The sequence below is a fragment of the Sinohyriopsis cumingii genome, chromosome 17, assembly GCF_028554795.1.
Source record: "Sinohyriopsis cumingii isolate HCF-2022 chromosome 17, ASM2855479v2, whole genome shotgun sequence".
NCBI lineage: Eukaryota > Metazoa > Mollusca > Bivalvia > Unionida > Unionidae > Sinohyriopsis > Sinohyriopsis cumingii.
Genome location: NC_142977.1, coordinates 98,410,290 through 98,482,378, shown reverse-complemented (window position 1 = coordinate 98,482,378; position 72,089 = coordinate 98,410,290). Strand labels below are relative to the sequence as shown.

The 72,089-nt window shown below is 35.8% G+C and overlaps 1 long non-coding RNA gene across 2 annotated transcripts; it reads right to left on the bottom strand.

Annotated features, from left to right (window-relative positions):
• Nucleotides 1-37,778: 37,778 nt before the first annotated feature.
• On the bottom strand, nucleotides 37,779-51,218 carry LOC149779515 (uncharacterized). 2 transcript variants are annotated; one of them, XR_016415408.1, is made up of 5 exons: nucleotides 50,927-51,218; nucleotides 48,306-48,425; nucleotides 47,624-47,797; nucleotides 47,258-47,422; nucleotides 37,779-38,069 (listed from the first exon to the last, which is right to left on the bottom strand). It is a non-coding gene; the product is annotated as an uncharacterized LOC149779515 (long non-coding RNA). The 2 variants fall into 2 exon arrangements; XR_016415409.1 differs by lacking the exon at nucleotides 47,258-47,422.
• Between the last annotated feature and the right edge of the window lie 20,871 nt (nucleotides 51,219-72,089).

The window sequence follows — 72,089 nt, the reverse complement described above, 5'->3', positions numbered from 1 at the left end:
GCATTGGAGAAGCACATTCCGCTAGACTAGCTCGAGAGCGACTAGAAGCAATAAAAAAAATTTCTTCCTGTTCGTGATAGTGTCAGAGAAAAATTACAAGTACGGCAGCAAGCACAAGTTGAATTTGCAACAGGTGCAGAAGAATTATTTAAACCTGTTACAACAGCTACTGAAAAAGCTGCAGATGTTACTAAGGAAGCTTTACTAGGAAAAGAGGGTATTCTTCCGACGTTAAAATAAACTGCAGAGCGGACTGAAAAAATTGCAAAACGAGCCAAGCAAACAAAAAGGATTCTATGAGATCTTCCAATGGAAATTTCTACGGAATTATATCCTATTGTCAAAAAAGAAGAACCAGAAGAAGAAGAAGCAACGCCAGCTCCGGTTAAGGTTAAGGTTGATATAGTTGATAAATTTCGAGATGGTGCTTTTGATGATCTAAGAAAAACGATTTCACCAGAACGGTTAGGTGAAGTGGCTGCGGTGACTTTTGATATCAGGAATAAATTTTTAAAACCTGAGTATGTCGATAAAATAGGTCGCGATGATTGGTATAAGGATATATTTCATGGATATTATAATGCTAATCAGGCTAGAAAAGATGACGGAAGATGGATAAGAATGAACAATGATATCGATGCGTATTTTGCAGGAACTCCTCAGCAACAACAAAAAATATCACAAGATATTCTTATTGATCTCGGGTTAATTGATCCTCCTAAAAGTTTAACATCATCAAAAACACAACCAACTAAAATAAAAGAAACATCTGGTAAAGGTTTGGGGGTGATTTTATTCCCTGCCCTGATAATGTTCTCAATGATGTATCACGGCTAGAAGTTCTCATTGGAGGAAGGCGTGCCGGAAATAACTCACCAGAAATAATTAATGAAGCGGCTGATATCTGTCAGCGATTATTTCGCGGCGGCATCATGGATATTCACATCTACCGAGAACTTATTGATGAACTCGCGGACAGCGATTAGAGAAATAACAATTAAATAAAATGATTGTACACAATGTTCAACCTAACCCGGTCAGAGTAGTAAACTCACGATTACCAGTCTATCAAGTAACTTACGGAGATGGTCTTGGTGATGTTGTTCAGGGCTTGTTTAGAAGAATAGCCCCTAAGGCGTTACCAATCGCAAAACAATTATCAATGAAAGCTGTTGACGTTATTAAAGATTAAGCTATTGGTTCTGTTGGCGACCTTGCCAGGAAAGCATTCACATCAGTCAAGGATAGACTATTACGATTAGCACGTAAAACCAAAAAAGGTTCGCCTCCGCCAGTAAAATTACCAGCCACCGCAGACATGCCAGCAAGTGTTAGTAAAGTAATAAATGAAGCCGCAAATCAAAAACTAGCGGCGCTGATTGATCAAGAAATACATCCTGATCAAATGAATATGAATTTGATCACGGGAAGTGGTCTTCGTTTTAGACGATAACTTTTATAATAAAATGTTTAAACGTGTGTCTGATCCAGCGTTCGATATGGATGCACCAGTACTCAAAGATGAGTCTGTGCGCGATTATCAGTATTATTCTTATGAAGCAAAAACACCAAATCAACGCGGACGAATTGAACTACAAGTGCATGATACAAGTAGATATTTCTTGCCTGCTGAAGCATTCCTTGAAGTCACGGGGGAACTTGTAACAGATGTTGTCGCTAATACACCATACGGAGCTAATGTCCAAGTTGGTTTTGTTAATAATGGCATCATGGCGCTATTCAGAAGTGCTTCATACAGCATCGATGGAAGAGAGATTGAGATAATTCAGGATAACGTTGACGTTGCTACAACAATTATCGGGTTGGCACGATACTCGGATGATTACACAAGATCAGCTGGTCCATCAATGATGTTTGCTAAGGATATTGCTGATCATCCGGATAGTAGATCTATCATTGTGAGACAACCAAGAAACCGTGCTGCTCCTAATCCTGCTCCTATTGATACAGTAGAAGATTTAGCATTTCCCAACCCTGATTACAATCTTGGTTTTGCTACACGTAAATTAATGCTATCGGGTGATCATAGAAAATTTTCATGTGTAATCCCGCTGTCTCATATCTTTGGATTTTGCAGAAATGTCAGAAAGGTTATTTTTGGAGCCAAGCATACAGTTGTACTACAACGAAAAGGTGATGATAACGATGCTATCTGGCGAGATGGCGATGCTGGTGTTGCTGCCGGTAAAGTAATATTATTCAGCTTGCGTTGTGGATGCCAGTAATGTCCCCATCAATCACTGAAGAACAACGGCTGCTTTCTTTCATGGACACAGGTGGTAAATCACTGATATCATGGTTAACAACATCTACAGATTCCACTCAGGGCGCCGGTGCCGGACAGTTCACATGGCATATATCATCACAGCAAGGAGTGTCAGCGCCACGACATAATTTCGTTGCACTCCAGGCTAACACAAGAGTAAATTCACAAGCACATTCACATATGATATTTGACAAACTTAATGTCACTGATGTTTCGCTGCGAATAAATGGACATCAAGAACCATCCAAAGACATATTGATAAATTTCGAAAACAATCAAGTCGCACGTGCGTATCAACGCCTGATGACATTTATGGGACGTGATCAAAATGTTGATACGGGGTTGCAGATATCACAGTTGGATTTTACAACTCTGTATCCGATTTATTACTTTTCGCTGGAACATCTGGATTTAACCAGGCAATCTGTCGTTGATATATACTTCAGGGCTACCGTGGGTGAGTTCCCTGCTGGTCCTCCCATTGGTTTTAGAGCAATCGCGGTCATACTTTCCGATAAAGCAATGTTGCTTGAAGGTGCTGGTGGCCAAATGAGAGTCATCGATGCACCAGTGGAAAACTTGTAACATTGTTTTAACAATGCAATTAGATCAACATCATATTAAATAAAATGTCATACAATCATGTTAATGTCACTCTGACTCCGGGTCAGGTGAAGAAATTACAATCGAAGAACGCGAGCACATGTGGGACATCAATAACACTAAAACACGATCAGCTAGCGGGCGATCCAAACAAACTGTCATTGACTAAAACTCAACTAAAACATTTCAATAAAGCAGCGCAGGCAACAACTGGAGTTCGACTTGATCTCTCTCCGGCAGCTATCAAAGATATGATTAAAACCGGTGCTATATTTCCTCTTCTCGCGGCAATACCAGCACTGATAGCTGCTGCTGCTCCCGCAGTCGCAAAAGCAGCCGCGTTAGGAGCTGTTGGAACCGCTGCTGGAATGGCATTAAAGAAAGTCACAGGAAAAGGATATCGAAAAAAAATGGGGTGAGGTCTCAGACTACCGGGAACTCCGGCGTCATGGTACCCAAAAAAGTTCTAAATGTTTTCACTCCGATGTTGAAGCTTCCAGCGAGTAATTTTGATTTGCTTCATGCTGTTAAACAATTGCGTATAAAGAAGTTCAGAGGCGTCTTTATGCGAGATCAATTACCAGCACGACCGAATAATCCAGAAACCGGAATTATTAATCTCGATAACAGTGATGGTCCTGGAACTCACTGGGTTGCTTACGCGATCGATCCACGTGGAATTATCTATTTTGTTTCGTACGGGCTAGCACCGCCAGTTGAATTCCTCCGATACGCAAAAAACATCCCCACAAAGTCAGGGTCAGGTAAGATTTGGTATTCAACGCTGCCAACACAAACATTAACCGATCCTCCGATATGTGGCCATGAAGTATTAAATGTTCTTGATGCAATCTCAAAATCAGCGAGTCCTCCTCACAAAGTCGTGCATGAATACACCACAGATGTGATTTCCAAATTTAAACAACCCCATAACTAATAATGGTTGATATTTACAGAAGATCAAGCAGAACCAAGGAAGAAAAAAAAGATATCGATTTATCAAAGTATGCGACCAAAGATGAAATTGATGATCTTTTAAATCTGACCGGGATAGACCCAGATGAGGTTGTTATTTTTCAAGATCGACACGGCAAGCTAAAAACCAGTAACATTAAGTGGAATGACATAATTCGCAGGGTCCCTGGAGCTACCGCGGACAACATCGTTGTATTCACTGACAGCGGCAGAATCAGAGATTCGTTGATATCAATTGCGGCGCTTCGAGATGATGCACGAAAAGCCGCAGGGGAACATGTAGCGAAGACCGGTGATACAATGACGGGTGAACTCAATCTCGGCAACAACAAAATAACCTTTGTTAGCGATTCCAACCTCGCCGGAAGATGCCGCAAACAAACATTATGTAGACACCGTTGACAGTAAACTAACCACGTTGCGGGCTGAGTATGATGTTCACGTGGGCGCATTTACAAGATTTCGCAGAAATTATCAAAAAACCGATGAGGCCACGGATAAGTTCTTTGGGACTCCTCCAGTCATTGACATGAAACTTTCTGAAATCAAGACCAACATTGACACGATCAAACAAACACAGCAAAACATTGTAGCGGGTATTCCTGAGATCGTTGCCAAAACCAGTCTGATTAAAGTCCCCACTGGAGTTACCCCCGGACATTTTACCAACATCGTATATACGGTATCATCGGGATTCACAACATGGTCCCGACAAAATAATACTATCAAATATACAGCAACAGCCACTGGCGTGTATAGACTGTCTGTGTTCTCCGCTGCAAAGTTTGAGATCTTCACAACATATCCCTGGAGACATTCCACTGACAAATATTCCGGGGTTGTGACTATCATACTAAACAAGGAAACCAAAGAAATATTTATACTGGAAGGCGCAGACAAGAAATTAACCGCAACATCCTACTGGTGGTGTTTGGAATTTGTAGCTGAAACACCTCAATTGGTCAGCCTGTGATTTAATCACAACGTAAATTAATAAAATGACAGAGTTAATAAATGTTCAACAGCACAGGTGTGAATACCAGTCAGAGTTAAAAAATATCATTGACGAGTGTACGGTAAAAGTAAAAAAATATCGACGACGAGTAACCGTGTTAGATGTGCTAGTGTATTCTGTTTCTGCGGTTGTTGCATCAACCGGAGTAGTATTATCAGCGTTGACTCCGGTTACAGCAGCAGTCGCTGATACCATTCCTGTGTCAGCGACAACTACGGTTGCCGGAGTCGCTAGTATCATCGCGAAAAAAATATCATCTTGCGCGAGTGACAAACTCCGCGAATGCACAACCAAGTTAGAACTTACTCAGAAATGTTATTCAAAACTTTCTAACGCGTTATCGGAATCCGTCGCTGACAGCAATATATCCACGGAGGAGTTCACCGAGCTCACCAAGATATATGAGGATTTAAAAACATCACTGATAAATAATGACAGAACCACTTCAGCATCGAGCTTTACTCGACATAGCCGCAAATACAGCTCCGGTAAAAACATCAATGATAACAATATCTTCGACGCAACCAGAGTTTAATATTAATTTTCCAACTGCAATTCCAGTAAAAGAAATTGCGTTGGCACAATTACGAGTATATAACAGTTGGCCCAACATCAGGTCGACATCATTTCACGGACAATCACCGAATAATTCATTTGTATTTTCGTATCAGAATAACCCTGACGGCACACCAGATTGGAACGTCATTCATTTACCAACAGGGTCTTATCAGATAGAAGAAATCAACAAAGAAATACAGTGTCAAATGAAGCGTATCACCACCTAAGAAGCAAAAATATCAATAACCGCACACGAGCCAACGTTGTCAACGATCATCGAAGTCGCTACACCGGGTTACCACGTAGACATTTATAACAGTTCAATCAGAACAGTATTAGGATGGCCAGAAAATCCACCACCGGCACCACCGACACCACCACCACCAGCGAAGTCTGATTATATCACTGACGCGCAGTCATATAATGGAATTACACCGTTATACAAAGAACGACTGGATAAAGTAAAAGGTGCAACGGTGGGTAGCTGGATTTCCCCACCTAAAGATGGCAGCAATACTGAGTGGTGTTTTACTCTTATGATGCTCAAGGAGGGGAGGCAAGTTGAACTTCGTGTTAGTTTACGCGAAATTACTGAATTTTTTAAAACTGTTAATGTGTCGCATAGAGCACAACTAGCGCATCTACGGCAACGCTTCCAAGAACATGTTTCCGATGTAACAGGTTCACGTGAACAAATTATTAAACGAATTGAGATATTAAATCAGATTGCCGCGGATATGGAATATTATAACCAGCGAATGATTCAGGTAGTAATTGACAGTAAACTCAGCGATAAACAAAAATTTCTAAATAAGTTCTCGCTGAAAGAAGCTGAACTTGCGAATTTTAAATTACCAGGATACGTTTCCCCGGTCATCTTGAGAAAATACGTCACTGATATCATTGATGAGTATTTCGATGACATACTTGAACACCACAAGCGAATATTGCCACCGCCAACTATCCTCAGACATGACAATTCCACAGCCAGTGATGGCAGACATATTTCTCCGGGCATCGTAAACATCACAGATGTGGTTGCTGTCAATCTTGTGTGTGACGCAATCGACGGTAGTTACAACATAGACACAACAGTATCAAATCAAGCCCAGCAAGGGTTTATATTATACTCATTTACTCCTAAAGAACCACCTGGGTTTTTGATTGTACAAGAGCCAATCAATCCAGTATTTCTGCAGTGTTTAAATCCAACGCTGACAAGGATGAATTTTAAAGTCACTGACCAGCAGGGTAGACTTTTGGACCTGAGAAATGAAACTATTAGTATTAATTTGCTGGTGAAATCGTGAAACGATTTTCAATCGTAGACTTTCAATTAATAATATCATATCATAATAATGTCCCAAAAATCTTCGACTTACAAGAAATGCAAAGCGTTTCCGAGAAATTTGAAGAATTACCAGAAGTATGATGATGATGATGAAGATGTCTCTGACAGTGATTTTATTGTTAGTGATGAAGATGTCTCTGACAGTGATTTTATTGTTAGTGATGAAAATGTCTCTGACAGTGATTTTATTGTTAGTGACAGTGACGACGATGATGGCACTGTTGGTAACATCACCATCAATGACAGCACTGTCACAATAAATTATATTAAATGATTAAAAAAAAAATATAGCATGTATCAGCACGTGAAATGTTCCATATATGACAAACAAACACTTGAAGAATATATCAAAAAATTATTCAGCGGATCGTCGTCGATTTCATCAATGATGAAATTAGGTAAAGTTAAAATAGTTAGTGATAAATACGGCAATGATAATTTTTTACTGACAGAATCGCAGTTGAAACAACTACAAGAAAATCATATCATAGCGATCACATGTTTTCCAGACCAAATCATGAATTATGCTCACTCGTGTATTTCGCGGGATCATCTTGATAAGATACTGCAGTGAAAGTCAACGGGGAAAAAATCACAAAAATCGGACGATTTCACGATAATTTATTTTTTTGTGCAGTAAAAATATTTGAAAATTCTAAGGAATTTTTATTTTGTATATATTTTTTTGAAAATCAAAGATTTTTCACTGACAATTTCACGGTTTTGATAGGGTATTTGCTAGTAAAAATCAACAAAATTGTCCAAGTTGCTGATTTTGATAGGGTATTTGCTAGTAAAAACCAACGAAATTGTCCAAGTTGCTGATTTTGATAGGGTATTTGCTAGTAAAAATCAATGAAATTGTCCAAGTTGCTGATTTTGATAGGGTATTTGCTAGTAAAAATGAATGAAATCATGCAGTTTGTATAAATTTCATATAATAATTATTTTTTCTGCGGGATTTTATTTTTTCTTATAGTATTTTTCTGCAACAGACCAAAGTACTCAACGTAATAGGGTAATTGCTAGTAAAAATCAGTGAAATCGGACAATTGCATAATTTTATTATATATATTTTTTTTTAACACTGACCATTTCACTGATCCTGATAGGGTATTTGCTAGTAGTAACCAACGAAATCGGACAATTGCATAATTTACACAGTAAAAAAAAATATTACTGTTTTTTCATTTTCGATTTCACTTCCAGGTATTTGACTTCGTCAAGGAAGTAAAATGCTTTGCATTTCTGAAAATTCTAAAGAATTTTAAGGTGAGGCATTTACTTCCTCGTCAGTGACAAAGTCAGCGGTGACTTCGTCCTTGACTTCATCAGCGGACATACAATGCTTTAATTTTCTGACCCGATTATTTATTTTTTTTGTTTGTTTCATACTCGGCTGCCAGTGCCAGCCTGATCTTTTCGATTGCACGAGACAGTGGAACAAATTCATTTATTTGTGCCTCCGCTACGCTGGCCAGCGATTTATACAAATTATTTTGTATCATCTTTATGAATCGATATTGAGCAGGAAGAATATAACGCCCTGCACATTTAGCCTCATATAATGATTCAAAATCAGACAGAATAGTTTCAGGATTTAGTAATATATTAAATCCTTGTTTTTCTAATTTTTTAATAGCATCAATCACATTATTGATATTTTCTCGATTCATATTTATATATATTTTTATATATTTAAAATAAAAAAAATAAACAGTAGCCGCTGATTGGCTTATGGGTCTCCATGAGGTCCTTTCAGACTTGAGATTATTTACTTTGTGTTTAGGTGATTTTTTTATTTTTCAGATTTTTTTTTATCTCAGTCTTACAGAGCTTTTCTTATAGCTTCTCGGCATCCTCGTGATCGGTTCTTTTAGCCGTAATTTTGTTTTTGACCGTAGAGCTTACTGTTTATTTTTGGGTTTACAGCAATTGTATTTACAATCATATAACTTATCCTAGGACGGTACAAACATATAACTTAATTCTAACTTATCCTAGGACGGTACAAACATATAGATGCGGGGTTATATTCTACGTCTAACGAAGTTGCACCCCCACCCCCGAAATCAATCCCGTTTTGGGGTAAAAGATCACCCCTGAACGGGGCGATAACGGAGAAAGTTGTGTAATTTCGTTGGGTTTCGAAACCCCAATATAGTATTAGGACGATATTGTATATAAACCGACTGATACCTGAAAGTTCAGAAATAGCTCAGCGTGATTTGTTTAAAACATTTTTTCTTAAATATGATCGTGTGAAAAATACAGATGTACCATAAACCCGAACAAGTGTAATAAAATAGTGATATTGTCTGTAAAAAAAAAAGATAAATACGCGTTTATTCTTGACGCTGTCAGGGATAAAATCATTCTTGACGCTGTCACGGATAAAATCAAGGGGAAATAAAGGGAAGTTATTTACTTCCTTGTGCAGAAAATCGTCTGCTCGTACCTGTAGAGTGTTATAGCGCGCTGCTGTCAAGGTGACAATGGGGAAATAATTGACTTCAAAAACCGAAGGATTTTCACACAGTCACTGCAGAGTTATCTACATAAGAAAATATAATCCTCTGATTATTATATTTTTTTGACAGAGCTGATTTATATATTTTTTCTGAGACTTTTCGTACTGAAGCCCTACAAATACCAAAATGCTTGCCAGCTGCATATGTCGATTGAAATATTATTTCTTCATTTGTATTTAAATTTATGGAAACAACCTTCTTGGCTCTTTTATTGTTACAGCCAGCATTCCCAGCCCTACAATTTTCGCTCAGCGTCACAGCTCTCAGATTGGATAAATTATTATTAAGTTTCTGTCCATCAATGTGATCAATTACAAGACCTTTTTTGATCTCTCCATGGAAACACTCGAACACGAACTTGTGGTTATGATAGTTTTTACCCCCAGCCCTAAATCTTAGATAACCAGAATTATTAACAACACCAACTGGTTTTTTCAACCTGCTATTTCTAACTATTCCCTCACGTGATGCTTCATAATTTTTAATGGTTGGATGTGAGACAAATTCTTGGCTCATTATATAATAATATATTTGTCTAATTTATAATTTGTCTGAAAACTTAGTTATATAATCACTCTCGGATTTTAGCGCGTCTCCGTTATTTTTTTTATTGTAATATCACTTGAGTTCCCGGTATCGTTTCCCCCCGCATCCCGCACATAATTGTGTTTTACTCCTGACACCAATGCCACTTCGCAGGCATGGGATAGGTCCTGTGCTTCCTCGTTTGATGCTTTGTATATGTTCACCGCAGAATTCCTTCCTGCAGGGCTTACCACAGACTGTTACGGATCCAACTTTTAACCACTTGCAGTTATTCATTTGTATATAAATATATAATATTTCTTATTTAAATATTTGTCTTAAATATAATATGGTGGTGTTTTCGAAATTATCCGCAGTTGGCGCTGGGAGATTCGATCTTGACAGACTAAACAGAGACTTACGACGGCGGAATCTAACGGATCTATTTAATATTATCAGGGAGGGAAAAAAAAGAGTTCCGCGACGATGGCGCTTCTCATGTATGGTCGTCATTTAAAATTATCCGCGATATTGACTTTGTTGACACCGACGAAGTTATTGATGCTACAATGACTGATGCCCGAGCAAAAACAATTATTGATTATCTGTTTGATATTCATCAAAGCGATGAACACAACAAGAAATATTTTTTCAGAATAAAATTTATTGTGCAAACAGATTCCGATGAATGGATTATCCGTGACAAACTTGACCCTGTTCTTGCTAACGGAGAGACCATTCTGTTAAGTAGAGATTCCAAACCAGGAATGCTGACCGGAATTGATAAACCATATTACGCTCGAGCGTATCCTGTAACCGCAGTCGTTTATGGAATATATCCGGTAAAAAAAAAAAAAATTGATAAACTCGCCCCGATGAAGACGTCATCAATGACTACGCTGAATTGTGTAGCCGAGCGAGTAATGGAACATTTTAAAAACGCAAAACGAGGAAACGGTTTAACCGATCTGCGACGTGAAAAAATAACAGCCTGGGCTGAGCAAGTCAAAGATACTGGGGCAACAATAAATGATGTTGCTGTGCTATCAAGTAAATTAAAATGTTCAATAACAGTAAAAACACTAACCGGGGAAATATTATATAATTCTAAACATTATAAAAAGTCAGGATCACCGATTGAAATTATTGATCATAACTCTCATGCCTGGACTGATGCAGTTACAATATTTCCACGAGATCGTGTTGTAAAATTTTATTCCGGAAATATATTTGATGCTATTTACACGCTGAGTAAAACCGACCCTGTGTCAGTGTGGTTATTTAGGAGTTCCGAAGATTCCGAGTATGATCAATTTGTAAAACCCAACGGGGAATTATACCGGACGGAGTCGTTGCAACAACAAATGAAAAAACTCGCAGAGAAATATGCGAAAACCGAAGACAACATTGAGCAGTTATTGGTTAATTGTTTTACAGTTCCAAGTGTTGCCGCTCACGCCGCCAGAGAAAGAAATTCGTGGAGACCAACCCGAAGTCAGTTTCTTTCAGATATACAATTAAGTTGTGTTGAGTATGGTCATGGCGGGTTATGGAATACCCGGTATGACTACCGGGATATGATTTCCGTGGATATGATTGCTTGCTACCCAGGAAGCTTTCTCGGGAACGGCGAGTGCCGCGAATACTTTAATCGATTTGGACATCCCACGAACTCGATGACACGAGTTGCTATAAACGGCGTTTTACCCGACTTTGATTTGACAGGGGTTGCTCGTGTGACTTATGTACTGTGCCGCTGGAAACATTAAAAACATTTCCTGATTGGCTGCTAACGAAAAATACTGCAGTGATTATGTGCGGCGATCACGGTCAACCACCTCCGTTTGTCGGCGCATCTCCGCATGATTGGTTAAAAGATTTTGTTGATTATTACGAAGAAGTGTCTGATGATTACCGAGCACTTGATGCAACGTTGAAAGAATTTAAAACATTAATCAGATTACAACCGAATAAAATTCAATGTGAAATTATGCGCGAGATGATTCCTGAAACTTCGATGAGCGACTTTTTACGCGTGTGGAAACCAGACGATTTGATAGTGGCAAGTAGAAAGATAGTCAGAGACACACTTCAACAACAGCTATTTCAATTACAACAAGAAAAGTTTCCAATGCTGCCAGTGCCGTTATGTTATAGACCAGCTGATACGCGGTTACAAAATATAGATGTTGATATACCAGGACGCCTGACTGCGTCAGGGACAGAAAAACAGAATTTAGTATTGAATGATATTGTGTTAGTTGATATTAATGCTGTCAAAGATGCACTAAAAATGAATAAATCCCCGTGGATGCTAGGATACGCAATGACAATTCATTCATCACAAGGACTGACTATTTCAGATACAACTGTCTGGATTGTTGATGATCGAATCGAATGGTCAAACTTAGTCTACCTAGCGGTGTCCAGAGTCAGAAGAATATCTCAACTGCGAAGAATTGTCTTGAATGAATCAAACGCTGATAAAATTAATAATGAAAACAACAGCGATGGTGATGTAATAAGAAAAAAACTCGCCGGTTACAAACAGAGTGACAAAAAAAATAATCGCGATTTTGATCTTGATGTTGAATTTATCAGAGCGCTGAAACAACAGCAGAATAATCACTGCGCGAGTTGTAATTGTATAATGCTATGGCAGTATTCGAATAAAAATTCAAGACAATTTACTGTAGACAGAAAAGATAACAGTCGTGGTCATACACTGATAATATCATGTTGACCTGTCTTGAGTGCAATCGACGTCGGGGTGCTAGTTAAGTGGTCGAAATCACTTCAGTGATTTTGGCGGTAATTGTGTGTCCTCGGGAATTACCTGTAGTTGCTCACGTGTGAATCCACGTTGAGGAGCAGTTGAATCCAACCTATAGATTGCTGGTCTGCCAGTGGATCTTGTCACGGTGGATATCTTGTGTGTGGTAACACTCCAGATAGGATCAGTTGCTCTTTTTTTACCACCTTCAAGTTCACCTGGTTCATATAAATATCTAACTGTAACATTACCCAGTATCGGCTGTGCTGAAGAATCACGTCGTTGTGTTGGTATATTTTTTTTTGTAATTGCATTAATGGGTTTCATGTTGGTTGTTCGTGTGATCTCGCTATTTAGCGCAGCTATCACGCTTGGTAAATATTTACATTTCTAGCAGCAGAGAGACTGAGCCCCCAAGTGTTTCGTCGACCACCCCCCACCCCCCACCCCGAGTCAAGAAGTATTTTTATAGTGAGTTATTTTTCATGAAATAACTTCTTTGGTCAGCAGAGAAGGCTTATTTATCATAGTTTTCTGAATAGAGGGTTTATTTTGTGAAATAAGACCCTCTATCAAGAGTGTTTTCGATAGAGGGTTCTGTTGGAACGAAATAGTTGGTGGGCTCAGTCTCTCTGCTGCTGCTTATATATATATATATATATATATATATATATATATATATATATATATATATATATATATATATATTGGGTTTCCTTCACAATTGTTTGCGTCTAATTATCTTCATGCATACCCTTTAATATCTCTTGATCCTTATGCATTTTGATTTAGCAGCTTTCCTCTTAAGTCGTTGCTCACAAGAACCTTTTTCCTATGTAAGGTATCCACATTCGTTTCTTTGAAGCGATGCATCTGCGCTCAGAACCACGACCTTATTACCACTGCCTGTCACAGCACAAGTTGATGCCAAAATACACATCAGTATAGCTATTTTTTTTACAATAACCATCTGATACTAACCACCAGTAAATGAAAGGACTATTCCTTAATTTAGACAAAAAACGTATCAGGAGGGTATATAGTGGAACAATTGACCAAAGTTTGTTCATTACTGTAAGTTCACTTATAACATCCGTGCCTACCACCAGCATTTCCTGGTGAAAGAAAATTTCATAAAAATAGAGTTCCGATATTCATACGTCTTTTAGAACAAATGACAAAATGAATAAGAACTTTACTGACGCATATACATTCACGTCCTTTTCCCAGTCATGTGCCGATAGCATGTATATTACTGACATTTACTTCATCGATGATAACATCCCCGCTGGGAACCAAAAGAACTTCATATATAAAATACTATGCTCTAGATAGCATCTTTAATAGGATATTTGAAGTCCAATGTGCGGTAGATACCAACACATTTCGTACAGTTCGTTCTTTTCATGTTGTTTTACTTACGTCAAAGATTCGTGCATCTGACCTATAAGGTACAGTATCAAGGTTTGCATCCGTGCACAGAACCAATTTATATATTTTTCTTTGTAAATGCCTGCGTCAGATATATTTCGCTTAATACGCATCTGTAGACGTCACATTATGTTCATTTAACATCTCTTCATCTTTAGGTATTGCAATTTGGCAGCTTTATTCTTAAATCGTTGCTCACAAGAGCTGTTTCCTATCTATGGTACCTACACTTGTTTCTTTCAAGAGATGCATCTGCGCTCAGAAGCACGACATTCTTACCACTGCCTGTCACAGCACAAGTTGACGCCAAAATAAACATCAGTATAACTATTTTTGACAATAACCATCTGATACTAACCACTAGTAAATGAAAAGACTATTCCTTATTTTAGACAAAACTCGTTTCACGAAGATATATAGTGTAACAGTTGACCAAAGTCTATTCATTACTGCAAGTTCCCTTATAACATCCGTGCCTAGAACCAATATATCCTGGTGAAAGAAAGGTCCGATACTCATACATCTTTTAGAACAAATGACAAAATGAATAATATCTTTACTGCCGCATATAAATTCACGTCCTTTTCCCAATCATGTGTCGATAACATGTAGAATACGGACATTTACTTCATCAATGATAACATCCCCGCTGGGAACCAAAACAACTTCATATATGAAATACTATGCTCTAGGTAACATCTTTAATGGCATATTTGAAATTCTGTGTGCTGTATAAATCAACAAATTTCATACTGTTCCTGATTTTCATGTTCTTTCACTTATATCAAATATTTATGCACCTGAGCTATAAAGTATGTATTGTCAGAATGTCAACAAAGAATCGGAAGTTTCAGTTTCTTATTGCTTCCAAACAGAACCTTTTCTTTTTTATGAATTGTTCTTAGTAAAGAAGAATCTATTACAATCTGGGTGTATATGTGCGCATGTGCACATACATACATACATACATACATACATACGTGAGAGAATTGTAATACTATCATAATCGAGGTTACAATATTGAACAGCAAAGCGAGATCTCCATAAGGGAACCATTTCCCAACTGAGGTATAATTGGGTTTCAGAAATGGTCTCTACACGAAATACCAAATACTGTAACCTATTGATGAATAACTGCAAATAATAAATTATAATAAATATATGATACCCTTTGGTAAAACTAATTGCGCACTTGCTTATCTGGGAAATGACTGTAAGTTTTATGTGACATTTATAAAAGTGTTAAAGCTTGTATTAATATTAATGTCATCTATGTGACCTGTTTTATTGCGATATACGCGAACGGCAAAGGGATGATCAATATGAAGAATTATTTTAAATTTGTTTCAGTAATTGTAGTCTTTCAGAAAACGGTAGCGATGAAAATGCATAATCTGTATGCAGTTGATAACTATTGAAATGTAAAAACCTAATGGTGTTTGCTTTGTTCTAACTGAAAATGATGACATCAAATATTGCACCAAAGCAGCTAAATTAAAACTCTTGCTATTGCTGAAGAATAACAGAGATAGTTTCAAAGCATCAACAGCCTAAAGGAAAAGAAATGGTCGTATTTCCAAGTCATAGAAGGGTGTCTGTACCTTCGAAGGACTATATTTGTTATTTGGAGAAGATAATTTAGTTATTCATAAAAGCATTATAATTATGACTGCATGATATTATACTAGATATGAGTTTTATTATTTTGTTCTATGTTAGGAAATTAGTTATATTTAGATGTATGTAGACATTAAAAAAAGTTAAAATTTCAGGGCACAATGATGTAAACAAAAGGAACTAATAATCTGGATAATCGAAATTAATTTTAACTGAAGAACAAAGTTGCTCTTTGAAAATATAATTGAAATATACTCATTATGACTACATATATTGAGAGACTGACTACCAGCTAGGAAGTTTGTACATGTTGGTCTAAATCGTTTTATGTATTTGATATTGTGTTCATGCTCTAGAGCCTATGTCTATTCTTCATATGTAGCAGATCAAAAGCTAGGAAAGTAAACTGTACTATACTATAATTTTTAATGCATGTTAATGTAAAACCCGTTATAACGCGATTCGTTATAACTCGATTTCGCTTATAACGCGATAGCAGCATGGCTCCCATTTTATAATTTAAGGCGACTTCTCTCTTTAGCATCCTAAATACATGATCTCGGAAAAGCCGATTATCCGTATCCCTAGCAGCTTTTGAATCCCAGCATTGCGTTTAATGTTGCGTTAACTTCACCATGCACCTTTTCCGCCATATTTGCATGAAAAATATTAAAAACTGAAGTATATTTGATGTCTGACGAAACCCGGGGAACAAAACAAACGATATGTGATCAAGAGGTTAGTTAAAACTGATGACAATGAAATGCATATTGTCTATGGAGAAGTTTTTCAAAAAATGTCTGAATGCGATCCTGCTTATATCGCGATATTATGGGGGGGGGGGGCCGAGCATCGCGTTATAACGCGTTTTACCTGTATTTCTTATTAATGTAGTTTCCATTGCTTTATTTCATTTTCATTTATGGGACCAGTGGGTTTATGTGGAATCTGGGTTTCATCAAACGTATATAAGGCATTGTGTGATGTTTGTGGGTAGCCGGGTCAGGAGCTTTCAAGCTTTCAAGTTTGTTAAAAATAAGTATTGCGAGTTTTATTTAATTAGTTTTGTTGATTGTTTATTAGTTTTCTTTATAAATTATAAATTGCATTTCCACTTTGTTTGTGTGTAATAAACTAAGATTATTAATATGTAATCAAATGATAATTCTATTATGAAATTTTCTGTAAGCTGAGTTTGACAATAAATGATTACTATGTAAATACATTTTTGCAATGACTGTAAAAGTCTAAGATAATAATTGTATCTATGAGGAAGTATAATTTGTATAGTATTAGTAAATGACCTTGTAAATTTGTCATTAAATGTAACAAAATATGATGTAAATTACGTTTTATAAAACTATTTAGCAAATATACCATTTCTTCAATGAAAATAAATGTTGTTTCATAATTTATCCAAGCATATCAACATCTTATGATGTACATAATACAATCTTCGCAAACACTTATATCGTACCTTACTCAAAACATGACACATATAGCATGCAAATATAAATCTTTCTCAGTCTTTCTTCATCAAAAACTATTTTTCTTTAATCATTTATTTTTTATTTTGTATCACAGATACAGAAGCATAAAGAAAAGAGATACATTTAGAGAAAGAGAACGGTCATAACTTTTGGGAAATTTAGCTTTGTTTTTGCTCTTCTGGTTATATACGAGAAGAGCATATATGACCGTCTGTTGTGCGTCGAGTATTATTACTACTGCTCCTGATCTATCAGGCCAACAGGCAGTGAAAGGACTGCTTATGGATTCTGGGTTGTAATAAAGGAAAAGTAGGACGATTTGATGTCCAAATATGGCCTCTACATTGGCCATGTAGAAAAACAGCGTTATTGCCGCAGTTCATAAATCGATGATAATATTCACATCGGATTTTCTCGAAAGGCTTGTTTTAATGTCTCAAAGGTTCTGAATTAAAATGGGTCGGATCTTATATCCAATATGGCGGTTATCATCGATGATGTAAATGTCCGTATTTTACGTGTTATCGGCACGTGTGTGTGTGTGTGTTATTTGGAATTTTAACGTAGATTTAACAATTTTTCAGTCATATCACTACGATGTCTGCAGTGTGGCAGTTTATAGTGATGTCTAGCACTGGGGCATCATGCCGCAGACATGTAGCATGATGTCACACCCAGTCACATTATCCTGACACCGGGCCGACCACTCCTAACACTAACCTCTTAATGCTGTGCGACAAGCGAGGCAGCTGTTAGTACCATTTTTGTAAGTCTTTGGTATGACTCGGCCGGGACTGAACCCACGACCTCCCTTATCAGAGGCAGACGCTCTAACCACTAGGCCACCAGAGATGTGTGGGAAAAGGACATGAAATTCTATGTGACAATAAAGATCTTTTTCGTTTTGTCGTTTGTTTGATAGCTGTTTGAGAATGGGACCGCTACTATTTGCAATTTCCTTTCACCGAGAAATGTTGGTTCCAGGCACGGATGCTGTAAGGAAACTTGCAGTAATAAACAGCCTTTGGTCGATTGTTACACTGTATATTGTTGTGGTAAAATTTTCGTCTAAAATAAGGAATAGTACTTGCTTTAATTTACTGGTGGTTAGCGTCAAAATCATAATATATAAATATTCATTTTGGCATCAACTTGCGCTGTGACAGGCAGTGGTAATAACATTGTGGTTCTGAGCACGGATGCATCGCTTCAAAATAACGAGTATAGGTACCTTAAAAGGAACCAGCACTCGTGAGAAATGATTTAAGAATAAAGCTGCTAAATTGCAATACCTAAGGATCAAGAGATGTTAAATGATATACATGGAGATAATTTGACGTCTACAAATGTGAAGGAAACCCAGTATATTTTACTCAGGCATTTACAAACACAAATGAATAAGTTGGTTCTGAGCACAGATGCTAAAATTGATACGGTACTTTATAGCACAGGTCCATGAATCTTTGATCTACGTAAAGCAGCGTAAAACCAAAGAATTGAATGATAGTCGTTGATTAATATTGCACACTGAATTTCAAATTTCTTTGTAAATATATTAAGTATGGCATGATAATATATGAACTTCATTTGGTTCCCAGTTATGATGTTATCATTGATGTCGTAAATGTCCTTATTACATATGCTATCGAAGCATTATTGGGAAAAGGGGCGTGAATTTGTATGCGGCTAATGGCAGATAGACCTGTATAATTTGTAATTATCTTTCAACACGAAGTTTTGGTTCCAGGCGCGGATGCTATGGAGAAACATGTAGTAATAAGTACACTTAAGTAGACTGTCACGCACGATTGTTAGTGAGATGTACACTTTTCTGTTTGTCTGTCGACGATATCTAAATAGAGTTGGTAACCAATCATTCTAATTTATTTTGCGGAAGCAAATTTACTGAAGATAATGAGATAACTAATGTGCATATTTCAGTTACAGTGCGAATGTAGCTGAAACAGAGAGAGAGGGGAGGGATTGGTGTGAGGAGAAAGAAAGAGGGTACGGAGGACGCAGATATTGCTTTTTCTTTAGTCAATGTTAACGACACGGAGAAGGGGGCGGGGGAGATAGAGGGCATGGAGGATGCAGATGTTGCTTTTCCTTTAGTCAAGAATGATTAAATGTCGTTACATCCAGTTATTTGTTTTCAGCAAGTGAAAAGGTTTCTACTTAGGAATTCTTTTCAGATATCTTTGAAAACGAGTGTCGTGGTTCTGAGCGCCGATGCATATTTTCAAATATACTTGTATAGATACCTTACAAAGAAGCACGCTTTTTCAGCGCAATGTAGATAATTTGACTTGTACAAGTTTGCGGCAATCACAATATATTTTACTCAAACATTGATAACCACTTATGCTTAACTTGCTTCTGAGCACGGGTGCTAAAATTGATACGGTAGGTCCAGGAATCTCTGATTTAAGTGAAACAACATGAAAAAAACGAGTAATATGAAATATTTTGATTTATACTGCATACTGAATTTCACATATCCTACTAAAGATGTTAACTACAGGATGATAATACATATATTAAGTTGTTTTGGTTCCTATCATCGATGATGTAAATGTCCGTATTCTACATGTTATCGACACGTGATTGGGAAAAGGACGTGAATATGTATGTGGCAATAAAGATCTTATTCATTTTATAATTTGTTAGGATATATGTATGAGTGTCGGAACTCTAATAATTTGCAATTTTCTTACAACAAGAAATGTTGGTTCTAGGCTCGGATGTTATAAGGGAACCTGCATTAATGAATGCAGCTTTGGTCGAATGTTACACTGTATACTCTAAAGATAAGCTTTTTGTCTAAATAAAGAATATTACTTACTTTAATTTACTGGTTGTTAGTGTCAGATGGATAGTGTCAAAATCATGATATACAGATATATCGATCGGCATCAACTTGCGCTGTGACAGGCAGTGGTAAGAAAGTCGCGATTCTGAGCGCAGATGCACCGCTTCAAAGAAACGAGTATAGGTACCTTACCTAGGAACCAGCTCTTGTGAGAAATGTTTTAAGAATAAAGCTGTTAAATCACAATACCTACGGAACAAGAGATATTAAATGATATACAAGGAGATACTTTTTACGTCTACAAACGTAAAGGAAACCCAATATATATTACTCACGCATTTATAAACACAAATGTATAGGTTGGTTCTGAGCACAGATGCTAAAATTGATACGGTACTTTATGGTACAGGTGCAGGAATCTTGATGTTTTGGTTCCACGAGAGGTCCCCATAAATATACTGCATGCTGCTGACCAAAGCTTTATTTTCCTCATTAACGCCACTGCAAGAACAAGGCAGAAAGAGATGGCGAAAAGTCTCCAGAGTTCATGAACACATTTCAAGACTAAGAAAAGAAAAATAGCCAGAGACCTAGACGTCTTTGATTATTAAAGAAAAATGATGCACTGAGAGTCTGGCGAATGTTCCGAGTTAAAACTGGAACTGTTTACCATGCCAGTCACCTAAATGACGATGCAAGAATCCTAATGGGTAGAATTCATCACGTTTCATATTTGACTGCCTCAGCCCCTATTTTAAATCAAAGGATCGGCCAAATATTACATCGATCTGAATAGAAGTTACTTGTACCTTAAAGTCAGAGTGGTCGATTCGTACGGCAATCCTGCAGACAGGGATGACAAAATGGCTCCCATCAATAATTTCATGCATTCGTTCTTTAGCGAAGTGAATTTGTACTTGAAAAACAAAATGGTCAGCAGCAGCAAAGACACTTACTCGTACCGAGATAACCTAGATAAGTTCTTGACGTGCGGAAAAGAAGCAAAGAACACGCATTTGGACGTTTGCGTGGTATGGAAACCTGACACGCCGGGAGAGTTCGAAGAAAGAGAGTCAAGCAAGAAAGACGAGGATCACAATAAGTTATTTAACGACCGTCAAAACAAAATCAAAAATGTGCGCAGTTTAAAACTGGTGGATCGTTTGCATTTGGACATGTGGTTGCAAGACAAGTATTTGTTGAACGGAGTGGATCCCTGCCTAAGACTAAATAGAAGCAATGCCGTCTTCCTTTTGATGGCTGATGCTGACAGACAGTACAAAACCATCATCCAAGACGCCCAACTCTACGTGCGTGGTGTGGATGTGCTACCTAACGTGGGAAACGGAATCAGACACATTTTAAGCAGTATGATAGCCAATTTTCCGATACGACTAGTGGAAGTGAAAACCTTCACCATTACCGCTAACGTTCGATCCAAGATCGAAGATCATCTGTTTCAAGGACAGTTAACCAAGCGTTTAATCATTGGCATCGTCAGCAATGCAGCCTACAGTGTGGACGTCGCTGAAAATCCTTAGGGAGTTTCAACACTACGATGTGTTCTAAGTATAAGTTAGTGGAGATGGCTAGACATTGTGTACCAGACCCTTCAAACCTAACTTTGACAAGAAGAATTACTTGAGATTGTACATGTCCCTGTATGAAACCAACGGACAGTTAAGTACCAACCGCAGATATGGCATTTCGTACGACAATTATGCAAGAGGTTACACTTTGTGGGCTTTTGATTTCACTCCTGACCAAGGCAGCAACGAGGGACATTTCCACCCTATAAAATCCGACCAATTTCGTGTAGGAGTTCAGTTTGCCAAACCTCCAACCACAACGGTGAACGTAATCTTGTATGCAGAATTTGACAATACTTTGGAAATCAACAACTTGAGAGAAATGATTCTGGACTATTAGAAGCTACTACAAAAAAACAAAGAGACGATCATAATATCGAGATGGGAAAAACAAACAGAACTTTTAGTCTCCTGTTTTGCTAAGCACCTATCGGAAAAAAGAACAGATTTGACCCACGAACATTGTTTTGGATGTCAAAATGATCATCCCAGTCATGTTCAACACGACACATGCACGATGATGAGCCAACAAGAAATAATTAGAAGTGTATCTGGCTGACACTTGGAGAATGTCTGAAGAAACAGTGTTGAATCAGTGGTATCAAAGCTTGCGCGACTATTCGTCTCCTCCACTTACTTCTCTGGAGATCCAACGCATCGAAGCTCTCTTTCCACAGAGTAAGGAGACGGAAAATTGAGCTAATTACTTGTCTGACGACAAATTTAAAGAAAGAGTCATGACTGAATTATTGACTTATTATTAGATGTGAAAAATGAAAACGTGGGTACTTGAAAACTTCATTACCTTCTGACGCGCAATTCGTACACAGCTTCATGGAATTCATCAACACCGACGAAAGTTATCAACCAGGAACCCATTTGGTTGCCATCTACTTTCCCAAGGATCACAGTGTGGAGTATTTTGATTCGTATAGATCACTGCCTTTTGGAGGACGATATCATCGACTTTATGAGAAGAAATGCAAATTCCACTCGATTCAGTAATGTGAGATTACAAGAGACCGATTCATAGCGTGTGGACAGTATTGTATTGTTCTTCATCAGCGCATTCTTGATATCCCTTTGAACATTTAGTGACTTATTTTGATAGAGAGTATGCTCGAATCGATGATAAAGTAGAAAGATGGGTTTGTGAACATTATAGTTTTCTTTTGTCCTTTTGTAGGGGAAACATAGTGTGCATCAATGGCAAGATGACCTAGATAAGTGGACGTCGAGGTTTTGACTCCACAACGTTGTCAACCCTATCATTATGTCTCTGTTTGAAAACTTGTTGACTTGATTTTTACTCGAGAAGTTTCTTTTTCTAAATAAAAATGTTGAATTTTTTAAAACTGGTGTATGTTGGTTTTTAAATTGACACTATGAATATATGCTTCTTCACCTCTCTCTATTCCTCTGAGTTATGTTATTAATGTCGTTCCTGTAAAATCGAAGGGATGTTTTCCATCGCATCCGCGCTTGATGCACATAAAGGGAGGCGCTCGCCAGTCTGGCCAGCCATCGCTGACTCGTCAACTAGTAACATGCCTTCCAAGTTAGCTAAGCTGAATGAAGCTCACGTGCATTTGTAGAGTGTCAGACAAAACCTGATTCCGAAGCCTGAAGTAATAGAGAATATAAGGTGTAAGGATGCTAAAAGTGGCGCAAGACCTCATAGAGGGGTTCTTTAGAGAAGAAGCGAGGCTAGAAGAGTAAAAGTGGACAGAAAAGTGTTGGCTGTAGAAACAGCAGGGACAGCTGCAAAAGCAACAACGGCAGGATCAATAATTTTGTGGATTGTAGAGTGGACACCAAGGAGTTTTCCTTCTCCGTCCACAGAAGCATACCATATCCTGTGGGAAAGCCTGCAGCTAGACGGGTTTGTCCTTCCAGAAGTTAAGGGGAAGAATTGCCAAAACAAAACAGCCTTTTTCGGTGTAAACCATATCTCTAGGAAAGATATAATGATCAATTCGCCAGAAACTTGTCGTTTTTTTGTAAATAGTTCTCTTTGTTTGTGTGGTATGTGTTTGTCTTTTCCCTAAGAAAGTCTTTTCCTCATGAATTGTGTGTTTGCATGTAAGGGTTAATGGTATGTCTATAAACACTAACTTTACGTGTGTGTGTGTGTGTGTGTACGCGCGAGGGTTTAGTCATGTGACTATAAAAACTCTACTACCCTTGCATGTATGATAGTGTGTGTTTGGTGATTGCATGTGATTGATTGTGTAAGTCTTTAAAAAAAAGTTTTGTTTCCCCTTCTCCAATATGTGTTGGTCTGGAGTATAGTATGTTTTGTTTTTAATAGTGTGTTGGTTTGTAAAACAAAGTAGATAGTTTATTTTTGGTCAGGGCTACCATCTCTTTTGTATGTTTTGTATATGATACGCGTGTTTTTGTGAAGATAATGTTTTCCTTCACGTTCGTGCTTCAGGCATACAAAGAGACACACCTTTCAGTTGAGGCACCCTCTGTGATTGGCCAACACTAAAAGGACACCAGTATTGATTTACAAGAAGTTTGCCATTGGATGGTGGAGGTGGAATATCTTGTAGAAATGATAGAGAACTAGTGAAGGTACCCTGGCACCCTACACCATGTTACAAGACAAGTGACAGCCCTAAAAAGATTTAGGAGTCTTGTCAAAGAAATGATGGAGGAGGAAGAACTAAAGATGAAAGTGCTGTTGATATTATAATATTGTCGAGTGGAAAAATTGAAGGAGGCCATGGATTGGATGGTAGAAGTAAATATTTTTCAAGCCTGCGTCGACTGGTTTACCTAACCCTAAACAATGTAAAAAGGGGGACAGCCGATTTAAACAAAGCTGAGAGACATGTGTGGAAAGTGATGAAGGAAGACGTAGTGAAGATCAAGGATACAGGGCACAGGAAAGAAAAGAAAATGAAAATAAAAAGAAACAGGAAGATTTCAACGGACTGAATAACAACTGGATCAAGGTCCAAGAAAAGTTTAGGAGCATGGGACATACAGACTAGATACCTGAGGAGTGTAAGAAGAAGCTGAATTTCCGCCAAAAACTGTCAACATGGCAGAAGAACTGGAGGAAGTAGAAGAAATTCAATGTCCCTTTTCATGGCCACTCCCATTGCGTCGAAAAGATATACTCTTCTTCTCTTGCCATTTTTTTCTTTGTGTTGTATAAGTATTTGTTTGTCCCCATAAACCCTTCTGTCCCCATAAACCCTTCTGTCCCTATAAACCCTTCTGTCCCCATAAACCCTTCTGTCCCTATAAACCCTTCTGTCCCTATAAACCCTTCTGTCCCCATAAACCCTTCTGTCCCCATAAACCCTTCTGTCCCCATAAACCCTTCTGTCCCTATAAACCCTTCTGTCCCCATAAACCCTTCTGTCCCCATAAACCCTTCTGTCCCCATAAACCCTTCTGTCCCTATAAACCCTTCTGTCCCTATAAACCCTTTTGTCCCTATAAACCCTTCTGTCCCTATAAACCCTATCGTCAAAAAAAATCTCCATAAGGTCACCCATGTTAAATTTACCATTGTCTCTATAAATTATTTTACCCCCTTTTCAATGGTAGGTCCAATTATCCCCCAACTGAGATTCCCCTGTTAAATTCCCATTGTCTCCCAACTGCCCCCACATGTTGTTAAATTTCCCATTGTCGCTATAATTCCCCCTCCCCATTTTTAATGGTAAGTTCCATTGTCCATCACCTACAAATATTGCTACTCGAGTAAATGTTGATGTAGGTACCCACGTCTGAAGAAATAATCGTGGTCGATGAAATGGGTTCTGCAGTATTTGTTGAAGCACGTAGCCTGGGAATGAACGGTAACGAGAACAAAGTGAGACATGAAAATGTATTAACCTTTGTTGCTATACTGAATGAATTTGAAAGATCTTTGTAAATTTATTAATTACCACGAAAATATATATCAGTTGCAACCAATATGATCTGAGATTTGCCAGTATTTTTATTAAAGTATTTCGATTTCAACCAACTAACTTGTAAACTGCAGTTATTTGGAACAATAACAAAACCAATATCTTAAACATTTTCTGAATATTATGGTTTAAAAACTGTGGGCACTAGTATTTTTTTCTTTGGCAAGAAAAATCAAACGACAGAGAAGCTCAAGCTCAAAAGAACTCTTCATTGTTTGCCGGATCATTATAATATCTTCGTGATCTTTACAAATATGAATATTTCATTAGTCAAACTTCACAATTGGGTGCATATAGCCATAGACACACACACACACACACATTATATATATATATATATATATATATATATATATATATATATATATATATATATATATATATATATATATATATATATATATTTCTCTTCAATATCAAAAATGTTAACTTTCTCCCATTTGTTATTTATAATAAAATGAAACACGGTATCCTTATCCGGGACAACAGTACTAAATAAGTCTTGTTTGGGTTACACAGTTTAGTCCTCAGAAAATATATTATTCCAGATTAAATGTGAAAAAGAAAATTTCAATAAAAATATATGTATATATTTTCTTAAGTATATATATTTAATGATAATCCTAACAAATGAAATACTCTATATGATTCATTACCAGATTTATTTAATATAAGTGTTTTGGAAGCACCTTTTTAAGTCCACACCCCAAAAATGTCCCTAAACACCCTCAGCTACTCAGGACACATTGCAAACACTTACAAAAAATGTGATCTGTTTTATTTTTTGGTTCACAAAATTAGTGAAACACTCTCTCTCTCTCTCTCTCTCTCTCTCTCAGATATTAGATAATGCCGCAAGTATTCTTTAAAATAAAAGGGAACAAATCTCTCTCTCTCTCTCTCTCTCTCTCTCTCTCTCTCTCTCTCAGATATTAGATAATGCCGCAAGTATTCTTGAAAATAAAAGGGAACAAATTCTAAGTAAACCACACTATATGACAAAGAGCGGTACACTTAATATGTCACAATCAAGGGTCGCTACATTAATCTTTCTGAAATTCTTTTCAATCTCTTTAATGCTCTTTAATATGTCTAACGGCGGTACGCTGAATAACTTAGAGCTAAAGGGCGCTATATTTATATTTCTTAAATTCTTTACAAAATGTATTAAATGTTTGTATATGACAAAAGGCATTGCGGTAAAGAAATCACATTCACAGAGTGTAATATTACATTTTTTATTTATTTTGTATTTGTTTTTATTTTATTTACAAAATATATTGAAACGGTAAATGTTAACAAGTCATCTTATATGATATCAGAAAGAAAAACAAACTGTCGGAGAGAGAGAGAGAGATTATATATAAATGAGTATTCAGTTACTTTGCAGTGCATTTGGTATTCATTTATCCATGTGTAACTCAACTCTCTTGTTCAGTACATAGAATAGATGCCCTAATGGTAACTTTTTTCGTCACTGTGCGGGACTAGATAATCAGCTTATAAACATTTCTTGGCTTTTTAATTTTCAAAATTTTTGGTATTTAAGATTAAATTAAATGATTTCTTTTTAGTTAAGAAAAAAATATTAAAACTGTAAAACATATTTTGAGGTGTCTTGTGTTGTTTTAAGATGCTTGGAGTGAGTTATCTCTCCAGATCATTCTCTTGAGGAATTATGGGATTGCGGAATGCATGCAAGATTTACTTACCCCCGAAAGACGTTAACGTCTAGCCTAGTTCCCGTTCTATATGGAACTACCACCCATATGTGAGCCGAGGTATGATATTAAATACATTTAAAAACAGCACTGGAGTCTCGCATTATGCTTTGGAACAAAGATAAATAGAAACGTGGGAGACGAAATAGTGACATTCGGAAATAAAAATCTTACACGATTAGAGTTTTGTACCCTAAACTGTCACATCGGCGACAAATTAAAAATGTTACTTTTTAGAAATATTTAGAAAAATATGATCAGTAAGGAAACAATTGCAGGACTTTGTACAGTACAATAAGATTAGTCGTACTTGAATCGGTTAATCAACCTAATTGTGAACGGGTCTTTCACTTCCGAATCCGTATTATGTATATGTACTTAAATGGACACATGACAATAGCCTCGGATATCATATTTTTCCAGTACCCAATGTTCAAATTAAAAGTTAAACATCTATATGCATTTAATTTTGTAAGGTCACTGTAGATACAACGTAGACGTCAGCAGCTTTAGAGTTTAATAATTTGTTCTAAAAATAGTTAAGGCAGTTTAGGTCATGAAATGACAGATTGTGTTTCCAAATGTAAACAATATATGAAGGACGTCTTATTTGCAATTCTGTAATTTTTAAATACAGAAGAAATATGTACACAGTGATAACTGGACAACTTAATATAAAAAGAAAAGTCGTTCCTGTCAGCAATGACACTTTTTTTCTCTGTCTTTTGCACAAGACATATCTACCTTCCCATTCTTATCAAGGGACAAACCGACCTTCCTGATCTTTGCACAAAACATATCTATCTCCCTGACCATAGCAGCAGATGTATATACCTCCCAGGCCTTGGCACTAGACATAGTAATAAGAACCTTAAGGCTGAACATATCTATTCTTTCTGACCTGAGCACAGGATATGTCTGCAATGAATATCATCACTAGACATATCTACCTCCCTCAACTTAAAAATAAACAGATCAAACATCTTGAACTCAGCACAATGCATTTCTAACTCCCGGACCTTAGTACCTAATATATCAATCCCCCTTGATCTTAGCAATGGACATACTTCATTTCTGAAGAGGTCTTAGCACAAGACACACTCACATCCCTGACCTTAGCATAAAGCATAGTAATCACCATAACCTTTGTACCCGCCATACTACATTGTTAACTCTAGCACCAGATATATCTACCCCGCCCCCCGCGCCTCAAATTAGCACCATACATATCTACCTGCCTGAACTTAGAATTGGACATCTCTAGCATCTCAAAAATGATGTTGCCACCGCAGGGGCCTGCCCTCCTGACCTAAGCACCAGATGTTCTACCATCATGACCTTAGCACCAGATGTATTAACCCACTCCCCACCCCCAGCTTTAGCATTTGACACACTACATTTGTCACGTTTGCATTAGATGTATCTATCTTCCATTATCTTAACACTTAATATACAGCATTACGGACCTAAGCAATGGACATATCTACCTTCCTCACATTACCATGAAACATTATTCTCACTGACCTTAGCAGTGGACATGTCTTTCTCACTGGCCTTAGCAATGGACATGTCTTTCTCACTGACCTTAACACTGAACATGTCTTTCTCACTGACCTTAGGACTGAACATGTCTTTCTCACTGACCTTAGCAATGGACATGTCTTTCTCACTGACCTTAGCACTGAACGTGTCTTTCTCACTGGCCTTAGCACTGAACACGTCTTTCTCACTGGCCTTAGCAATGGACACGTCTTTCTCACTGGCCTTAGCAATGGACATGTCTTTCTCCCTAGCTTTAGCAATGGATATATCTTACTCCCATACCTTATATTTCAACTTTCCGTATATTGGACATATCTGTCGCACTGATCTTAACTCCAGATATGCCACATTCCTGACCTTAGTGCCACATTATCAACATTAAGTAAAAATGAGTATGTATTTTCATTCTCACACTTTCGCAATTTTGTTTTTAGTTCTAGAAATATGCAATTTCAGTGTTAAACATATGTACAAGAAATGTATTATGTGTATTGAGATGAACATATGTACATGTTTTTAATTGTCACACCCTGAAGATATTTTCAGAATTATTTCCCTTAATCAGATGAGTAGAGTGCATCCTGTCCAATGAACACATTTCAGATTTGTTTTCTAAAAATTTCTTGATTCATTGTTTTATTAGTGACATTATATTATATTTTTATATGTATTGCTTTACAATGTTTACTTTTAGGGCTTTATCTGAGAAGACAAATCTACCACACCGGATGTAGACGAAGGTATTGATTAAAATTTGAACATGGTTATTAAGAATTAGATCACAAAATTACGGCTTTTGCAGTGCCTGTACGGGATACTGGTAGGGAGACTCTAAAAGTAGGTTGTAATACTAAAATATGGATTTATTTTTTTCTTTGCTAAACATTAACGCATCAGTTCATTTGCAAATGAAAATGAAAATTCTTTTATCATATTATGACTAGTGTTGTCTCTTTGAAGAAATTAGATGAATATGTACCTTGTTCTCAATATAGTGGTGTGTTGCCCTAAGCGTATACCTTGCTATCCTGATGAGAAAATTGCTCCTATACAATGTCGACCACAAAGCTTCTAAGTCAAATCTGTCTCAAGCAAACACTTCTGGAAAGTAAATATGACTGCATCTTAAGACGGGTGACTGTATATTAAATTTTGAATCAAACAGGAATTAGGTGTAAGGACAAAAGGAATGTGCCTGTTTAGAGAAAGTGACTGCTTAATGTAGGTGGCATTTAGGTATGACTGAAATTCACTTTTTTAACCTCTCCAGTAGCCGAGTGGTTAGCGCGTACGCCTCGGATGCAATGGGTCGCGGGTTCAAACTCCTTCTGAATCATACCAAAGACTAATAAAAATGGTACTAACAGCTGCCTCGCAAGGCACTCAGCATTAAGAGGTTTGTGTTAGGACTGGTCGACCAGGTGTCAGGATAATGTAACTTGAGTGGGATATCATGCTACGTGTCTGCGGCATGATACCTCAGTGCTAAACATCACTATAAACTGCCACGCTGCAGACATCGTCGCGATATTAATGAAAAAGTATTAAAGCTACGTTACAAATCCAGATCACACACACACACACATTAAAAAAATAACGAAGCTATTTATATATGTATGTGGAGAGATAACATTAATGATCTATTGTCAAGTTCGTGTTAGGGACCCTTATAAACTAACTATGATTAAAGTTTTGAAATAAGACAGATTTCTCTTTCAAGATTCAGTAATACATGTTAATTGACTCAAGGTTTTAAGATGTTAATAAGTGTCATCATGATTATGGGATTCTAATCTGGATTTGTACACAGGTACTATACACATGTACACATACCTGAAACTATAATACCAAAATTTATTGCTGTAATATCCAATTTCCTCTATATAAAATTTATTTTTTGAGGTCATTACAGTGTATTCCTTAAAGGTGATCAAGAGTTGCAGCAGTTTTATAATGAGAAATTTAGATTTGGAAAGGGGCGTCTATACATAAATTGAGCGTTCCGTTGGCTTAGTGGTTAGAGCGTCCGCCTTGGATGCGGGAGGTCACAGGTTCGAACCCCGGCCGAGTCATACCAAAGACTTATAAAAATGGTACTAACAGCTGCCTCGATTGGCGTTCAGCATTAAGAGGTTAGTGTCAGGACTGGTCGGCCTGATACTGTGGCTTGGTGAGAGATCATGCTACATGTCTGTGGCATGATGCCCCAGTGCTAGACATCGCTTTGAACTGCCACACTGCAGACATCGTAGCGATATGACTGAAAAATGGTTAAAGCTACGTTCAAAATCCAAATCACACACAAATCACACACACACACACACATATTGTCTATTGCAGAATCTTGGATGTATGATAAGGCCTAATTAAACGTTTCACATGTAAATAACTTTATTTAACTTGAATTATTTTATTTAAAACAACTTGTTTAAAAGTGTAACATATGCAGAAAGAAGTGTTGTATTTGTTCAAAAGGCATGTTGTGGATAGCTGCTGTTGTATTTTTCAAATATGTTTTAGTTGCCCAAAGTATCAGAGGATAGATGCGAAGAAAGTTTGTATCAAACTAATATAAATGATACAATCTTGCATTCAACATCAATGACATGCAGGTATTTAGTTGTTACATTTCATCAGATTTGGCAGCGCATTTGTGCTTGAAAAATTTTCTTCACTAAACCTTTAGAATAAATATGAATTAAATAATAAATAATAATAATGTTCACTAAGAAAATGATTTACATACATTCTATAAAATTCTTTTGTATGAGATTTGTAAAGTGCAGAGATTATAAGCATCAATGTAGCCCTATATTATAATAGATTTGTTGAATAGCTGGCTAAATTTAACAATATAGAGGATTATTTCAATATTGAGCCTTTTATTTTCATGTAAGGTAGCCAATCCACTAAAAGAACAGTTAAATTTTTGGTCATTACAATGGAAAAAGCTTCAAATCAAACAGGCTAAAAATAGGTTAAAACTATGGGCACCTTTCTTTTGTGAAGCAAACATTGTAATTAATTTATATATGCTTTCATACTCAAAGAAAATATGGGTGTCACAGTCATAACTGTAGATTACACAATACGTAAATGCATTGATTTATTATTGGTTAAGGCGCATTTGTTATGTAAAACTTTGCACTTGATAAAGTGTTTTCCCTACATTTTATTTGCTCCAGACACAATTATTTATGACAGTGTCTGTTACTTGTTTGCTTACTGTCTCCTTGCAAAAATGTAGTTTGCAGCTGATGCTATGTATTAGTTCAACCACACTATAATACTATAGGTTACTGCATTTGTATGGGAAACTATAAACGATTTTTTTTCTCGGAATAATACTGCACGACCTTTGGGAGTGAAGTATTATTCTGAAGAAAGAAAAAAAGGAGTTGATGTTTTCCCATACAAATGCAATGACCTATTAATTATATGCTCATTTTGTTACTCTACCTAAGGCTTAATTATATAAAAAATACACTACAAGAAACAAAATAATTAAATTTATGCTGTATTAAAAAATAAATTACACAATTGTAGATTCATCGAATCGATACACAATAAAAATATTAATGCGCAAAAAGCACCGCCCAGCGACTTTTGAACTTCGTCGCGCGCTCTACAATAGCTTAAAAAGTAGTTGTCGTTTTGGCTAATTAAAAATTGAAATTTAGAGTCATATTGTGAATGAATGCACATTGCAACAACTTTTCCATTTGGTTTAGAACGGATTTATTTTGTTTTTATGTTGATCCACCACAATTCTTCTTTTCTGATTATGATGGACTAGATTATTGGTTCAATTCAGTACAGTAAGGAGAATTCGATTTCAGCTGGAAATGTACTCGAAATATCAGTACTTTTTCGGTGTTTATCAGGTTTCGCAGGATATGTCATTCAGATTTGCAGAAGTCACTAAGAAAGTCCACTTTGAGGAAATTCAAGGTGCATAAATGTAAATATATGTATTATCATTCTTATTACCAGCTAAAGAACACATATGTTTATGCCCTGTCACTTGCATCTCGCTGTTGGAGGTACCCCAGCTATGACCTGTATCATACAGTGTGTCTCTTCCATCGCTAGCCTAACATTGTATCAAAATAGTTACACGGGGAGAATTGCAAAGCAGCTGTTGTGTGACAGTCCATTTAGCCAGTGAAAATAATACTGTTTCGTCGTCTTGGCTTATTGGCTCTGCGGCTATTAGTTACCTAACAAAACCTTCAGTTGCATTTTTTTTCTCGAATCTAATATTTTGACAGATTTGTAAAATGATACGTCTCTGATTAATACGAGATAGCCCTTGGCCTCAATATGCTTGTCTCTGCTATATTTGTATAAACCATAGAAAGCACTGGTCATAGTCGAAACCATTCTATTTGCGAAAAATTAGGAATATTTGTCCTAAATAACTGCTTCAATGATCAGAATGGTATTTTCAATCTCTGACGTTTGCTGTTGACATTGCGAATATCAATTTTATTCGTGTGCTTGGTTGAAAGTTTCATTTCTGACTCGGTGAACGCATCCACATCGTTAACTTATCACTTTCAAATGGAGCCGAGTGGTTTAAAGCGCTCTCCGTTACGGATCACTGCCATCTCACCTCTGTCTGCGTGGGTTCGAGTCTAGGATTCGGCTAATGTGGGTATGTGAGAAAGCTTGCCAGTGGCATCTCGTGGGTGGGTGGTTCTTCCCTGGGGTTTTCCCGGGTTCTTCCTCCACCATTAGTACTGGCCGCCATGCATAGCCTATCGTGTGCTGAAAATGGCGTTAAACCCCACAACAACAACAACAGTTTCAAATGGACGAAACAGCTTGTTGAGTTCATTCACAAATAAATTTAACATGAGTTACATGGTTTGTTTACAAAGTAGTTCCTAATACACGATACTATTTTTAGGCACACATTTTGTGCACATGCGTGCAATATCTACGAGTCTGACAATGTAAAGTTAACGGAGACAAAAATGAGCATATAATAATTAGACATTAAGATAGGTATGAGTAATTTTTGGGGGGTGTTTGCAGTTTTTCTAACATTCATATTTTACCGTAATTAATATTAGAGGTCAGCATCTTATGTCACAATATATGGCCAAATAACAACCGATCGTAACAATATTGCATAGAATAAATTAAAATTTTCGAATAAAGTATTTCTTGGTTTAATTTGTTTCAGAAATATTAAAACTAGACACTGCAAATACTGAACGCAGACGGCCCAGTTTTGTTTTACTGAAATGTCTATTTTAAAAACCAGGAAAGGGCAGCGACCGGCCTGTCTGCTTGTTTGCATCGGGAACTTCCGTTTGCATTGAAATGCCAATAATTCAACAGTGTTAGGAACTCCTTGGCAGCAATCGGGTTAGAAATTTTATAACTCAATGAATGAAATGATAAGTTTTGTGCATTTTTTTATATTCTTGATACTTTTCGTGTTTTCAAAATCGGTGAGGTGTACGAACAAACGGGAAGGTGTGCTATTGTTGTGACTGACTTAAATGCAGTTAATAAGCACCAGAAGGCCAGAGCTCGGGACAAGTGTTGTCGGCATAGATGATGTAGTGGTAACAGCTCGAGAATAATGGAGCTGAAGTGTCAGAGATATGTGTAAAGGTGCGTGGATTGAAAAACGTCAACAGCGGGTTTGAACAGCCAAAAAGTTGAACCCATATCAGATTCGTATGCCTCGAACTTGACCCTATTGTATTCAAAAACTGAACAGTCTCAATAGGATTTTGTGATATTTTTTTAATTACTCAACAAGATTTTGTGATAATTTTTTTAATTACTCAACAGGATTTTGTGATATTTTTTTAATTAATGCATACAATCCTGATTTGGATATACTTACGTAACAATTCTTCAAGTTTGCATTGGTATTTATGCAGTGATATATAAAATACAATGCTTTCTTACACATATCACAGGAATTTCAGCGGCTCTGTGGTTAAGACTTTTGACTAGCAAGCATACGGTTAAGGGTTCGAGCAGCACAATCACATTAACCATGATCGGCCAGTGGTTTATTCTTGGGCATGGCACTTTATTATATTTACCTCATCATGATATAACCTTCGACATGATGATGTGCCAAAAAATAGCAAATCTGTACAAACAGATAATTTCATTGTGCAGTTCTTCAACAGTTTTAAAAAAATGAGTACATACTTAGAAATTATACAGGGAAATTTAACCAGTTCCGGGATAAACCAATTACACAATAGACACTTAACAAGTAATAAAAAAATATCGTATATAAGCTATGTAGGGTTTCGCCCAACCCACTCCACAGATAATGTCTCCGATATTTCTGATTCATGGTCTTGTCTTATGTGACCTTTACATTCAAACATAACCACCATTGCTCCTCTCATATAATTTCATACAGATCGTTTATGACTGATTTATAACAGACAATGTATAAAACATTTGTGTTATAAATTTTTAAAATTTGTTCAACTGACTTGGTTGTAGCATCAAATTTGAGTAATGGAGATTGGAGGATTAACTTCATCATTACACATCCTGAGCATGTTACTTACTCTGCAGCGAAGAGAATGTTGATGTTTGAAGCACTTTGTGTAATTTGTCCATTGTTTGTTTACAGCAGAAAGTAGTTCCTTTATGAATGCAATATGAAGTGCGTGCGAGTTCAATATCGTAAAATATTGCCCGATTCTAACAATGTATTTTTGTTTTTTGGGGGTTTAACACCATTTTTCAGCACAAGATAGGCTATACATGGCGGTCAGTATAATTGGTGGAGGAAGAACCCAGGAAAATCCTGGAAAGAACCACCGTCCCACAAGAAGTTACTGGCACGCTTTCTCACATTCTCACATAGGTCGAACCCGAGACTCAAACCCACGCAGACAGGTGAGATGGCAGTGATCTGTAACGGTGAGCGCTTTAGACCACTTGGCCACTCGGGGTCACCTGACAATGTAAAGTTAACGGAGAAAAACATCAGCATATAATAAGATGGAATACTGTATGCAAGTCAAAGGGAAAAATATTGTGCCTAGAAGTAAAGTACATGAAAAATTGCTATTATATCATCAGATTTAATGACGTCATTTATATATGTATGTCAAAATGTATACCTTGCCTGCTTCAGGTATTTTTTTTCTAACTTGATCAGTTTTTATTTTAAAATAGAATTCAAATTCAAAATGTTACTTAATGTGTTCTTATATTGTTGTATTTATCTATATTTTTGTAACTTTTGGTACATGACTATACCTGTATTGTGTGTAATTTTTGTTCTTGACTGTAAATCGTAAAATTGTAGCGTTCTTCCATAAACAAAATAATACCTACTTATTTATGTCCATTAGTATGATTCTATTTGTATAATATTAAGCCATATATCAGTGTTGACAAGTTAAATTCAACATATATATATATATATATATATATATATATATATATATATATATATATATATATATATATATATATATATATATATATATGTATGTATGTATGTATGTATGTATGTATGTAATGGTTTTTGACCATTAGGTATTTATTTATTTATTTATCTTTCATTTTTTGATACAACAACCCCAGACACTACTGACACTTTATTTGTTAAAGACACCTTATGAAATAAATTGTATTAAAAGTATGACAGTCAGACCATTCTGTGCATACTATTTGTTTTCATACTTTCCATTCATACTATTTTGTATGCATACTTTCTATGTATACTATTCGTATACATACTATTTATTCAAGATACAAGATTCAAACAATTTTACAGCAATACTCTGAATATTCAGCAATCACCAAGATTCATGTTATGGCGGTGGAGATGTGAACTTTGGTATCCTGTCTAACATTCAGGTATTTGTCTTGTATGGTTGATGTTTATCTTTACTTATAGTCACTGATGTGCAGTGGAAAATATCGCCAACTTTCTGTATATGTGTGATTTTACTCCTATTTCATTTTTTTATATTACTTACTGACTGTGGAAAAGTGGGTGGGTACTATTGAGAAGATTCTCTTTATTCATATAACATACAATCTTGTGCAGAAAACTACTTTATCACTTTGCATGGTCTAAGATAATGGTAACTGGAGTTAATGTGACTGCAATATATCAGGGGATGCAACTTGTCCACGACTGTATACAACAGAGAAACGAATTGTGTCCCTTAGACGGCGTACAGCTACTTGACGTTGTTACGATATCGGGAGGATGATTATGTTCGCCCTCCGAACACTTGTTAAGTTTATTACATCGAGAGTTTCAGCACAAGAAAGTGTGGTATTTGAAGATATCTATATGCATTTAATGATCGCACATACATTTATGAACATAATAGGTGTGATATGAAGCGATAATTATTTTCATCCAATGATCACACAATCTTTACAAGTAAAAGCGTATTTTGTGAAGAGAAAATGGGCTCATTCAATGACCACACACAATTAACATTAGCAAAAGTGTGGTATGTGAAGAGAAATTGGACCCATTGAATAGCCACACATGATTAATAAGAAAGGGGCGATATATGGTGAGAAAACGTCACCAATGATCACCCAAATTAAGTTTTCTAACTGCAATGTATAACGACGTCTATGCTAACTCTTTTACATTTATACAGCTGGGATTTGCAAAATAAGTTTTCTAACTGCAATGTATACCGACGTCAAGGCTAACTCTTTTACATTTATACAGCTGGGATTTGCAAAATAATTCTTCTCAACGAACAGAAACTAAATGTCACATATATAAATATGTCAAACTCAAAAAAATGGATCCTAGATGAAATATTAGAAGTGAAGAAATTTTTATTTTAGAATAATACGAGAAATTGATGTTCTACTTTAAATACTGAAATTACAGCATTAGCTATATATATATATATATATATATATATATATATATATATATATATATATATATATATATATATATATATATATATATATATATATATATATATATATATATCTTAAAATTCTTTAACTAACGAGATTGTTAATCCGATAAAAAATCCATGTAACTGCAAAATAAATATTGAGTATATTACATAAGTAATTAAAATCTAAAATTAAAATAGACACCCATGCCTTACAATATTGACCCTTACATCTGGCTGTTATCTGCTGCTGTAAATACCCAACGAATTTGGACTTCCGAAGCTCTGTTGCCTCCTTGGCTGCGTACCGGCTTTTTGGCTACCAATTGGAACTTTCCGGGCCTTAAATACCATCTAGTCGTAATTGTGCTGGAAAACTGTTGAAAGTTGGAAGACTGTTGGTGAAGTGTTTGGATGTTGGAGAAGCTGGAAAATTGTTGGAAAATCCTAACTCATCTTGAGACGATAAATGAATGCAAAAATAATTATTATTTCCAACTAAAAATATATATTTGTTATTATCATGAGGGCAAAACACTTTATTGAAAGTGGATCCAAAATCCGTTGCCGAACCGCAATTTGGTAACTCATCTCGCCCTCCGTACGGGTGGACATGCCTTGCGCATGCTCAGTGAACTATCAACAGCAATGGCAACGACCTTCGAAAGCTACATGGGATGGATCAAATGAAGCCCAGTATTTTCGATAAGGGTCGATGATATCTATTAAATATCATCTCCAGTATTCGAATATGATCTCCTTAATCACCCCAAATCTATAAAACTTCTCCTTATCATGACAAATTTGCAAATGCGCCCTTCGAAATCGTCAGTAGGTCAGATGTACACATTGTATGTATCGTAATCAGCTGATACTTGCAGCGACCATTAGTTTAACTGTAACTAATTTTCTTCCTATATGCAGGGTTCCCACGCTACTGGGAAATCGGGAAAAAGTCGGGAGAAATAATATTTTTTTCCCGACAGTGAAAAGTCCTTGAATTTCGCAAATACTGATGAAAGTCGGGAAAAACCCGTGAATTTTCCGCCAGTACTTGACACCAGAAACAATCACGTACTTGAGTCGTAACTAAACTGATCGTGAGTTAAATTTATCGAGTTCTAACCACAGTATTCGGAGGGTGCAGTATGGATGATTTGGGTGCTTGCAGTAAACATATATGCTGAGTAAATCAGTGGATTAGATTCGTCCAGTAGACTTTTATTTTCAAAGTCAGTTCGATATCCGTATCTTTCTTACATGGAAGGCATGAAAACCAGTCTAGCATCATAAGAGGCCAACATGGTGGTGGCAAAGCGTAGCTGCTTATCGGATGCCTAGCAAACTTTAAACGTTGTAAAGATCAAGTGATACATGCATGAAATCAATATGAAAATCACCTATTTCCTCAGAAATTGTGACTATTGTAATCATTATGTCTTTAGTCTGCTGAAGTTAGTGTTTCCTTTTACCCTCATTTGTGCTTCAGAGACCCCCCAGATTTTTTATTTCACCCCCAGTTTTGATATCAAAGTTTGTTTTTTACTCAGTCTGACCCCCATTTTTGACACCAAGGGGAATTTTGACCCCCAATCTTGCACCCATAGGGGATACACTGCTGAAGGACAAGAAAAACCTATACCGTTGATGAAATGTGACCTGGAAAAAAAATATAACAACCTACATTTTGAAATGTTGTAGAGAAAAAAATTTAAATGAAAGTCATATACTGGTTGTAATAAAAATACAAAAGACGACAGAACACAAATTTTTCATATTTATATATTCCGAGAACAACTTGAGTTTTGTTGTATCACGTGACTACCACGTTGACATGTGCTCTCTGCTTGGTAAATCAGACTGGCCAGATTGCTAGTTTTTACAAAAAGTATCAGAATTTCATTTAATATAATTGAATTTCTGTACAGCAACATTAAAAAGGCGTTTGTTGTTAATATCACGTGACAACTGGACTTCCGATGTCGCCGTTTGAGATTTGTGAAGTCATGTGACTAGTAATGCAAATGGCGAGTACAGAGTCAGGTTTTATCTATGCCGTAGTTTCGTCTAGTCTGTCAGCAGATTAAAGACATAACGATTATAATACTTGCCATTTCTGAGAAAATAAATTATTTTCCTATTGATTTCATACATGTATAAGTTGATATAACATACATTTAAATTTTCTAGGCCTGCTGGTAAGTGACGACCATATGTCGCTACCGCACAGTGGCAGTAAATTCCAAATTTTTGATATGCAATTGCGATTACCCGACACCCAAATGTCCAAATATGAAAAATGGGGTGGGAATATTCAGAGGAAACCCGGATCAGAAAATGGACTGCTATTTGTTTTAAGCCAAATTTGTATCCAGATTCTTCAATCTCAGAGCTGAAATGAGAAATTGTCGTCCCTTGTATTATATATTAAAAACGATATGAGCCTCTGTATCAGTACAGGTTTGGGGACTGGTTTAACGAATTACAAGAAGACAAGTTGATTTTACAGAAAATTCAGTCCATGTTTATACAACAGTATATAATTTTGAAGTTTTTTTTGGTCAAAATTGAAATAACCCTTTTGAATTTTTTTTAAATGATGGATTTTTAAGCAGATCATTTTAAGGAGATAAGGTTGTTTGAAAAATCTTGTTTGGGATTTTATTGGCACAGATAAATTCAGGATAAACTCTTTTCGTTACAAGACAAGATTCTAATTATTTGTGTTTATTTTTTTTTGTGATGGGAAATGTTCACTTTATATATATATATGTATGTGTGTGTGTGTGTGTGTGTGTGTGTGTGCTGCTATAGAATTCTTTAGAATTAAAGGACTAATTTATGTTCATTGTGTTGTTCTCACTTAGCAACATTATGCAGGTCAGCAAAATAAAGTTAGAAATTTTATTCTGTACATTGAAATGGCTTTACATGCAATTTATAGGAATATAATCAAACTTGTTTTGTGTAATACATTTTGTGGTTTTGTACATGATCATCTTTTCTGACCTAGTTTTTTTTTGACTCTTGAAAAAGACACATCTTTAGAAAATGCATGTTTTATAATCTAGAATATACTTTAATTCCATTCAGAAATGGTCATAAGTGAACCTTGAAAAATTAATTTCATCCTGGAAAACCCCTGGAAATGACCTGGAAATTTATCTTTAGAAAAGCGTGGGAACCATGTATTTGGGAAACGTACTTGCTGAAGAACAAAATCAGTTGTGTAGTGTATTATATGTGGTGATCTTATATGTCGCTGATTGCAGTGTTTCATGAACTTTCATCAATGACCGTAATGACTAGGAAAACTCAGTGTTACACACACAAACACACATATACAATGCTGTCGGGCATTACTGCGCACCTAAGGTTTCCGTCTCCAATATTGAAGCTAAACACATACTGAATTTGACCAATTGACGAAAATAAAATATTGCAATGCTTACCATTTGAAAAGAGCAATTGTCACCAGAATATTCTGTTCAAAATAATATTAATTTTGGACACATCGGATACCACCCGTGTTTTCGTGACTCACGATGTGTCGGCTTATTCTGCGCATAGCTTTGAAAAGATGTAATTGTTAAGGCATCGGGCCATGGAAATGAAATACATTACTTTGGACTGTTCCTGTCAGCATTTCGGTCGAGTAATTGGGTCAGGTTTCTAGCTGGTTTTTAAAAATTCAACGTAACATTGTTAGTATATGGCTAGAGATATTAAGCAAACTAAACTGATCATGTAACAAATTTAGTAAAGTTAAACATTTTATAAAAAAAAAGTAAACTATTATGTTGAAGAGAACCAACAATGAATAGGATGTAATGTGTTTACAACATCTCGTTTATGGGGAAAAATTGACTAAAGAATTTAGAAACAGACTTGTCACCAGGGCATTTCTTGAGAATCCCGTTCTAGCAAGAGACTGTTAACAAGTTTAGGGTAACAGTTCATTGGCTGGTGGGTTCAGGTAGGTTCATAGAAGAATTAAGTTAATTCACATTGGCTGGGTTAGGTCAAGTGGCTTCTTAGAAATATCCAGTTATTTCCTATTGGATAGGTTAGGTCGGATGAATAGGTATTTTGACAATGAGTGGTTGTCGTCTGTCACCTTAATTATAATAAAGAGAATGAGTAGTAAGATGAGGATCTCTGTGATCAATACATTAGGATTCATCCATATAGGAGCAACAGTGACCCCATAAAAAGCCCAACCAAGAAATGTGTCAGCTAAAGATATAATATCTTGATCAACATTATTCTCAAGCACTTTCTTTGTCATAGCTCTAGTAATTGCACAAGATGGGTATTAATCAGGGATTTCATTTTCAATTGGATAAATTTTCTGATCTGAACAAGGTTTGTCATTTACAAGTGGATTAACCACTACCTTATCTCCAGCTAGGCCACTGAATAGAATTAAATAAATACCCTGGATGGATAAAGACATCTCTTTTCCGACTGTCACATTGGAGAGGAACATTAACAAAGCCGCACTGTACTTCCTGAATAAGAACACTTTTATTAGAAGAACACTTCACAGAAAAAGGCAAGCTACCTGATTCTAAAAGACGCTGACAAGCTCGTGTGTCCGTTAAAATTTTAATAGGGATTGGAATGGCAGGATGACTAATAAGGGGTATAGAACACTTCAACATGAATAGTTTATAATTCTCCATAATCAAATCAGACTGAGACTTGTTTTACCCAACAAACGTATTGCCTTCATTTTGTGACTTTGACCTTAGACTATTAGAAAGAAGAGCATTTGGAATAGCTCTGCCTTGATTCTTTTGTTTATATTTAAATCTGTACCAATCAGAAATAATGTACCCTTTCTTCTTGCAATAGGTGCACATAGTAAGAGATAAGGATTCTGATCAGTCTTAACAAAAGCTTGATTCCTAAAACTTGTGCGAGATTGAGATTTGAAAGTGCTCATATGAGACTGAAATGGCTTTTTGCCAATGAACCGCTGTATGGGTGACTTACTAACAAAACAGACTTAGTGAGTTGAGCAATAATCATCAGCTGTATGAGCAGCTTTTTCTAAAGTTTCTGTGTGGTATTCATCAAAGGAAGTCTTATCAACACTGTGGATGCAATTCCTCAATTCTTCAATTAATATGAGTTGTCTGAGATTATTGTAGTCTTGACCAACCTTCCTGGCTGAGTACCACCTATCAAATAATTGTTCTTTTTCTCTTACAAATTCGACATGGGTCTGTCCAGTTTCTTTTTTTACAGTTCCTAAACCTTTGTTGATATGCCTCAGGTACTAACTCATAACCCTTCAAGATAGATTCCCTAACCAGATCATGTTGTTGTTGTTGTTGTTATGGGGTTTAACGCCATTTTTCAGCACACGGTAGGCTATATATGGCAGCCAATATTAATGGTGGAGGAAGAACCCTGGAAAGAACCAATGACCCACGAGAAGCTACTGGCATGCTTTCTCACATATCTACATTGGCTGAATCTGAGACTCGAACCGGCGCAGACAGAGGTGAGATGGCAGTGATCCGTAACGGCGAACACTTTAGACCACTCGGCCACTCGGGGCCCCAACCAGATCATAATCAGCACTTTGTTGTACAGCCAATGAAGTGTAAACTTAACAAGCTCTGCCTAGATATACACTTTGTAATGATATAGTCCAATGCTTTCTTGGCCATATCCAATTTCTAGCAATTTGTTTAAAATTGAGGTCAATATTTACCAACTTCCTTTCTTTAAAACAGGATTCTAACCTAATATTTCTGGTAACATCAAAACCTGAAATTGTGTTTAAAGTGGGGGGGGAGTGCATTCCACTTGTCAGCTCTGATTCTTTTAATCTACATTGAAATTCTTTTCTTCCTTTTCTCTCTGCATCTGCATTTAGCCTTTCTTCTCTTTCTCGTTATCTTTGCCTCTCCTTCCTTTTTTGCAACTGCATTTGTATTTATCACTCTTCTTTCTCTTTCTGAAGCTGAGCCTGATTGAGACTTACTAATCACATCCAAAGCTCTTTTATCCCAAAAATTCTTATCCACCAAATATTGGACCAAAATATTTTTCTTTCTCTTGCATCATTAAAGAAGCCTTCACCTCTGAAAGATTATATTGTCTGGCAAGCTGGAGTAACTATCTTTTATCAAGGACTCTACCCCTTCCTGGGTAGGATTTAAAATAAAGTTCTCTACTTTGGATGACATTGTGTAAGCTTGTTGGTTTCACTATAGATGTCTTAAAAAAGTGAACTAATATCTCGAACTTAGAAAGTTCGGAAACAATGTGAATTCAAATTTCAGAAACAAAATCTTCTTAAATGTTTATAAGAAATTCATATCTAAATGACGAGACCCTAATTTTATGTCACAACTCCATGGTCTTATCCTAAGTAAGAGAATAGAGTGAAAACCAACAAGTTGTAAAAATCAACAAGTAATTTATTTCCCTTGAATAAAATGTCAAAATTTGAAAAGAACTTATGATATTGTGAATTAAATCCCAAATAGCCGACAAGGCTCTATCACAAGTCCTAATGAATAAAATTCTAATTAAATGCCAGTTGTATTCCAAATAAGATCCAATGCAGAATGTGTTAACGTGTCTGTAGTCTTGAATGTACTAACATGCCAGTGGTCTAGAGTGTGTCAGTGTACCAAAAGTATTTTAATGTTTCACAATAATATAATCAAAGATGCGCTTGTCTGAATTCACTATAATTCCAAATTAATGGTTCTGTCCAAGAATATTATTATTGATGAACAGCAAATAATAATTTGAATAAATAATTTCACCCAAATGAAGTCCTACACAACAAAAGACCGATTCTGCTTCAACATGTTGAGGCAAAAATGAGTAATTTTTAAAGTAAGTAAGATTACATTTTTTTTAAAAATACACTAAATTAGAACCAGGATGAGGGTCAAAAGTTCATTTGTAGAAAATTTTAAGTTATCAAGAAGATAAAATCTGCTACTAAAATTATAGTAAAGAATGAGGCAAACATCAGGCACAACAGGTCTATTCATGTGGGAATACCAGTGTCCTTTGTTATGTATATCTAATTTAATTGTCATTTGTTTTTTTTTACTCCAATACATTACTCCAACACATGTTATTTGAATGTAATATTGTTTACTAGATTTTATATTGTCCAGAATAGAGTTCAGTTCTGTTTGATCTGATTCACTTTTCCTAATTTTCAATGAAAGCAATTAATAATAGAAACATTGTATCTAGTTGCTGACCTTGCTCCAAAATCAGTCACAGTTTTGGTAAACAACTTTTTTGAAACTTTTTTATTATCTTTCTCATTGTAAGAATCACTGAGTTCAGTCAATGTCATATCTGGACTACGTGACGTCAAGCACGTGTCAGTTGGTAAACAAACTTCTATTTTTTCTAGAAGGATGAACTTTTGTCCCTCATCCAGGAATCTGTTTTGCATCTTAGTTAGACTTATTACTGATGTTCTGATAAAGAATTATCAGTCATGCTTTAACATCTGACACGTTAAGTTGTATTATGTTGTGACCAGTTTGGGTTAAATTTTATTTTCTTCAAATAACTGAATTCAAGTGATTGTTTTCCCGGAAATAAAAAAGTGCTCTGATAATTCTGGACAAAGACATTTACGGGAATTTATATGGAATTCAAAAACTGGAATAATATTTTCTGTGTTTCAACAAGAGACTATTGACACATCAGTACAGTGCTGACTACTACAGACGTCATCGCCTTCCATCTTGAATTTCATCGGGATTTGAACTTGTTTTAATTCTTGGATTAAAATTTGGATTTATTTTCAATACCAAAACTTCTTTTTTCATATATTTTTTACTTTGTAGTCTAGGGAAATAAATTATTTGTTAAATTTTACAAAGCTTATTGTCTTCACTCTTTTCTGTTACTTATATTAAGAGCATAGATTCATAACACCTTGAATCAGGTTATGATAATGATCATAATATTTAACCTACACTCACAGAAATATAAGCTACGTATTCTTTACAGAATGAATGATCCTAGCCAGGTCAACAATGAACTTGATTTTGACAAGGTCATTTACAAATTTCAATACATAACACATAATTATTTTTAAAAAAACATAACAAACAATGCAATTTAAATATACAACAATGGGGGGGGTGTTTTCTTGAGAAGGGGTTCGTCTTGGTAAAACTTGTCTAAATATATAATTTCTTTCATAGCCCTAATATTCTCCACAAGTGTTAACTATTATACTCCTGAGCTGATTTCAAGTGAACTTATTTGTTATTTTATGGGACACCCCCACCACCACCATGATTATTTAAAAAAATTAAATATAAAATCTGACCACTCCCGTGACTTAGTGGTTAGAGTGTCCGCCTTGGATGTGGGAGGTCATGGGTTTGAACCCTAGCCAAGTCATTTCAAAGACTTATAAAACTGGTACTTACATCTTCCTCGCTAGGCACTTAGCATTAATAGATTAGTGGCATTAACAAGTTAGTGTTAGGACTGGTCAGCCTGATGTCAGGATAATGTGACTGGGTGGGACATCATGCTACATGTCTGCGGCATGATACCCCAGTGCTAGACATCACTGTAAACTGCCATACTGCAGACATTGTAGCGATATGACTGAAAATTGCAAAAGGTATGCTAAAAATTCAGATCACACACATATATAAAATTCCTCAGTGTCAATGTGTACAAATTTGAAGAACAAAAATTGATTTCTCTCCAATTAAAATTACTTTTTCCTTTTAATTGCATTATGAATGAATTTCTTTTTGTTGTATATCTGTTGTTGTTGTTGTTGTTGGATTTTATAACAACTCTTTCAGCCACAGAAGAAGACACAGATTTCTTCTTTTTATAAGTAGTTCCTAACACATGGACACCATGACTCATACAACAGGTCTGAGATAACCAGACTGAGATAGGAAGAGTAAGGTTAGCGAAACAGGTAGATTACTCTGCCACATGGGTGAGAAACATATTACCTGGAACGGGAGGGCAGTGATCGTAAATGATAGTATAGTTTCTATGTTTTGGTTATTGTTGGCAATGGATTTGTATTTAAAACAGGTTATCATAAATAGTAAAATGTTGTTATAACAGTATAATCAGGAGATACAGAAGAGGCGGGAATCTTTAGAAGAGGGTCTTCTTGATAAAAATTGTGTAAATGTAGTACCGTAAAGTACAAAAATTAAATGAGATGCAGATCATTATATTCCTTCATTCAGACAGCATTGGATTGAAATTTCAGTACCAAAGGTTTTAATGCTATAAACCTATATGAAGTGCTACTTCATCTGCAAATGCTGAATGTAATTCATCATACTGTTTATAAAAGAAACAATGAGAAACATTCTTCACTTAAGAACAATCAGACATAACATTGTAAAAAAAAAAACCATTCCATCACCATTCTGACATAGTGCATTAAACTTCACAAGTTCCAGTGTTTTCCAAAATGGGTCACCTCTATTTAGGCTTCGTGGGCTTGAGGACTATATTGCAAGATTTGCTTGGAATTTAGGTCACAGTTAATTTTACTATATATTCTCAACATTTATTTCTCAGTACTGAACTTTCCATTGTGTCCAAATCGTAATAAATCATACCTTACTCTAAAGTGCCTTCAAAGATGAACTCGCACTGATATTCTCGTCATAAGTTATCTGGCATTTTTTTTGAGAGGCTGGACTATAGACCGTGTACCTTGAATTGTGTCACTGATTTCACTACCAGATCATTATCACTGTCTCATAACTTCATATGCACTGTTGCTGAAATACACAAAGACAACCACACCTTAACGATCAGAATTCTAAAGAATAACAATTACCTTTAAAACAATGCTAAGAATGCCTAAATCTAACTCTTGGATCACCACCAAAATGGGAGAAAAAAAATGCTCTAAAAACAGACTGTGACTACATTTGTGGGTACTGAACTAAAAGTAATAATTGTGACCTGATTCCACTTACCTCTGAAATCGAAGAACACAGTGCAAAACTGTACACATCCGAAACTGAAGAGCTTAAGAAAGTGTAGCCTGGTTCCTGTCCCAAGGTATTTAGCTACCGCCATATTGAACCAGGGGCTGGCAAATCTTCTATTTTAAAATGGTAGGAGACTGGCATTTCACTGTTCCAGATAACCTGTTTTAATTACAAATTCATTGCCAACCACAATCAAAACATAAGCACATGTTATGTTCATACATTATTTCTTTTTCTATTCTCAGACCAGTGGATATAATTTTATTTCCCCGACTTCCCACAATCAAAACAAAAAAGTTAATTTATCATACTATCATTTACCATCACCACCATCTCACCCCCTTCCAGGAATTATACATCATGCTTGTAAAATTATTTTTAGTTAAAGGGGAATAACCTCTTTGTTCTTCAAATTTGTATACATTGACAGTGAGGAATATTGTTTGTAATTTTTTTAAATCAGGTGGGGGAGGTCACATAAAAATAACAACTAATTTTACTTGAAATCAGCTCAGGAGTATAGTACTTAATACTTGTGGAGATCATTAGGTCTATGAAAGAACATTAATCTTTCTAAATCTTCTTTAATTACCAAATTAGACAATTAAAAGTAATTCACACATGAATAAGGACTTTTTCAACATGTGTTAATTGCAGTCATACTTACTGTTAAGAAGAAAAATATAAGTGGAGTGGAAATTCTTTCATCATTTTATAGATGGAGGATGCATTTTTTGCTTCAGCAACAACGGGAACCTCATATTTGTTTGACCCCATGAAATCCTATCTATAAAGGAAAAATGAACATAACTGAATGTAGCTATTTGTAAGAAGCTCCAAAAAAAATCTTTTCAAAACAACTCACACCATTAAGATGGATGTTTGGAACACATTTTTTTCTCTTCACATACTTAATTTATGGAGCAAGTCTGGTATTTATCTCTCCTGCTCTAGCAAAAGCATTATACAATTGTTACTCATGCAGCTATAGCATCAACATTAATTATAAGGTTGAAATAATTATATTTCACTATTTAGCCATACCAGGCCAAATCAGATATTTAGATGCTGGTAGCTCTGTCCTTATGTTTTAAGTCTGCACACTTGTTGAATACTGAGAATGAGACCGTTTTTTTATTTATTTATAAATCTTACTGGCATGGTTAATCAACAATCACTTACAGTAGACAAATAAAATGTAAAAGCTTGTTTTGTAATACTTATATAATATGTAGATCTGAATAGGTTTCCAAGTCATTACAGTGAACACATATTAAACAACATTTTTAATTTGACTTGTTTTTAAACCAAAAACCGATCAGTTTAGAAAAACAATATTTGATGCAGGCAAGGTATACTTGTTGACATGCAATATGTAGATGACTTTATTAGGTTTTATGTTATAATAGCAGTTTTTGATGTACTTCTAGGCATAAATTGTACCGCTGCCTCGCTAGATGCTCAGCATTAAGAGTTCAGTGTTAGGACTGGCCAGCCTGGTGTCAGGATAATGTGGCTGGGTGGGACATCATGCTACATGTCTGCGGCATCATGCCCTAGTGCTAGATATCACTATAAACATCCACACTGCAGACATCATAGCAATGTGACTGAAATATTTTGAAAGCTACATTAAAAATCCAAAGCACACACATACACACAAACTGTCTCCCTTTGACCTGCAAAATCAATTTCTAAGCCACACTACCCTTTACTTCACCATGCTTAATCTATCCTTTAATTGTATAACAAAGATCTTATCATCATGGGGTTGAGATGTGAAGGGGTTCTTTTCAGAAACTAATGTCTTCAATTTAACCTAAGTGCATGTACTATGCAATGAATACTCTGCCAGGTCAATACATCCCAATCCCCAGTTCAGGTCTGGTTCATTTAAAAATCTGGAGTTTAAATATTTATATTTTTCTGCATTGCACCAGCTTGTACATGTAATCACTTTGCAAAATTTCATGTGTATCCGCCCAGAGAAATACTTTTCTCCTATACCCTAAGTAGGTTACAATAACACCCAGTTCATAAACCTTTGGCTATGTTTAATTTATTTAGTGGAAAACAATTTTATTAGACTGTTTTCAAAGCATAAGCTTGCTTTCACTTTTCATGCCCCTAAGACATGACAAGGTTTGAACAGAGTGCTCATTCATTGTATTGCTCCCACCCACCCCTTTTTCAGGAAATACCATCACCAGGGTCTATGACTAGACTATGTTCCTAAACTGAAGCTTGCACTGATTTCTCATGTCCTGTTACTGCATGAAGTTTGAACAGATGGCTGTTTCACTTTAATATGTCCCCCTCCCCCATTCAGAGGGATTACATCACCATTATGACTGGGTCTATATTTCATGTGCTATATGCTTGTCCATAATTTTGGTCTTAGCTCCTTAAAGAAACCCAGCCTGTGTATTCAGTACGAGTCATCCATGAAGGTAAGTTAATCACTTGGACCTACTTATCCTAATTTGTGATTATCAGTGATCAAGCTTCCATTTTTCCATTTGTTTTTTAGTTTAGTTTTGCCGATGCTTTTACTTATTGGGGTAAGAAAATACCTTAGATATGTCAGCCCCATTATTATAATGAAATAACAATTCATGCAAATTACTTTTAATAACATGCACTGCATGAGATGTTCATTCTAGATCAATGAAGCTGGCATACTGAGGAAAGAAGATGGCAGGATACCTCTAGAGAAGCACACATCAATGTCCAGAATATGTCACTGTGACACACTTTTCCCAATTGCTCAAAAGTATTATTATGTGTGTGTGATTAGGATTTTTAACGTAGCTTTAACAATTTTTCAGTCATATCGCTACGATGTCTGCAGTGTGGCAGTTTATAGTGATGTCTAGCACTGGAGTATCATGCCGCAGACAATGTTTGTAGCATGATGTCCCACCCAGTCACATTATCCTGACACCAGGCCGACCAGTCCTAACACTAACCTCTTATTATTATAAATGTTTAGCATCTCTGAAAATCAGCAAAATTATACAGACAATTAATGTACGAAACTGAAAAAGAAATAATTTTCTTTGGGTCAGGAAGGAAAAAATTAACGTATACATGTCCCTTTGAAATAAAAAATCAACATATATGTTCATTTTTTACAAATTGAGGTAGATGTGTTGGTTGGTGTACAAAACTACATTTCTGTTAAGTAAAACATCTTGTGTGCAGCAACAAAGAATAGCTGAAATTTAGCAGTTTCAACGAAAGAACAGGCTACTATCAACATATACATAGGCCTAGAACAAAACCGACCTTTTTCTCGCCCAGAACGACAGTTCGTGTAACAACCGTTCCAGAGCTGCATATCCTTTTTAATATATTCCCTCAGTAAAAAAAATTGAAACGACGCAAGGTTAGATCTAAAGTGTCACTTATCATTTTCTCCAAAATATTTGATTTAAATCAATAGGATCGAAATTCCGAAATCGTCGGCCATTTTGTTTACGTTAGAGACGGTGTCCGTGTGCAATCTGTCATAGTTAGGTTGACAAATGTCAGTACCTGTCATAATTGTTTGTATCAGACGTACAGGAGACCAGTCTAAACAAAGTGCAAAACTATGTCGATCCGTGATTGAAGATTTGACAACAAAAGGGTTCCAATTGATAATTTCTACAGAAGAGGCACTCTACAGATATTATGAACTTATGAGAAAGTGACAAGTGTAGGGTGAAGTCGTTTACATGTTCAGCATGCACTTTCATGTACTGTGGCTCAAATTTCTTTGAATATTGTACATGTGGAAAATGTACATGATCTAAGCACGCAGTTACGTAAAATAACTGCTCCCTTGTGCTAAAAAATCATCCTGAATTTGGTCTGAGCACAATATCTTTAGCAGTTACTATAATATGGAAACGAATTTTGCCAGACCAGACAATACCAGGATTTGAAAGTACAATGAATGAATTATCAAATTATCAAATATATAAAATGTAACATAAGTTATCCGCTTAAAATAATTACCTCAGAAATCAAGGAAGTAAAAGATTTCTGATAGATGCACATCTTAAGGCCAAGCTATACACTCTATAACCCATATTGCAAACTTCAGTCATACACCAAAATGAATGGAATTAAAAGTTCTTTGAATAATTCTAAGAAACACAGGATCTTTTCTTAAATAGCCATTATAACCAGTGAGGAAAACCAGGAAATTATTTTTTTAAAATTTAAAGGTCTTGAAAAGTCTAACTCATGCAAAATACGAAACTGTAGAGCTCCATCATACCTGCTTTAACAGGCTTGACGCCCTGTACCGGTTGTGGAATATGTTGTGTACTCGGGTCTTATCCTTCAAGTGTTTAATTTCGTCATCATATAATTTCTCAAAATGAATCTTGTAAAATCTTGAGAATACATTTCGCAATGTTATTCGTTATACATATTTAGTTTTAAAACAAAAAAGCAGGCTAGAAGGATTTTCTTCGCCATCAAAGACAAGGATCTAAAAGGATAAAAACTGAGTCAGTCACCGATTTGAATGCGTCAGACAGCGGTGTTTGATTGTTTGAATGACAGGGACTATATCATTTCGAAATTAGCAATAAACATTGGCAATTTTACGTTATGCAAAAAAAAAACATTCAACACATTTTTTTAGGAATAATTGAACTTAGTTTAAATAACAATCAAGGTATATATATATATATATATATATATATATATATATATATATATATATATATATATATATATATATATATATTAGAATGACATAATCAAGTTATGAAAATAAACGGTGAAGTCGAGCCAAGTGTTTGGAACTTTATCATTTTATTAATGTTAACATTCAGCCTTGACCTCCGAGTTGGTCGGATTAGGGATAATATCCAAAATTGGATAGTAAATCGCCAGAATGTAGAGACGCTTTCTATGAAGAAATGGCGCGGATTTGCAAGTATCGGGCCCACACGTGGGCACGATGCATAATGGCCTGGAACCAGGCTAAGAAAGGGCACAGAAACATATAACTTACAACCATTCCCACTGCACTTGTTATTGATGCGACGGCGCCCGTCTGAAGTAAATGAGAGTTTGTATCTCATGTACTCCATATTATTACATATGCATCAGCTTTGGCGTTTACCACTTATCATTATTACATAATTGTTTTGGGGTTGTTTGTATTTTGTTTGGTCTTTTTTTTTAAATTCAGTTCCAATTTATTGGACAATAATTCCCAATAACCTTGTTCGTCCTTTTGGCAAAAGAGGGATACCATGCTGTAAATTGATGACTGGAAACATGACTGTAGCACGTGTTACACCAATTCTTGTATATAAACTTTTTTTTGTTGTATGAAACTTCAAAGAACGGCCACGTGTGTTGATGTGATAGAAATGGAAGAGCCATTACTAATGACTCACAAATTAAATAAAGTCCGAAAGACTTTATGTTAACTTTGTGATTGATTAGGTAAAATTTACATATCGATAAATACCCAGCCGTCATCATTTAATCCTTATAATTCCAATTTACTTCCCTTATGTCATCAGATCAGCAGATTTCATCAACAAAACATTCACTTTTATGAAATCGAAGTTTTCTTTCATTAGCCATTTAACTGCGACAGAATACATAGCCCGATGTTCGCTAGCCAAGAGTCATCGATTCTTTATACAGTAAATATAAAGTAGAGTGTCACAGCCGGTCATGCCTGTGATATATTGTTATCATCATTATTTTAATATTTCAAACAAAATGGCTGATGCTGTTTAAACCAGACTATTCCTTATCTTTTCTAGAATTGCACATGCGTATAGCACATTTGTTATAGGAATCGTTGTCGTTACTTTCTACGCATTTCGATCTTTCAAAAGCAAAATCATGTCCATTCTTTTGTGAGATCCCTTGCTTGACATATGACCCTGACCTTTAATAACAGCTGCTGGAACATGATGTCGAAGCGAAATGCAATAATTTCCGAAGATTGGATTCTAAAGCCTGCCACATGCCTTCTTCGACAAAAGTGTGTAGACGAGTGTAGGAAGGTCTGTCCAATAACACTGTTTTAGCATCTGATGGTCGATTTTAATCTGGGGTTTGTAAATTTTGATCGGAAATCACAGGAGTGGGTGGATGGGGGCTTGTTATTCTTATTATTAGGGTGTAAGGGCATTGACATCGATAAAACTTCACATCAAATGACATGGAAACAGGAAACCAAAAGTAGTCCACATAATTTATGGATGTGTAAAAAAATTCCAGATCAGTTTCATGTGACCGTTTACATCCAATCAAATTGTAGAAAGCGCATTTAATTCCTAAAAAAAAAGTGGAATTATTGTCGGTTGAATGTCGCCTGCAGGCATGGCCGGCCTTCCGACTTAACCCAATCGGGCCCCGCGCTCACAGGTGTTCCGCGCGTTATTAATTTTTAAATTATATATATATATATATATATATATATATATATATATATATATATATATATATATATATATATATATATATATATATATGTGTGTGTGTGTGTGTGTGTGTGTGTGTGTGTGTGATGTGATGTGATTTTTATTTTTAACGTAGCTTTAACAATTTTTCAGTCATATCGCTACGATGTCTGCAATGTGGCAGTTTATAGTGATGTCTAGCACTGGGGCATCATGCCGCAGACATGTAGCATGATGTCCCACCCAGTCACATTATCCTGACACCAGGCCGACCAGTCCTAACACTAACCTCATAATGCTGAACGCCAAGCGAGGCAGCTGTTAGTACCATTTTGTAAGTCTCTGGTATGACTCGGCCGGGGATCGAACCCACGACCTCCCGCATCCGAGGCGGACGCTCTAACCTATATATATATATATATATATATATATATATATATATATATATATATATATATATATATATATATAGAGAGAGAGAGAGAGAGAGAGAGAGAGAGAGAGAGAGAGAAATTTTAAAGCGATGGAAGAAAATGTTAAGTTCAATATCATAAAACTTTAAAAGTTTATTTCCAAATGCCTTGCTCACCGTGGGGTCCCGCCAAAATGATCCAAATCGGGCTAAGGTCGTTTCCTGCCTGCAGGCCTGTATCATGAATATTCCACCATGCACATTGAACCTATTTAAGTACGCAAACCTTCAAGTCGAATACCAAGAAAGACTTGTCTTACAGCTATCCAAGCACCTGGCGATAGAAATGCGATGAAATGAACACAAAATCTTGCCACTGTTGCCACGAATTCATGAATTCCTATTTGAGACGAATCTGCTTAAATTTTACTTGAATAAGTTTACCTTATAGAAAGATAGTTGATGTTGGACTGATATTGCGAGTTGCAATTTAAGGCTAATTAGTAGCTTTTATACTTAACATTATTTCACAGGATCGTCCGCAGAATCATTTTCGGGGTGGGGGATATGTAGTGGTCACCTATTAAGGTTTACGGATGTAGGCCAGAACATGCTTAGAGGTGAAATCCGGGGGTGGGGGGTGGGGACAAGTCGCCCGCCCCTATGTGCGGGTGCCTGTGTTATTTCATTGCTAAATATGGATACATTATGCAATATATATTGCCGTATTCTATTTCTCTTTTCATACAACCCATTTCAAAATACAAAACACCATTTCTACAAATAGGTGAACTAAAATATCAATAGTAAAGGAGGATGGAGGATAAAGGCACAAAACTAGGAATATGTGCTCAAAGGGAATATGCATTACAGCTTCATTTTTGAAAATATGGGGATATGGGCTAAGTAAAATTGTAATGTTAAAAATGTGCATGATTAACACGACAGAACCACATAGGCACAGTTTCTTTGTGAATCAGCATGTACAATGAAACCCCACTATAGCACGATGATGGGAGTCTATAGAATGTTATCGTGCTATGTACCTTATCATGCTATAGGCAAACAAGTCAGCTAACTGAAAAAATATTGTACGTGTTTCCACTTGGCAGTACAAGAATGGGAGGGGATATACACAACTACAGTCTTCACTGATGCAGTTCTCAGATTGTTCCACATTAAATAAAAAGTACTTCAGAATGTTATTACGTATTTACTGCTTTTTTTTTCTGGCCGAGAAATTATTCATTTGTCCATACATATAAATGATTACAAAAATCAGCAACTTACACGTAAACAGAATATGTCTACTCCCCGGTCACCAGTTGAACTGGCTGTATCCTTACTAGTAATTACATAACATACTCATTCAGTTGAAAAGGCATATAATATAAATATATTTATATCCATATAAACTCCAATTAGTTTAAATTCCAAGAATGGTCATTTATAATCCTGTGTTGTTTTCTCTGCAAATCTTTACATTACCACTAAAGAGTAGTGTTTGTCAATAAGTACATGTGTGTACCCGGGTAAATAAGCGGTCTAAGGTACTCGCCTTTACATAGCACTGACATTTCACTTCTGTCCACTTGGGCTAGAGTCTTGGCTAGGCCATCGTGTGTATGTAAGAAAGCTTGTAAGTATCTTCCCGTAGGTCTTTGAAATTTCCCGGTGTTTTTTCCCGGATTCTTCCTTGACCAAATATACTGACCGCCATGTAGATATCATGTGCTGACCAACGACGTTCAGCCCACAAAAACCAAGCCAAGCCAGTAAGTGCATGTACACCACAAGTGTACGTAGTTTGGCGGCATTTGCTATAATCCTTGCTCTTGATAATCATAGATGTTTCTGTCACAGTACAAAGGCATCACCAATTAAGAAACTTACATAGTAAATACCTAACATTACATTTTTCCGTATATATTAACTAAAATTAACATCATTTTATGTGAAACAAAGAGATATTTTTGTTAAAACAATCAAATTAAACACATTAGTTATTAAAAAGCGATAATTTCCTGAAGAGTTTGGTCAAAGGTTATGTTCACCAAAGTACGAATATAAAACACAGTGGCGTACTAAGGGTAAATGGCGCCAATGGCGACGATGATGTCCCAAAAGGCCAGAATACGAGGGCCGAAGCTGGAAAAGGATTCATGGGGGGGGGGGCGGGGACGAGTGCCCCTCCCACTAGCTAGGGGTTTAATGGAGCGCTATAAGCTGTCCTAGCCGGGCCCGGGGCCTGCCAACGATTTTCCTGCAATTTAATGTCATTTGATGGTTTTTCCGGGTATCTAAATTCTGTCATTCACACAAGAAAGTCAAGCACCATTTTATGCATGTCTGTCGTTTCCACATTTGGCCCATTAATTTCACTTCTAACATATATATTATTGTTAAGCATGTACAGAAATCATTAATTTTACCAAAATCGTTTTATTTATGGACTGTTTGTTTACCAGAATGTAGATATGTCAATACAACTACTTAAAGACGATAAGTTTTCCGAGCTTTAAACACATCGAACTGCTTAATGACGCCATTGAAATCGATTTTAAGAATTCTCTTTCTACTGACAATATTACCAAATTAGTTTAACCTTGACTGATGACTCATGGTCGATCGTAAGTATGTTTTACGAGTTTCCTCTCACAGCTTGCTATCGAAACAGCAATTGTTAAATAGATTCGGGAAAGCGATTGTAACATTTGGAAACGCCTCTATGTAAATATAAATATTAAAACTGACTTTTTCATCAAAATAGCGCTCCCAGATTTCGCTGATTTAAAATCAAAATAAAATCTAACGCATATTGTTCTATAATAGTAACAGTACAAAGATGTAAAGAATTTTCGCTGAATCCAAGCAACCTTTCACAGCGCATCCACGAGTCATTTTTCTTTTCACAAATAAAACACCGTGCAAATAAAGTTAACTTGAGAAACAATCCTTCAGCAACAGTCGCTGTAACGTTTTAAAGTTTGAAGTCGTCGATCACTACGGAACTTAATATACAGTTCATATTATTATGCACGATTCAAACCAAACTGACAAAAAAATAAAAAGTGCATAGTAAAGTAATCGGCGTTATTTGACATTAACGACGTCTACAGGCGTTTACAAAAATATAAACCTCCTTACCCGTTCCCTTAAATCTAACTATAATGTTTGACTGACGGATTCGAAGATTTTAACCGAGTTCTGCCCAGACGATAATATTGATCGATGTCGGATCCCTCTCATTCTTTGTGATGCGAAAGAGGATTGGCGGCGTTTTAAGTGGGCGCCAGAATTTCTGGGGGCGACAGTAACTATATACTATATTAACAAACTAGAACTTGTCAGGTGTTATCTTGCTTTTTTATCACCGTGGGGAAAAAAGCCTTGTGTGGTTATGGTTCCATTTCCGGGTCAATGAAGAAAAAATAGTTCTCGACCATATTTCATGCTTTAACTGTGCGCTTCCACCACACAGCTTTCACAACCACATAAAAGGTATCTGAAAATAAAGAATGACTCCTTTCCCAGCATTCTGTGATAAAAATAAGTTCCTCTCTTGAAGTGTTCAAAGTAAAAGGCACAGCCAAACAACACCTCAAAATTGAGATAAAGCTATTTGGCTCCACACCAATTTATTGTGGTCTGACCACAGATGCTAGTCTCTAATCATTGAGAACTAGCTTGGCTATTTCTGCGTGACTAAAATATGCCTTGAATGTATGTCGGCGCAGTTATGACATAAAACCGAAAATATCTCCGCAAGAAAAGAAAAAAACAACCTAATATAGTATTGACCGAAATGTTACGAATGAAAATAATTAAATAGTCCATCACGTCTCGCTCAATTATTAACTCTTGAATAGTCTGAGTGGTCCAAATGGAAACTATGAAACATTCGGAGCAATTTGTATCTTTTCGATATGAGTCGAACAAGAAACTCGGAGGTAGTCGTGGTCATACTTCCCAAATCGGAAGTCTGTGGCGGACGAACATCCGGCTTTTAACGTTATCGGTCTTACTCGACGACGTTTTAGCAATCAATAAAAATGTTTAAATTTTTTATGATAATCCTGGTATAGTCTAGGGTTAATGTCCATGACAGAACATGTTTTTTGTTTTGTTTTCCTTCTTTTTCCCGTATTTTTAAATATTGATAGCAGTATGTTATATTAGGGAACTAAATATAACCTGGAATCGGAATGGAGATTACTTTAGATCAAGGGGCCCAGAGTGGCCGAGTGGTCTAAAGCGCTCTCCGTTACGGTTCACTGCCATCTCACCTATGTCTGCATGGGTTCGAGTCTCGGATTCGGCTAATGTGGGTATGTGAGAAAGCTTGCCAGTAGCTTCTCGTGGGTCGGTGGTTCTTTCCGGGGTTTTCCTGGTTTCTTCCTCCACCATTAATACTGGCCGTCATGTATAGCCTATCGTGTGCTGAAAAATGGCGTTAAACCCTACAACAACAACAACAACTTTAGATCAAAATGTAACATGCATGTCAGTCTTAAGCGAGGTTTTTCCGGTAGGAAAAGGGCAGATAACCTACCTGGCATAGCATATACTTTGGAGTATGTGGTGATCTCCCTACTCTTGTGTCTTACACGTAAAGTTTACATTCACCGCAACAGAGATTTGTGGTTTGAACTATTGTAACAACTGTAGAATAATTGTTTAATTATTTTTCTCAGTCATACCTAACATAAATAAATATTATATTTTCTTAAACGTTATTCTTCATCAATAATCGCATATGAAGTTGCACAAGTCAGTGATCTATCCTCCAGTTTTCTTGAACAAAATATAGCAAACATACAACATGTCAAAACCCTTTTCGAAATTCTGATTGTTTTCTGCGACTTGTGGCAGTTTGAAAATAAGTTTTTTCTTTCTTTCTTTCTTTCTTTCTTTTTTTCTTTCTTTTAAATCAATTATTGTCAACAAATAAGGGAGCAAATATGATAAAGCTTCAATATATTACACTGTAAAAAGATGAAACTCAAGTTATTTCATCTTTAAATAGTTCAGAATTGGAGTGTAAATTTCAAAAATTATGAAAATCACAATTAGATCCTAATTTAAATTCTGTGATATAAATTTGAAATAATTAAGATAAATATTAGTAATAAAAGCCTTATCAAACAGAGTAGAACACGCCCGAGTTTTATACATGTTATTTACATTGTATTTATTTTTAATGTTCAAAGAGCAAACATAATAGAGATTGTTTTCAAATTTTCCAGCCTGTTCGACACGAATAGTTTTTTTATTTTTGTAAAACTTTTTAAATCAAATTATTAGCAGCAAAGCAGGAAGCAAATGGGGGAATTAGCTATTGGAGGAAGATTACGTGTTTAAAAATGTTGTGGTGTATATTCAAGTATTATAAAAGAAATTACACTTTGTTACATCAAGATGTTATTAATAAAGTAAAAAAGGAAAACAAATATAAAAACTCATAAAAAGAGTTCAACTTTTTCTTTCCTTTCATTTAATGAACATTAGATTCAGGGAACTTATTTCTGTTTAGTCATAGAAAAATCTCCAAACCAATTGACACAAGCCATGTATCGATAGCTTTCCTTTAAAATCAAACTTCGATAAATGTTAAAGTATTTACGTACTTTCTACAGAGGGACCTAAATATTTCCGTGGCCATGCATCAACAGACGCTTCTCGTAAAAGTCTTGCCTGTCGCGGCACTGTCTGAGCCGCCTATATATACTTTTTTATGCCCGCTATCATTCATTATTAATTATTAATTCCCTGGTTATTATTATTATTGGAACAAATTTAATTATTGGAAGAAAAATCTTAATTTTCCTGTCATGGAAGATTTTTCTTTTTCCTGATCGTGTATTCATAGGGCGGTTCACATATTTTAGACTTTGATCCGTCTTCTAGTCTCTAGAATATGTGATCTAGAATGTATATATGTATGTACGTACGTACGTATGTATGTATGTATGTATGTGTGTGTGTGTGTGTGTGTGTGTACGTACGTACGTATGTATGTCTGTATTCTTATTTACATTTAATTTGAATTGTTTTCTTAAAATTTTTATCATTATATGTAATGTATAATTATAATCTGTAACTGACCAAAATCAAATTCATTGTGTACCTTATCGGGTCATTCATTTTGGTAACTAAAATGATATATAAATTAAAAAAAATTCTATGAGTGTGGACTAAAATATTCAGATCATTATTAATGTAAACATGTTAATCTTTATTACCCATGGAATAAACTAGTCTACCTGATGTTTACCACTATTTATATTATAATTTTAGTAACAGATTTTATCTTGTTGACAACTTAAAAGTTTCTAGAAATGAGTTTTTGACCCTCATCCTTGCTCTACTTTTGTGTCTTAGTTTTTATATAATTTTGTTTACTTGGGGAAAAATTACTCATTCATGTGATAACATCTGAAGCAGAATAATTTGTATTGTTGTGTTCAGTATTTCGTTTGGGTGGAATTATTTATTCAAATTATTATTCACTGGAAATACAACATGCTCATCAATGATAATATTCTTGGACAGAAACATTAACTTAAAATTATAGTGAATTCAGGCAAGGACATCTTGGAATATAGTATTGTGATTCATTAAAAGACTATTGGCGCATCTCCAGGCCACTGCAGACACATCAACGCATTCAGCATTGAAGTTATATTTTTTTTAACACCACTGCAGTTCAGTTAGAACGTTAGTCATTAGGACTTGTGATAAAACTATATGGACTATCTGGGATTTAATTAACAATAATGTAAATTCTTTCAAAGTTGTCACTTTTTATTCTAGGGAAATACATTATTTATTTTTACAAAACTTATTGATTTTGGCTCTTTTCCTTTACTCAGTATGTATGTATGTATTTAGGTCTGTCTGTCTGTCTGTATGTATGTATGTATGTATGTATGTATGTATGTATCTATGTATGTATGTCATGTATTAATGTATGCATGTATATATGTGCAAAGGATGGGTATGTGGGGGCAGTAGTCTCGGAATCACCAAGTGGAGTGGTTTCACACCAATATGTAATTCAGATTCAGAAGACTTGAATGTAAATGAGACAACCGGAATTAGTAGTCATCGAAACAAAACGTAGCTACTAGTGAAATGTTCAAAGAGCGAAAACATGAAGATAATACAGTTTGATGAAGTAAAACATATTTACAACAGGAAAGTTAAAGATTCGCTTTTCAACTTACTCTTACAATCTGCAGTGGAAATTTTTTTACGTGAATCTGATGACTAAAATGTGGAAGTATGGGACTCACAGTGAAGTAAAAAAAAATGCGTTGGCGTTTTTACCAAAGCTAATTGATGATTACATTAACGTCCATCGCAAATCAATGGACACAACTTCCCTTGAAGCAAACAAGAAACAGAACAGGTCAAAAGTATGGATAAATCTGTTCGGTCACCTGACAATGGATACGTTTGGAACACCTACATTTTAAAGAGGCAAAATACTTAGAATTTCAAAATACAGAACGAATTTATAAAATGATTACCATCTTAACTGTACCGAGGAAAACACTTTAGAGCATGTTATCATAGGTGATTCAGTTTTTTGTAGCTTTTGTTTTTTTATTTTTTTATTTTAACAAACTAGAAGGCTGAAGGGGAGAGAATAGCGGTAAGTTTTACAAGCAAGAGTTATTTCTATGAGACAAATAAAATTACATATATCAAGTTGAAATGGTTTTTAAACGAAAAGGAAAATAGTAAAAGTATGCACTAATAAAAAGAAAACATTTTCTATTAAAAATTCAAGAAATAGAATATTGTTTTTTAATTCTTAAGGTATTCAATACGGCTATGTACAATACAAATGTGGTCTCTTCTCGAATAAGAGGATCTAAAACTACCTGTCCTGTGAATCTTTCATCTGAGTCACAGTATCAAAGTAACGTGTTAGTCTATTGTTAAGAATGGAAGTAAAGATATTCCTAAGTACATAAGCAGTGATATATAAGTTAAGAAGTACACATAAGTAAAAAATATAATTTGTATAAATGGAATAATTTCTCCATTTGATATTTGCCATTTGATACCATTAGTTTCTAGGTTCAAAATTATCTTCAAGATCGTTAAGAGAATGTGAAAATAGTATTGGGGTAGGATGTTCACCCTAACGGACTCTTTTCATACATGCAACAAAAAAATAACAACAAAAAAAGACAACTATTCCCACTATCGTTAATACATGATTTACAGATTAAGTATGACCCTGAATAGCTCCGCCCACCCTTTATTCACTATTAATATTTCTGCTCCATAATTCATTTCACCATACATTATCAAATGAATTTTTAAAGTCAAGAAATAAACAGAATAATTTATATTTTTTGCAATGCTCTGCATTCTATAAGATGATTATGACATTAAGTAACCAGATCTAAATCTGCCAACGATTTTATCAAAATAGAGATAGTATCAAAATAACGTGTTAGCATCTTATTAAGGATGGAAGTAAGAAGTTTTCCTAGGCATGTAAGTACAGGTTAGTAACTGAGTATTGAAAAAAGAATATTGCACCCAAGATCATGTGGCTCAGTCTGTCCGAGCTTGCGAGGACATTCTATGCCACATGCATGAGGGCCCAATATTATAATACTCAGTTAGTAACCTTCATATTGTATGCTTAAAAACAAGCATGATAACCATTCTGTTATTTCATAAAAACAAAAACAAAAAAATGAAACAAAACTTTTTTTCAAAGTTTTATTGGACATGTTAAATCTCGCTCATTAACTGAATGAAATCTGAGCAGTATTTTGGGAATTTCACTATCAGTAATTGAGTCATCGAAATAAAAAATGGTATATTGATTCAATTTGGAAACATCGAACTCTTGCAAATCTTGCCTTCCAAATAACAGTCCCATAAGCCTCGCTTTTGGTCAGCGAGATAACATGAAAGCCCGTGTTATCAATGAGTAATGAATATTGCGAACTTCGTCTCTTAATAAAAAATAAATTATTAAAATCTGAATTTTAATGAAATTCCTTAGATTATTGCTGAAATTTATCGAATAGTTCATAATGTGTTTTGGCAAGTAATTAATGTAAGTTTTTTTGTTTATATATTGCGCGATTTGTTATTTTTTCATCAACTCTATTTAGCGTGTGCTATATGTACACATATCTTAGTAAATTATACATATTATTGATGTAGATTAAAAGACGGAAGGAAAGGATTTAAAACAAGCCAAACTTGCAGTCATACATTTATCCCAAATTATTGATTCAAGCGTATTTCATAACACTCCATATGAAGGTGATGCGTTTCCCACACTACAACAATGTCAGAGAGGCAATCTATAAATTCGATTCAACCGTCAGTTACTGTCAGTAAGTCCCTGAGAATATCGAAAATCCAACAGTATACATAAATGAGACGTTTGAAAATCAGTTTAATACAGAAAACTCATAGATTTCTACCAGAAAAAAGGACTGAAGTGGAAAATTTATACCTGCAGTGAAATTTTTTTTTTTTTTCATTGCTCATGGGGAAAACATACTTAAAGGGCTATTTAAATTCTTTGGAAGTTGCCAAATCAAAATAGAGTTCATGGGACTTCATATTGACATGCATATTGAAGAACCATGAAGAAAACACTGCAATAGAGAAAAACCCAGACAGAAAAAGGCTGTTTTTCAGAAACAGGTGGAAAGGGATCAAAAAGTTAAAACTCAAGTAGTTGGATCTAATATAGTTGGGCGGCGGTTTCAGAGAAAAATATTGGACAAATCAATTCCATAGTGATTATGCGAAAGGTTGAAAAAACTGTTCGAAGAAAAAAGGTGCAACAGCAGCAGCAACTGTTAAAGCTATTGCAATGCACGTATCAACAGTTATTCTATCTATTGCAAATTTGGTAAGAAGGGACTTTGTCCTACTTCTTCACCTCCTCTCCCGAATCCTAATATTCCATTTCCTATACCGTCAACTCCTGCTAGTCCATTAACACACCCACCTTCTCCACCACCTGTTTCCATAGCTATAATATATAACAGTGCTGTCCAACCTTTTTGACACCATGGGCCACTGAAATGTTTTTTTCATGAAGCCGAGGGCCGCAGCAGAAAACTGAAAAGCAACGACTATATAGCTGCTCGAGCTCTGGCGGGCCATTTTAAATCAGCCCGCGGGCCGCGGGTTGGACAGCACTGCTATATAGTATACTACACATATCTATGAAAATAGAATCTTCAAAATTTGCATATCCACACACTGTCAATGTTCTATAGGTTTTTACTTCATCAAGATGGTGTAAAAAAATTTAGCATCATCTGATTAGGGGTAAATTTGAGGTAATCGTTTATGACTTAATGTTTCATTGATGTTTTAAGATTGAACATGGCAAATATTTTTGTTCAGGAAAATTGCACAGTTGATTCAGCCTTTGTTTTAGTCATTGTTATACATTATTGGAACTAAAGTTGAAAGAAGTCTAAATGTTCCAATGATTGCATACACGTTTATGTAATTCTTTGTGCTCTTTCTGGTGTTCAAGGTCTCGTAAATAGTTTTCACTTTTCAACGTTTTGAAATGTATTGAAATTCAATCATAATAGTTTAAATATTGTACATTTTCATTTTGTCTATAATGTAATTTATTTGTCGTGTTAGGAAATTCCATAAATGAATTTTCATGTGTACCATTTTATTATTTACGTATAATGTTTGTGGACGTATTTTCTTTTCCCCTTCTGACTTTGTGATCAACACAAATTTGTATACTGTGCATGTGTAAATGCCTTCATTTCTAATTCACTGTTCTTCCGCATGTGTCATATTCTGGAAACTTGCTATCTTCAAAAAACTTCAGTTTTTATGCTTCTTGATAACTGTCCGAAATTTATTGTAATGTTCTCTGCTACCCAGCTGCTAAATGATTCATCATATCCATTCCACTTTACAATTACATACCTTTTACTTCTCATATGGTCTTTAAAATCTTTTCAGCTATGTATGTGCCATCCTGTTTGTCGCAGAGAAGTAGCTCGATTATATAAAAATATGCCCTCTATAGGTTCTCCCTTCAAGTCTACGCGTTTGTAAAGTATCCAAATCACCAAAATGTATGTGCCTAATTTTGAATATTTTACCAGTAAGATATTGTAGCTATCTCTTTTGCAAGAACTGATTCTGTATTGTGGAATTTGGACTCTTTCTTAAGCTCTTAGTTCAGTTGTTTCAAATTTAGTATTTGTCAGGTAACCGAATAGACTGATCCATACTCTTTGACCTGTCTTTTTTATATATAAAAAATCCTCTGGTAGCTTCAACTGGAATCATAACTGTTGGTGTATGATGATTGCTACTGGATATATAAGCTTTGGTAAAACGTCAGTCCATTTTCTGGTTTCAGTTTGAGCAAAACACTTTCACGTTCTTGTTTTAAAGTTCTTTTCTGTACAGTTTTGTCTGAGTAAGATAATAATTAATCCTTTGTTTATTTTCCGGCAAATCCTTATATAACTTCCCTTTTTTTTCGCCTGTGCTTTTGTCTTCTTCAGACTATCTTTCTTTGAGGGTTTCTCTGACAGAATGGTGTATATCATATCCATATGTGTATTTTTACGTGATCAGAACAATAATATTTTAATATGGCATCTGTCACTGTCTAGATTATTTATATCTATTGTTGTATTTTAAATATGGTTGCATTCCAATAATGTCTGGTTGCTACTAGCCCTCCACGTGACATGCATAGACTTTTCTGCATGCAAATATGTTCTCTAGTTCATTTTATATTGTGTACTCAGATTTGTCTGTTAGCCATTCTTTCAGTTCTGCGTATTTTATTATGTTTGGTCCGTTTGACTTCTTTCCTTATTTTACTGAGATTTGCTTAAGCAACTGATCGAAGTAAAGTTATATAACGGACTGATCTTTTGTGTGTTCGTAGTTTGGTACAGAAAGATCCGGAAAATAGTATACTCTTGACAGATTATAGTTTGGCGTTATCAACAATCCAGCAGGACATCCACATAATACGGACATTTTTTTCCAACAATCTGAAACACTTTTTGGATCCATTGAAACGTATAAATGGTTCTAGATTCATCTTAAGTTTTTCCAGTCCAATGGTTTGCTCAAATACAGATACTTTATATACTGAGCTAATTTAACATTTTATTAGTAAATTCTGCCTCGGGTTTTGTCGAATCACTGTTAACGGATCATATAATGTTTGAGATGAAGACGAATACAAATGTTTGCATATATCAACTATCACATACGTAATCTGATCCTTGTTTGTAATGTTCTGGCTTGATCATCAGAGTCGTTACCACTTATCTCAACGTCATGAGTGTTACTGTAAATCTTCACATTTTCTTAAACATTGTAGGATATCTTTCTTAATGTTTGAAATTCAAAAATCCATTTTTTTATTTTTTTTATTTTTTTTGTCTTGGACGTTATTTTTCTTAAAAGAACTTGCTTTAGCCAAACTTTTCCCCATTTGCTGCTTTTTTCTTACGTGCATAACATATGCCCATCATATCTGAAAAAACGTTTGTGACATTATAACTCTGAGTCATTATGTTGTTTAAAATGTTTTAAATTGTTTGGGTTTTGTTGTTGTTGTTGTTGTTGTCGTTATGCTTTGCATCGGCTGATTCATCATGCTTCACCTTGCATGTCATGATACTTTGCACTGATTATGACATCATGCTTCACATTGCATGTCATGATGCTTTGCACTATTTATGACATCATGATGTGCCGTTCACTGTGCTGCAAGTGGTCCAGCACTGAAATAATACTATGACCCAAGGATTCGCGTTCTTTTTTGTTTTCACGCAGTAGTGTGGAAGTGGCCCAGTCATGTTCACTTACCCCTAAACGCGATGTCAATATAGAGTAGATAGTGTATGCCGGTTCTGGAATATGGCGCTTATCATTGGGTCGTTTAAATGTATTTTTTAATTATACGCCAAAAAGACCTTACTTGTTCTATGGTAGTAGTGGGCCATAGTTTTCATTACGATCTACTTGTTTCTTAAATGTCATTTTACCATGCACCAATCAAGTGCATCTCAATCGATGGTTTGGTCCGGACCTAGAAAGTTTATTTCGATTGACTGTCCTTATCAGTATAATAGACGTGCACTCAACAAATTCAAAGAAACTCTGAATCAGCCTTGATTTATTTGACAATCAAATATTTGCGTTTACACAAGACTTCACCGAGTTCGGCAGGGCTTTAAAAATAGCGTGTTAAACCCTTTGTTCATTAGGCTTCTGAAAACAAACCACCGCTGTGCGGATCTAAGACTAGTAGAGGACATGCAATGAACGAGATTTATCATACGTATTGCTCAAATCGACCGACACAGACAGCCGTATCTAGACCCCATTTCAGAAGTAAAGTAAATGATCGCGAGTAGACCCGTATGTAAGTGAACCCTTTGCATTCCACACTCACAGAACATCAGTATCATCGATAGTTCGACATTTATTTTTAAACTTTGAGATTATAATATATGGTTTGGCCTGAATTTTTAGCATTTTCAAATAAATACTTCAGTATTCAAACAAAGGAAATTAAGCAAGTGGTTGAAAAGAGGGCTCCATGTTCTGTTTTGCCATCTGATTTAAACCAGTCTTTATCTGAATGATGTAACATGAGATTACTGCATTACTTTTCATCAAAGCTTTATACACACACACACACACACACACTTTTTTCCTGGGGTGAAAATAAATCGATATAAAAATAAAAAATTCCCCAAGGAAACTGACTCCTGAGTAAAATTTACTAGCCATGTTTCAATGAGAAAACCCTCTCAGAGGGAAAAAAAATGCACTGCGATACCATCATTCATAGCCATATTCTTGGTACCGTCAACGTCCTTCAGGTTATGGATAGTAGTTCCCTCCAGGCTACGAAAGGGTTTAGTCAATATTGACCATGCATTGTCGCCCGAGACGTTGCTGGAAGTCTTATGCGGATACTTAGCGGCAACTAACCAGCCACTACAACGACGGGTCTAACTGATTAGCATGCATCAACCATAAACCATCCAGTCAATACATTTAGAAAGAATTTCATTTTCTGAAGAAAATGTAACCATTTTAACTGTAATTTCCTTCTGTGATACGAAATCAATAATTCAAACAATTCGGCAGCATTGGATGTTCGTATATCGGAGACTTTGCACTGGTTTTTATTATCTGGACACCTCGGTCGAGAGAGAGAGAGAGATGACACCCTTTGTTGAAAAACACTCATCTGATTGGGGTTCCATATTTTTTAATTTCATCAGGTCTTTTAATAATCTTCTTTTCTTCAATAACTAATCTTTCCTGCCTAGTGTTTTCTAGGCGGGTATATACTGCTTTTAATGTATTATGTAACCAAAAAAAATCAGACAGTACAGAGTTTCTCATAGTGATATTAAAAATGAAAATTTAAAAGTTTTATAGCTTCTTTTTTACAAGTAAAAGTTTAATTAAATTGAAGAAATAAGCGAGGTTTATGTGGCTTAAATCTTTTTTATTATCGAAGTAACAATAGCATGACACTTACCTAGTGTCTGACTAACAGTGTTGTGAAAGTGTTGACCTCTCTAGGTTATATTGCCAGAGTTTTACAGGGTACAATATTTATAAACTAGTACGTAAATTCTTTATCAAGTGGATATTGTACCAGATCTCAACCTGTCCTATATTTCTATTTTGCTTTGGATATGCACGAAAGAACAAGTCACGTTGATTCCATGAAATAAAACTTCCCCGGTTTTATTTGTTTTTTACTAGTTAAACTAATTCAGTCGTCATCATAAATCAAGTTCAAGCTTTTATTTTAAAAAAACCCACAAAAAACAAAGTTATATCGGCCTTTTGCATTCCTATTTTAGGCTGACGGTTAGAAGGTTTGGAGCTCGGATCAAGATTGAAGACTGAAGATTAGAAGGTTTGGATCTCAGATCAAGACTGAAGACTGGCGGTTAGAAGGTTGGAATTCGGACCAAAACTGAAGACGGACGGTTAGAAGGTTTGGAACTGGGATCAAGGCTGAAGACGGACGATTAGAAGGTTTGGAGCTCAGATCAAGACTGAAGACTAACGGTTAGAAGGTTTGGAATTCGTGTCAACATTAAAGACTGACGATTAGAAGGCCTGGAGCTCGGATCAACACTGGAGACTGACGGTTAGAAGGTTTGGAGCTCAGATCAAGACTGAAGAATGACGATTGGAAGGCTGAACTCAGGTCATGACTGAGACTCACCTGCGAGTCGACATCCATATTCAGTGTTCATGATTTTAAATGTCATTATTAAATACATTAAAAAGATGTTTGTCAATAAACATATTTCTGAACATAATTTAGTGCCTTCTTCAGACCTGTCACCTGATCTATCTAATTGGACACATGGCATGATCCATGGCTTGTCTGTGTGCATCGAAGTTGTACTATACAGGCAACAGGTCAAGGTACAAGAGGAAAGAGTAAGACTTTACACTATTTTAAATTTTGCTTTTCAACATGTAATCGCTGGTATCTAGTTCGTTCCTTCTAGAAAGGTGTCCGGAATATTGATTCTTTGTTTATGTTCTCCTTCTCTCACTAAAATAGATGTACTAGTCATTTCTCTCATTTTTAAGAGCCTTTGGTGCTATATGTTCCTCATTAGTTGCTGAAGTTATTCAACTTTTCGCAATGTTTTGCTGCCATCGGCAAACAATAATTTTGAATGAAAAAAATTGTATTTTGCGATCCTTTCTTTTGTATATATCTTCTTTTCCTAAAATAATCAAACCATATGCCCGTGTATTTAACTGTTCTGAAACTTGAATGTATTCGTAGGGTTTGTCAACTGTACTATAGACGGTATGGAAGATGCTGAGTGTGTTTCATAAGGCAGGGAATAAAGGAACCTATTGAAAACCTGTACCCCTTACTGCTGGAAGACACATTGCTTGGTTGTCTTGAAATATCTTAGCACTAACGTCCTATGATTTTTTAGCTTAAAGAAATAATATTTTTTTCGGAATCAGGTATCAGTTGCAAACTTCCTAGCCGTGTTTTCTTTGCTATCATGCTTATTAACAACGATCTACACCTGCTTCAGTACCTTACCTAACCTTTTAATTTGAAGCTATATCATCAATTCATACTCAACAGGTTTAGGGAATACACTATTGGTACCGTATTCCTCAAAGCTTGGAGAATACACTACTGGTACCGTATTCCTCAAAGATTGGAGAATACACTGCTGGTACCGTATTCCTCAAAGTTTGGAGAATACACTACTGTACCGTATTCCCCAAAGCTTGGAGAATACACTACTGATACGGTATTCCTCAGAGCTTGGAGAATACACTACTGGTACCGTATTCCTCAAAGATTGGAGAATACACTACTGTACCGTATTCCCCAAAGCTTGGAGAATACACTACTGATACGGTATTCCTCAGAGCTTGGAGAATACACTACTGGTACCGTATTCCTCAAAGCTTGGAGAATACACTACTAATACCGTATTCCTCAAAGCTTGGAGAATACACTACTGGTACCGTATTCCTCAAAGATTGGAGAATACACTACTGGTACTGTATTCCTCAAAGCTTGGAGAATACACTGCTACTCTTCATAGTTTAGAGAATACACTACTAATACCGTATTCCTCAAAGCCTGGAAATTACACTACTGGTACTGTATTCCTCAAAGCTTGGAGAATACACTACTGGTACCGTATTCCTCAAAGCTTGGAGAATACACTACAGGTACCGTATTCCTCAAAGCTTGAAGAATACACTACTGGTACTGTATTCCTAAAAGGTTAGAGAATTCACTGCAGGTATCGTATTCCTCAAACTTTAGAGAAACTATACACTACTGGTACTGTATTCCTCAAGGTTTGGAGAATACACTACTGGTACCGTATTCCTCAAATTTTGGAGAATACACTGCGGGTACCGTATTCTTTCAACTTTAGAGAAACTGCTGGTATTTTATTCCTCAAAGTTTAGAGAATGCACTACTGGACCTGTATTCCTCAAAGATTGGAGAATAAATTTCTCGTAATGTATTCTTAAAGGTGTCGAGAATACACTACTGGTACTGTATTAATCAAAAGTTTGGAGAATACACTGATAATACTGTATTCGTCAAAGTTTAATTACGTAGCTTGAGGAGGATAGAAATTCTGAAATTTGCACTGAACCTTTAAAAGCACCTGCTTATCTTGTGAAGGGAGGGGAATATTCCTTTTGATTCAGAATATTTTCTTGTCTCTGTCAACCAATTTTTCCCCATGAAACAACACAGGATATGGACAAACAGAACAAAGACAAAGACAAAGATTTTGTACAAATTATATCCATCATCATACATTGGAAGAGACAATCATTACGCTATTTACTTTTAATTTCTTGTGGTGCATGCTATAATTCCATGAGTAGGGTTTACATAAACTCATCACTGTATTGAAGTTTGCATATTGGAGCTCGAATTCGAGTTGTCGGAATACTTGACATGAAAAGAACCCAGTTTAAATCTTTCATGGTTCAGGGTGAAGAATTTGACTACTGCGCCGTACGAATCCTGACAGAAATTCCAGAGGATTTG